Raw genomic sequence first — 60,948 nt, 5'->3', positions numbered from 1 at the left:
GTCCGATATTGGGACAGCATGGACCACGACATTCTTACTTCTTTGATCAGTAGTATGCCCCGCCGCATTGAAGCCTGCATTGCTGCCCATGGTGACTTGACAAAATACCAACTGTTCACCTGTCTTTGAATCTGGATTATGTTCTGCCAATATTCACATTTAATACGTGAATAAGGAGTGAATTTTTTTTTTAAATTACAATCTTCAAATTCTCAATAATTTCTCGTTGTACTGTATGTGTATTCTACTGTTACAGGGGCTTGTATATATTTTCATTGTTGGTAATAGCGAGTTAAACCTTCTATGATCTTATATTTCTCTCAAACTCACTAGAAAAAATAGCCTTACCAGGTTGTACGTTTCCTGCAAGGTGGGAGAAGCTAATCGCTTGCGATTCAACTGAAAAAAACAATAATTAATTAAAAGGAGTTGTCTCTGATTGGGGGGCGGTGGGGTAGCCTAGTGGTTAAAGCGTTGGCTCGTCGTGCCGAAGACCCGGGTTCGAATCCCCACATGGGTACAATGTGTGAAGCCCAATTCTGGTGTCCCCCGCCGTGATGTTGCTGGAATATTGCTAAAAGCGGCGTAAAACCAAACTGTCAGTCAGTCAGTCTCTGATTGGTTTGGATTGGATGTTATTTAACGCCGCACTCAGCAATATTCCAGCTATATAGCGGCGGTCCGGCCAGACAATCCAGTGCTAGAGCATACGATCTAAGAGAGAGAGAGAGAGAGAGAGAGAGAGAGAGAGAGAGAGAGAGAGAGAGAGAGAGAGAGAGAGAGAGAGAGAGAGAGAGAGAGAGAGAGAGAGAGAGAGAGAGAGAGAGAGAGAGAGAGAGAGAGAGAGAGAGAGAGAGAGAGAGAGAGAGAGATTTGTTGTGAATACACGATTGTATGAACATAAGCAGACACATACAGACGTAGGTGGAAAAACTGCCAGTGAAGTTTTCCTGGACGACAACGACGACCGTCAACAGCACCACGGCGGCAAGAACTGGAACAATTTCATTTTATCAATAACATTGACACACACTTTTTTTCCAATTTTTACATCGTATAGAAATGACAGACAATGACTCATCACTACTACTGATATAATAATAATCAGGAACAGCATGATAAATATGCGGACCTTGACTTTGAAATGACTCGCTTGAATCCCAAGTACACTGTCGTCAGGCTCCCCATTGTTCTCGGTGCCCTTGGTTTGGTACCTCCTGATCTCTTGGCGCAGATCAGGATAGTGCCCGGGTTCTCCACCGGGAGCACAGCCCTTCTGACACTCTGGGTAATGCAGAAGGCTGCATTGTTGGGGAGTCTACATATTCTCTGGAAAGTTCTTGGTGGGTTCGACTAGGCAGCGTTTCCTGGGAGAAGTCCCATTCGCTGTCTGGGCTGCGTGTAGAGGGGACAAGGGCGCTGAGCTGATGATGAGCCTTACCAGCCTGACTGTGCCAGGATCACCCGAACACTCTCTGCTGCATACTATCTTTAATCTGTAAAACATAATAATAAAAGAAAAAGAATCTGCTGACGCTTTCAAAACTGCCCTCAAAACTCATCTTATCAAACTCGCTTTTCCATAGACATTGTATACACACTTTTTTTCTCTTCATGGCGCCATTGAGCAATAGCGTTTGGAAATAGGCGCTCTATAAATCAGTTATTATTATTATGTGTTGAGCAGATTATATTTCTTTTAGGGCGAGTGGTAGAATGTTCCAGAGATAGGGGGTTGCAGCAGAGAACGTTCTTGATCCCATGGCTGTTTTGACGTGAGGCTGTGTAAGCAGTAGGTAGGTTGACGAGCGGAGCAATCGGCTTGGAACATGGCTTTTAAGATATTGAGAAAACTTGTTTCAAAGATGCCAGTTGTGTGTAAGAAGAAGACGTCAGTATTGAATTCTGCTTGATACAGGAAGCCAGTGAAGAGTTGCTGGATAGGATGCTTTAGGAATGTATGTTGGATAGAATGCTTTAGGAATGTATGTTGGATAGAATGCTTTAGGAATGTATGTTGGATAGAATGCTTTGGATAGAATGCTTTAGGAATGTATGTTGGATAGAATGCTTTAGGAATGTATGTTGGATAGAATGCTTTAGGAATGTATGTTGGATAGAATGCTTTAGGAATGTATGTTGGATAGAATGCTTTAGGAATGTATGTTGATAGGATGCTTTAGGAATGTATGTTGAATAGGATGCTTTAGGAATGTATGTTGGATAGAATGCTTTAGGAATGTATGTTGGATAGAATGCTTTAGGAATGTATGTTGGATAGAATGCTTTAGGAATGTATGTTGGATAGAATGCTTTAGGAATGTATGTTGGATAGGATGCTTTAGGAATGTATGTTGAATAGGATGCTTTAGGAATGTATGTTGAATAGGATGCTTTAGGAATGTATGTTGGATAGGAATGTATGTTGGATAGAATGCTTTAGGAATGTATGTTGGATAGGATGCTTTAGGAATGTATGTTGGATAGAATGCTTTAGGAATGTATGTTGGATAGAATGCTTTAGGAATGTATGTTGGATAGGATGCGTTAGGAATGTATGTTGAATAGGATGCTTTAGGAATGTATGTTGGATAGAATGCTTTAGGAATGTATGTTGGATAGAATGCTTTAGGAATGTATGTTGGATAGAATGCTTTAGGAATGTATGTTGGATAGAATGCTTTAGGAATGTATGTTGGATAGAATGCTTTAGGAATGTATGTTAGGAATAGAATGCTTTAGGAATGTATGTTTGAATATGTTGAATAGAATGCTTTAGGAATGTATGTTGGATAGAATGCTTTAGGAATGTATGTTGGATAGAATGCTTTAGGAATGTATGTTGATAGAATGCTTTAGGATGTATGTGAATGCTTTAGGAATGTATGTTGAATAGGATGCTTTAGGAATGTATGTTGAATAGGATGCTTTAGGAATGTATGTTGGATAGGATGCTTTAGGAATGTATGTTGGATAGAATGCTTTAGGAATGTATGTTGGATAAGATGCTTTAGGAATGTATGTTGGATAGAATGCTTTAGGAATGTATGTTGGATAGGATGTTTTAGGAATGTATGTTAATAGAATGCTTTAGTAAAGTAACAATGAACACGTCGACGTGTTTATAGAAATCTTCCGTTTCACCGCAGTACAAGTGCCTGATGTTTTTCTCAATCTGTAAGTAACAATAGATTTCTTTGAATACACAATGCCGTTTAGAAAGAGCTGAAATGTAACATGTTTATTTGGGATTCCACTTTCTCAGTAGCTTTGGGCCGCAGAAGCCGCGCCAGTTTACACATGTCAGAGGGGTAGACAAAGTACGTGATCCAGACTACCAGTTTCATCTTCTGTGAAAGCTGAGGCGGCTGAACGGGTTAGATTGCTGACTGTATGCGCTTACGATTAGGTGCCTGAATCTGAAAGCGAGGGTAGAAATCACGGACTCAGCCTTACAAGAGTCCTAGAATCTGTACTTTACTGAGAAAGTGTCATCCGAAATATAATACTTGTAACAGTTTTCTTGACTGTGCACTATCAAATATTCTATTCTTTACTATCATGTGCAACGTAATTTTGACAGAAATGAGTATATAATGTTCATACTGGGGACGAAGTGTACAACCGGTGATTCTTTAAAATGTTTGTCAGATTCGTTCGTTAGGTGTGGACAGTTCCCATTCAGCCTCCACTCCATGGTCAATTTTTTCAGTGGGCATTCAGTTTCAGACGGGCATTGGGTGGTGGGGTAGCCAAGAGTTTAAAGCGTTCACTCGTCACGCCGAAATCCCGGGTTCGATTCCCTACATGGGTACAATGAGTGAAGCCTATTTTTGGTGTCCCCCTTCGTGATATTGCTGGAACATTGCTAAAAGCGGCGTAAAACTAAATTCATCCACTCAGATGGACATTGTCCTTTCCAAGCAGCCGAACTTCAGAATCAGAACAGTGAAAAGAAAACCGTTTCGTTAGTAATGATGATATTTTCAATACTTAACACTGAACCCTAACTATTCAAATATGTGAACAAGTGATGTTTTTTTGTAAAGACTGTTTAGTCACTGAGCTGAAAGAATTCCTGAAATTCATAAGTCAAAATATCACAGTAGGGAGGCGGACGATTCCGGTCAATGCATTGGAAGTGTGTTTTCACCCACGGGAATGGACACAGGTGTGAAACACAGATCACTCGTCGGAACTAAATAATACGATAATCAGAAACGGAGAAGATGAGAGAAATAGAAAGGCATATATGGAGAAATAACTGTAGAGACAGTTTCAATGAATATTCATATGGAGGTTCCTGTTTTCTATATGAAATATTTCGTTTGTTGCAGCATTCTGTTCTCTATATATCCAATACTCTGTGGAACGTCTCTTCATGATTCTGCAGAAGGATATAATGAAAATACCTTGCTTCTTTTGGTGTAACCTGTTGCACCCTGTTAGGTGTTTGTTCAGGCCCTTTTAAACACGTTCCAAATAAATATCTTTGGATGTGATTTGTGGGTTTATGTGTGCGAGAATGTAAGAGTGCACTCTCATTACTCGTTGGTATGTGCGTGCGTGCGTGTGTGTGTGAGAGAGAGACAATTATGGATATGACATAAAGAACATTCATCTGGATGGTAATTTGTGGTGGAAAATATGATTCACTAAATAATGTGGTGAAGTATCGAATGTAGTAACGAGAGTCCAAGGTACATTCGTCACCAGGAACATCCACAGTGAGTGAGTGAGTTTAGTTTTACGCCGCACTCAGCAATATTCCAGCTATATGGCGGCGGTCTGTAAATAATCGGATCTGGACAAGACAATCCAGTGATCAACAGCAGTCAACCTTCAGTGTGACGCAACGCCGCGCTAACGTCAAGACGCTTGAAGTTAGCGTTGTTCACGTTTTCTTAACAAACGACGCCTTTCCTGCTTTATTTACACACCTAACTCTTTCAGTGTTGTAACAACCACTAGTGTACAGTGTACAACCCCTAGTGTACAGTATACAACCCCTGGTGTACAGTGCACAACCCCTGGTGTACAGTGCACAACCCCTAGTGTACAGTATACAACCCCTAGTGTACAGTGCACAACCCCTGGTGTACAGTGCACAACCCCTAGTGTACAGTACACAACCCCTAGTGTACAGTATACAACCCCTGGTGTACAGTATACAACCCCTGGTGTACAGTCTACAACCCCTGGTGTACAGTACTGGTGTACAGTACAACCCTGGTGTACAGTGTACAGTACAACCCCTCCCTAGTGTACAGTATACAGCCCCTAGTGTACAGTACACCCCAGTACAGTACACACACAACCCCTAGTGTATCCCAGTGTACAGTACACACCCCTAGTGTACAGTAACACCCCTAGTGTACAGTGCACAACCCCTAGTGTACAGTATACAACCCCTAGTGTACAGTACACAACCCCTAGTGTACAAGTGCACAACCCCTAGTGTACAGTGCAGTGCAGTGCACACCCCTAGTGTACAGTGCACAACCCCTAGTGTACAGTGGTGTACAACCCCTAGTGTACACGGTACACACAACCCTAGTGTACAGTGCACAACCCCTAGTGTACAGTACACAACCCCTAGTGTACAGTACACACCCCTAGTGTACAGTACACATCCCTAGTGTACAGTACACACCCCTAGTGTACAGTATACAACCCCTAGTGTACAGTATACACCCCTGGTGTACAGTATACAACCCCTGGTGTACAGTCTACAACCCCTAGTGTACAGTACACGTCCCTAGCGTACAGTATACAAACCCTAGTTACAGTATACAACCCCTAGTGTACAGTATACAACCCCTAGTGTACAGTCTACAACCCCTAGTGTACATTACACAACCCCAAGTGTACAATACACACCCCTAGTGTACAGTGCACAACCCCTGATGTATAGTGCACAACCCCTAGTGTACAGTGCACAACCCCTGGTGTACAGTACACACCCCTAGTGTACAGTGCACAACCCCTAGTGTACAGTACACAACACCTGGTGTACAGTGCACAACCCCTGGTGTACAGTGCACAACCCTAGTGTACAGTGCACAACCCCTAGTGTACAGTGTACAACCCCTAGTGTGCACAACCCTAGTGTACAGTGCACCCCTAGTGTACAGTGCACAACCCCTGTACAGTGTACAGTACACAACCCTAGTGTACAGTGCACAACCCCTAGTGTACACAACCCTAGTGCACAACCCTAGTGTACAGTGCAGTATACAACCCTGGTTAGTGTACAGTGCGCTACAACCCCTAGTAGTACCCCTAGTTACAGTGCAGTGTACAGTCTACAACCCCTAGTGCACATTACACAACCCCAAGTGTACACATCCCTAGTGCAACCCTGAGTGTACAGTGCACAACCCCTGACGTAGTGTACAACCCCTAGTGCAGTGCACAACCCCCTAGTGTACAGTGCACAACCCCTAGTGTACAGTGCACAACCCCTAGTGTACAGTGCACAACCCCTAGTGTACAGTGCACAACCCCTAGTGTACAGTGCACAACCCCTAGTGTACAGCGCACAACCCCTAGTGTACAGCGCACAACCCCTAGTGTACAGTGCACAACCCCTAGTGTACAGTGCACAACCCCTAGTGTACAGCGCACAACCCCTAGTGTACCTAGTGTACAGCGCACAACCCCTCGCCCCCTAGTGTACTGCGCACAACCCCTAGTGTACAGTGCACAAATGTACAGTGCCTATTTGCAGGGTACAGCAACCCCGTGCAGTGCCTAGGGTACAGCAACGTGCAGTAAACTTGGACAAAGTACTGTGACTATGTGTCCCTGTCAACCCAGCTGTGAATGGGTACCTCGTTAGGATGGGACAGAAAAACTCGGTGCGCCTAGTGGCTGCAAGAGTTGTATGAGATTGATATTACGATGTGACGTTTAGATTGACATCCAATGATTGAGGGAACTCTATACTAGTTACGTGGATATGTGCGCTAAATAAATATCCTATAATGATAGTAACAGCACCATGGTTACAACATGATTGTTGTTCTACATATAACAGCTCACGGAGGTAGTTATTTATACTGTCACTTACTGGTAACAACCAGAATTTACACTTTTGTCGTACCAGGTGGTCGGCTGCTTGGCTGCCATGATGCCTGACGAACTTGACTTGACTGAGAATCTCCTCAATGAGGATATTGGCTGTGATGGCGCCTCTACCCAGTCAAGCAAACATCTCACTTTCTAAAGAGACGAAGCCTGCGCGACATGCGTCGTCTACTGTTTGATTGTTCATATACTCGAACAAGAAGAGAACTCAGCTGGCCCTATACATGTCCTGCAACCCACATTTTACAAAGATGATATCAATGAGGAAATCCAGTATTTTCACATGTTGTTCTAAACCTCAGGTGAGAGTTGGTTTCATATAGGACATACTTAGCTATCTCCAGCTTAAGGCGTCAACAGTGGATTAGGAGGAGTGGGCGGTGTATCAGTGTAAATATAGGGCTTGTAACATGTTAAAGGTGCTCCAGCGTCTTACCTTGTCTGTGTTTGCGTGCGACTACAGCACTGTGGCATACCATGATGAAACAGTTGGCTGTCAATCCCGGTTGTGAGAGGAAACTTTATAACAATGTTCCCAATCCTCTGCACTCTGCCTACAACTAGTTCCGCTGAACACACTTGCTTTCTAAGCCATGCAAGCTCTCAATGTGAGTTCGTTCGAGCGTAACCACTGCCGTGACGACTCCCGGTCACAAGTCAATAACATCAGGGATCACCTGATGGTATATTCCCCTCATAAAAAATAACGGTGTATGTGAAAGATGTTTTAGAACAATAACTAGAAACACTCAAACAACGCCCTGTAGTATTTCAATGGCAGATCGGCGATATGTCATATTTTTCACACACCTCAAATACACCCTAACAAAAAAAAAAAATTATAAAACTATCACTATTACTTGCAAACACCTTTCACCTGATGGTATATTCCCCTCATAAAAATTAACGGTGTATGTGAAAGATGTTTTAGAACAATAACTAAAAACACTCAAACAACGCCCTGTAGTATTTCAATGGCAGATCGGCGAATTGGTAACTTATCTTCTACATGTAGGTTTTCAATTGTCACAACACTCAGTGTATATAATCAGCTGTTGAAAATAAACCGGGCTCTATCTTAAAAACTACGCTGCCGCCATATTGGCTACACTGGTCACGTGACGAGCCGAGGCATAGCTTAGGGGTTTTCCGAGGAGTGACCACTCCCCCTTATAGAATCTCCCTGATAACATGAACACATTATCCCTGCACAGGACGTCGACTGAACTGAACTAACCTTTTATTTCTCTCAAGGCTACATACATAGCATAATGAGGGTTTACAGAGGTCATGCAAAGTAACGGTTCAGTTAAGAAAAAGGGTCGACGTCCTGTCCATTTGACCTTATACCAATTAACAGGGGATTAGAAAAGACAAAGATATAATCCAGTGTTTTCACAGGGCGATAATCCGGATAATGCTGTTGAGAGCACAGACAACAGGAGAAAAGGATTATATTTCGTCCATTTTACTTCGAATACAAAATCATCCAACATGAAGTAGGTGAGATGCACCATTTGCAAACTGTCTGGTTCATCTGAAAGATAGTAAAAGTGGATTTATTATTTCGTTTTACACAGACCACGTAACACCACTCTGCTGCTATCTATTCATTGTTCGAATTGTTAACCAAATCTATTAAACGATATGCAAAACATGGTCACGTACATTATTCAGATTTGATATATCTATTTTACTTCATATTTTCCTTAGTCACATATTGATATCAGGCATAGACAAGATGCTTACCTTTATGTCTACTTGGACACGGGGATGAGCATGGTCACCTTTCACCATCGTCACAATGTCATTGACAGTCGACGCAGTGAAATTACATTTCTTTTCTGTGCACTTCCAGGATATCCAATTTCGCTTGACTCATAAATCCACCAACACACAGGTATCTTCCATCACGAGATGTAACTGTATATTTGCCATTTCGAAATTGAATGCAATCTACCGCGTGTTCCTTCCTTAAATATGTTCATCATTGTGAAATTCACTCTCATATATATGATAACATTGATGTCATTTTGAGTGAACTATGTTCACGCCTTAGGCGATGCTCCGGTTATGGAAAATCTTAAAATCAACACCTACTATAGTCCGTTTGGGTCAAAAGCGGACCGATGAATTGCAATCTAACTCGAAAACTAATAAACATAAAATACTCAATGAAACGCTGATCATAATTAAAACATCATACCCACTCTGTGAGGTTTTTGCAGACTTTTGTCCTAAAAATAAAAAAGTTGTTTAACAAACTATCATTAAAATATTGACACAGTCCACTGTTAGTTACGAGGGGGAGTGCAGAGAAAGGGACAGCCAGGTGTTAGAGAACGGATGAAGAAGGCACAGCACAGGTTAATGAATAAATAACTTTGTCTGTGAACGTGCTTCTCGAACACGGACTATAGCGGATTAGAGTGACTCTATCAATACCTTCAAGATCAAAGTTTACCGCGGGTCGACTTCGTGTCCATAGCGAAATTTCAAAATGTCGACTTCTTGTCCATAAACCCTCAAAAAGAAACTGGCGTCCTTAGAGACTTGTAAATCCGGATTTGCACTGGGACAACCATGTTGATAGCGTTACAACAATAACTGCCATTGAGCGGGACCTTTGAATGTATTGTAATAGGCGCCACCCTGAGGTAGGTCGCCCAGTGACAGTAAGGTCATGTAAGGTCAAGGTTCCGTGTTGTTATACGGTCTGATCAGTTGTACACTTTGCGTTGTGTATTTTTAATTGATCTTTTCGTAACTTTGTGACTAGAGACCGGAACCTTTCATAACCTTATTTCAGGTCTTATGTTGGTTAACGTCATTGCTAAAGATTCTCACAGAATAATAACACAATTCAAATTTACCAAATAAATACCATTTATTAATTCACAAAACTAAACTGATCCAAACTTAACAGAAAAATACAAGCCTTCCTCGTGCACACTCACACCTGGTAATCTGTTTAACCAAAAACAGGAAAGTCTTAACTAATAAATCGTAGTTGTTTTAGAGCAACATAAACACCCCAGTAGCTAGCTATATAAAGCAATAGTGATCAAAAAGTACGTCATAATTTGCGCTCATGTCCTATTTTCGATCAGAGATATATTTCCACAGCCACTCAGTCCAAGTAAACTTAGCCTCAGTGTTATTCGTTACACTTCTATACTGAGTCTAACAAAACCTAGTAGAAGGTCGCGTCAGCTAACCTTTGAGCGAACTGTGACCGTCCAATTTAACCAATCAGACAACGGCTACTTATTAGAGTTCGGCGGGACTTACAAAACGGTTTTTGTATTTTCTCTTCCCTGGTCGCTGACACTGATCTGTCAACAAACGAAAATCCGCATAAAACACAGATATTTGACCTGCGGTATATACGCATATGGGTTTCTAATGACATGGTTACTATTTGCTTACATTTTCGCAAGATAACATCCTTGAATATTGACAAAAACGCTATTTTCAGCGACTGTTTACTCATTGCGTTTATCACTCGGAAGCGATCGTGCGGAAACTAGCATTCGGAGTCGTGCGAGTACTGGAGGTAAAGGTTCAAACGGTATGTGCGAAAGTTAACTTTCGCGATTTGGTAAGCTATGTTCTGGTTGGTCAGTCCAAAAGCTTAGCTGACGCGACCTTCTACTAGGTTTTGTTAGGCTCAGTATAGAAGTGTAACGAATTGATGATAAGACTTTGACAGTTCTGCCCCAGGGGCCGATGGAGCCGAGCTAATTATAGAAACGCGCCAACGCGTATAGCGAGAAAGGTTATATATTGAGATCATGAGTAAAGAAGGAAAAGATTATGGCTTTTGTCAATAGCTTTCTCCAAGGTTTATACACCTATTCATAACCGCTCAACTACTGTGGGTGAAATGGGGACACTGTTTGAAACACTCGTTGGGTCTCATGCTGGCTGACAGATCGACTGGTTTACAGATGGTGTAAACTGGATAGGAATATTTAAACCAAAGCAATAATATATATACTATTCTGTAACTGTATGCGCGATCCAGTTCTGTATGTATGGGATTCTATCTTTAGCCGACTGTGTGTTGAAACATGAGTAGACTGAGTGAAGAGTGATGTTGTCAACTAAACAGTTATCTCCCTTTTCCTATTTATTTTCTATGCGAAAACTAATGTTCACTTATGCTGGTTGCATGGTTTCTATATAAAGCGGTCGACAGCGTTGGTGGGTGACAGCAGGGGAGCGGCCGTGTCTGCTCCCCAGAGCGTGAGTAGGGGAGTGGCCGTGTCCACTCCACACACAAAAATAAAAAATATGTGTTTGTACACACAACGCTCGTGTACTCACAACCACGCGTCCCAAAGAGGGACAACCATGCGACCCAAAGAGGGTCAACACAAGCTGAGACTGCCATGTCCAGCCATGCGTCCCGAGGTTGGACACACCTCACCAGCCCCAAGCGTCCTAAGGAGGGACACACCAGTCCAGGCCCAAGAGTCCCAAGGAGGGACACTCCGACCCAAGCGCCCAAGGAGAGACGCCCAGACCCAACGCCACAAAGACAACCCGGTGCAGCCCCAAGAGTCCCAAGGAGGGACACCGCCACCACACCCACGAGTCCCAAGGAGGGACACCCCACGCATCCCAAGGAGGGATAGGTCTGCCGACATGCCAACCGGCGAAGGCGACCTCCAAAGCACCAAACCCAACAACAACAACATTGGTGGGTTATTCTAACTGCTGTCAGCACGGAGCAAGGACCGCACATACTGCAGTGTGAAAGAAACATTTTGAAAGGTAAGTGAGCACCACCACAGCCCAACCAACACATTTTCAGAATAATATCAATCAAATTTATGTGAATGGGGGTTATTTAAATATAATACTATTGCACTGGCCCCATATTGTAGGCTACAATACGTTATCGCATCTGTTCCTTTATAAAATAAGCCCTCGTGTATATAGAGTCGATAGTAATTAACACACTACCTCTTGTATTACAGAATGTCAGAAAAACAAAGGTTTCTGGACGATGTGGATTCTTTGTCTGATTTAGGGAAATGGGCTGCAGAGAATGGATTGATAAATGATGCTAATGTGAATTTAAAACGTATGGAACTGCTTGCAAATAACATTAGCCATAGTGAAAATGTGACACCCTCTCAATCACAGCACACCTGTCATACATGCACGAAGACATTCATACAGAAGAGAAATCTTCTCCGCCATGTCAGGACAGTGCACAACAACGAGAGATATAACTGTGAGCAATGTGGAAAATGTTATTCCCGCCTGGATGCACTTCAAAGTCACAAATGTGAAACTACTCTGAAGAGGAAGGGACGTGAAACAGCTGCAGAAACATCGGCAAAACGTCCTTGTCTGCAGCCTAAAGTAACAGCAACATTCCAGCCAGATATGCTATCTGTAATTGGTGTGACCATTGTAAATGGTTACTGCCAAACAAACTCGTGAGTGCATGAGTTGTCACCGTCCTCTCCCTGAGCGCTGCCACAGTGAGCGTGTGGACCAGTGTGACGGCTGTGTGAGACGTCGTCAACGTTATGAAGCAAGGCGGGCAACCAGACTGGGCAATCATCCCCAGCGAGTCTTATAGTATTGACATTCTCCAGTTTTTGGCCGATGAACAGTCTAACATACAAACATTGTTGCATGATTTCCTTAATGAGGAAAAATGTATAAAGTGGTTTTTAACATTAAAACTGAAATTTATAAAATATGATGAAAACAATGAAAGTAATTTGGCTGAACAAGTTTTGAGAAGCATTAACTTTTGAGTGACCAATTTCTCAGAAATTGAAGAGCAGTTAGCTGTGGCTTTTCAACATTTGTACATGTATACCCCTTCTCAAGAGTTTCAGGCTGAGGGGAGTGGGTGGGTTTTGGGTGGTATCATTCATCTAGAGGTTAGTACAGCTGAATATGTTCCACTGTCAGCTAGCTCATACAATCCTCTCCCCAAGTATTTTAAGATAAGAAAACAATTTTGAATGTGAAAAATGATGACCAAAAATGTTTTATTTGGTCAGTATTGGCTGCCTTGCATCCTTTAGATAGAAAGCAACATCATGAGAGGGTTTGTAAATATCTTCCATTTCTTTCTGAGTTGAATCTTCAAGGCATTGATTTTCCCATATCCCTTTCCAATATCCCACAATCTGAGAAACAAAACCAGATTTCAGTGAATGTCTTTGGATATGAAGGGAAAGTGTTTGCTCTCCATATCAGCAAACACAACTTTGACAAAACAGTAGATTTATTGCTGCTCTCCCAGGGAGAGAAGAGACATTTTTGTCTGATCAGAAATTTCAGCAGATTGATGGGAGATAGAACAAAACATGATGGGCCACATTTTACTGTAGACGCTGTCTGCATGGATTTAGGAGACAGGATTTGCTATAAGATCATTCCCTATATTGCTCTGAGCACAGTCCACAGAAGATAAGATTGCCCAATGAATACAACAAATGGATTCAATTTGATTCTATTCAGAAACAGCTGAAAGCTCCCTTTGTTATTTACGCGGACTTTGAAGCCTTGACCAGAAAGGTTCCTGAGGGTAAACAAACAGGAAATAATACCCTCTATCAAAAGCATGAACCTTCTGGGTTTTGCTATATAACCCCTAGTGTAGAGTGCACAAAACAGTGCACAACCCCTAGTGTACAGTGCACAACCCCTAGTGTACAGTGCACAACCCCTAGTGTTCAGTGCACAGCCCCTAGTGTACAGTGCACAACCCTAGTGTACAGTGCACAACCCCTAGTGTACAGTGCACAACCCCTAGTGTACAGTGCACAACCCCTAGTGTACAGTGCACAACCCCTAGTGTACAGTGCACAACCTTGTGCGCTTAAAAGAACCCACGAATCCGTTGGTATTAAGCATATACTAGTTACGTGGATATGTGCGCTTTATAAATATCCTATAATGATAGTAACAGCACCATGGTTACAACATGATTATTGTTCTACATATAACAGCTCACGGAGGTAGTTATTTATACTGTCACTTACTGGTAACAACCAGAATTTACAGTTTTGTCGTACCAGGATGTCGCTGCTTGGCTGCCATGATGCCTGACGAACTTGACTTGACTGAGAATCACCTCAATGAGGATATTGGCTGTGATGACGCCTCTACAATGGGGAACATTCCTCAGTTATCTCCCTTTACAGCTTCGCCAATAGATGGCGCCAATCAAAGTTTGTTGCACGGTCGATTTCAAATGCGCAGCAATATTACGATGCCTGAAACGTGCTGCCGTGCCCCGGGATGCTGCAATAGAGGTTCGACGTTTCCGAGAGGTCAAAACTTGCTGAAATGGTGGTTGACTATCATTCGAAGTAGCGACGAATGAAACAAAAGCATGACTGAGGTAGCCGTCAGCTCTCGCTGGTCTCACTCTCAGTGTTGTGTGCCATTTCCACTTCTTTCAGAGCATGTGCAGAGTATATGCCAGTATCAGAGTGACAGCTGTTGTTGGACCGTAACTAGCGCAGCGCTCAAGCGGGCAAGGGGGCGCAACTCCAGGAATGTTCCCCATTGAGCCCAGTCAAGGAAACATCTCACTTTCTAAAGTGACGAAGCCTGCGCGACATGCGTCGTCTACTGTTTGATTGTTCATATACTCGAACAAGAAGGGAACTCAGCTGGCCCTATACATGCTGCCGTGCCCCGGGATGCTGCAATTGAGGTTCGACGTTTCCGAGAGGTCAAAAGCCGCAAAAGCCGCAACCCACATTTTACAAAGATGATATCAATGAGGAAATCCAGTATTTTCACATGTTGTTCTAAACCTCAGGTGAGAGTTGGTTTCATATAGGACACACTTAGCTATCTCCAGCTTAAGGCGTCAACAGTGGATTAGGAGGAGTGGGCGGTGTATCAGTGTACATATAGAACTTGTAACATGTTAAAGGTGCTCCAGCGTTTTACCTTGTCTGTGTTTGCGTGCGACTACAGCACTGTGACATACCATGATGAAACAGTTGGCTGTCAATCCCGGTTGTGAGAGGAAACTTTATAACAATGTTCCCAATCCTCTGCACTCCGCCTACAACTAGTTCCGCTGAACACACTTGCTTGCTATAAATGGGAGGTCGTTCAAGCGTAACCACTGTTGTGCATAAGAGGCAAAGAGGACTTAAAAACACGTTAGCAATTTGTGCAGTAATCTTCAACTGTATTCACCATCATATACTTGCTTACAGCAAGAACTAGTTGACAGATGAATATCTTGTGTGTTCTGAAATTAACAGTTAAACTGCTAATAATACACATGCCTCACGTTTAACATGAAAATATACTTAAAGTTATAAACTATCCAATTATGTCACATACTTGACATAAATATCCAAAGCATCCACACTATTACTGAATGCTGAAAATAATACCCAGACAGTCTGACACTGACACTGGTGCATTACTATAACTGCTCTTTACACCTTTCACAAAATATGCAAAATTAACTCTTTGTGAAAATACTAGCAAAATATAATGAATAATTCTTACCAGACACTGCTCTGACATGAACGATTATTACTTCGCTAATATGAAGCTAACAAACTCACATGAAGGTATACCTCGCACCAGAGACCATATAATAGAGGGACGGCCCTCGAGCCAATGCGCAAAACCATCAGCGCTACGGCGTGTACTGCGCAGCCTATCCGGAAGCTGGCGAAAACGTGCGTTCACTTCAGTCATCGTTTTCGCTTATTTTCATTGCAAAGGTAAGATGTAATTTTTTTCATGTATTCTCATTCATATACTTATTTTTGCAACAGTGCATCAGATGTTTATTAGGGTGTTAAAGCATATATTTGTCTTTGTATTTGATGAAAATTGTCATGTGTGCTCGTTGAAGTTCTGTGAGAACGATGGCGGAGGTGTAAAATCGGCGAAAGTCCCGATTTTGATTTTCAACAACGGCTACTAATTCTCAATACAAATCCTTAGTTACCGGGGTGTAATAAAAGCAGATAAGATAAAGATTGGTTTTGTGGCATTTATAAGTCTGTGGCGGTCACGTAAGTCCTTTTCTTTACTCCTGCAATGCGACGAAATATGATGTTTTCCGAAATATTTACTCCACAACACTTGATTTTCGCACGCTTTCACAAGAATAGTTTACTATTAGCATTTTTAAAATACATATGTCAACATTCACGGCGATTTCCTCTTTTCCTTGGTATCAAATTTATATGGCTACGATCAGTATTTTTGTTTAATGATTTTTGACGTAAACCCATATTTGCGCCGTATACTGAACATTTCAATTACCTTGTAGCAGACGACATAACTTTCCTTTTGTTTCTTAATATGACCCGAATATATATTTAAATAATTCTACAAAAATCTAATTCACCTAATCGGTTGAAAATAAATGTACTTTTTTCCATTTTTGTTCATTGTGATGATTATGTTTGAAGAAAAGGTCCTCATTTTGGTAAGAGTTCCGCCCGTAACCCCCGCTTGATATGTATTCTATTTATTAGGATTATTTCGAGGGTTTAGGGTTAGGGTTAGGTTTGGGGTTTGATTTTAGGGTTAGGGTTTAGGTTTAGGTACAGGCTGTTTATAAAAAAAACATAGGCGAATATTCTTAGGCATATACTGATTAAAAATATACGGGGGTTACGGGCGGAAATCTTTCCATCATTTGTTTTGTAGATGCCCAGGAAAAAGAAAGTTTTCATCGGCACTCATCGGAAGGGCTACTCAAAGAGCCTACTATTAAGTACAATATTCCCATCTTGACTAAGTAGACAGACCTTGTTTGAAAGAACATTGGCAACCGACTATCGCATAATTTTAGAAAGTATTTAGAAAACTTCATATTATTTCTTCTTTAATATTAATATTGTGTATCTGCTAAGCAGTGGACACCTCCATATTCATTGGAAGATAAAACTATGCTAGCCAGTGGATACCTCCATATGCGTTGGGAGATAAAAGTATGCTAGGCAGTGGATACCTTAATATGCGTCAGGTGATAAAGCTATGCTAGGCAGTGGATACCTTCGTATGCGTTAGGAGATAAACCTTTCCCAGGCAGTGTTTCCCTCCATATGCGTTAGGAGATAAATCTATGCTAGGCAGTGGATACCTCCATATGCGTTGGGAGATAAAACTATGGTAGGCAGTGAATACCTCCATATGCGTTACTAGATAAAACTATGCTAGGCAGTGGATACCTCCATATGCGTTGGGAGATAAAGGTATGCTAGGCAGTGGATACCTCCATATGCGTCTTAGGAGATAAAACTATGCTAGGCAGTGGATACCTCCATATGCGTGAGAAGATAAAACTGTGCTAGAAAGTGAATACCTTCATATGCGTTGGGAGATAAAACTATGCTATGCAGTGTATCCCTCCATATTCGTCAGGAGATAAAACTATGCTCCATATTCGTAAGGAGATAAAACTATGCTAGGCAGTGGATAATTCCATATGCGTTAGGAGATAAAACTATGCTAGGCAGTGTTTACCTCCATATGCGTCAGGAGATAAATCTATACTAGGCAGTGTTTCCCTCCATATGCGTTACTAGATAGAACTATGCTAGGCAGTGGATACCTCCATATGCGTTAGGAGATAAAACTATGCTAGGCAGTGGATACCTCCATATGCGTGAGAAGATAAAACTGTGCTAGGAAGTGAATACCTTCATATGCGTTGGGAGATAAAACTATGCTATGCAGTGTTTCCCTCCATATTCGTAAGGAGATAAAACTATGCTATGCAGTGTTTCCTTCCATATTCGTAAGGAGATAAAACTATGTTATGCAGTGTTTCCCTCCATATTCGTAAGGAGATAAAACTATTCTATGCAGTGTTTCCTTCCATATTCGTTATAAGATAAAACTATGCTAGGCAGTGGATACCTCCATATGTGTTAGGAGATAAAACTATGCTAGGCAGTGATTCCCTCCATATGCGTTAGGAGATAAGAATACACACGGGCTACGGCAAATCGATCATGCCGTGAATGTAAACCGACCGGGAACGGATAATTGCAATCGAATTTTACTGCCAAAACGAAGGTAACAAGTGGAATTTATAAACTACAAGCAACCTCTTTCAGAAATCACTTACTTCAGGTAATTGACACGTCAAACTTCCCACTAAGTTTACATTACGAACCTGACGCCCGATAACATGAAAAATAACACTTCTAAAAAAAACATTTTCCTACAGTTTCAATATTAGTTATACCATTTTTTTCCAAATGCACCCTTGTCATGGTACGGCTTTGCCTTTGTAGGAAATCGGGTAATCTATACTTTATTACTTTATATGTGGGTTGTTGGATGGTATGAAATAGTTTTATAATTCTATTGGTCGTTTATATTTAATCATCGGTAGGTTTTGTAGTTTTCAATACACGTTTGGTGCTAATAACTTTACTTGCTGTCTGTCCATTGGTGAATTGAAAAGTGTGACATAATCAGAATTGAGAGCAATGTTACGAGATTCCTTACCTCTTGGGAACAGGTTTTGCAACAGCAAAAAGAGGATAACATTTTTGTGATGGGAGGTTTGAGTAAACAGACGGGAAATCCGCTCATCATGCTTTGCTTCCGACCAAATATCATCCAACACCATCATGTTCTGGCTACGGGCATCAAAATAGTTTTCATCTTCGAGATTGTAAGGTATTCCTTTAATAAACTGTACTTGGGGTAAAGTTTGAAGAATGCTATCGTAAAGAGGTTGCCACACAGTATAACACTAGACGATATAGTCAGGCAGGGGTTGAATGAATCCACGTCGTAATAGGTTGACTTTCCGCATTTTATGATTCAAGCAAAATTCTAACAAAGAACCGATGTTCGAAATTCTGGTTCGAACATCGGTTTAATTGTTAGAATTTTGCTTGAATTTTACTAGCTTCCACCATCATTCACCCGTATTTTTCACTGCGCCAGGGGCCGGAGTTTGACAAAATAATGTTTATAGGGGACCTGGTCCCGTACCACCATTGTGTATACTACTAGTGTTAACAAATAAGATGTACTACTTAATGAACATATTACTTATGGTACCAAGCACTTATTGAAAGCGGTTAGAATCAGCTATGAATTTATAGACGTGAGCAACATTCCACACATTTCAAATTTAATAGCAATGGCCTATTCAACTTCACATCCATTTACCTATGTTTGTACTTATTTTCAAACCATTTCAATGCACATTCCGATGTCCGTGAGTGATCTCTTTAAATAAAGACGTTATTAACTGTTTACCGGCTGGTATAGAACTATAGTGTAGGCTGTTATTGTATGCAATAGGGTTAAGGGTTCAAAGTATAACTGCTGGAATTTATCGAATGTGCTCCACTAGCTCCACAGGTATGTAAGGCTGCTCCACAGGAATGTGTGGAGCTACACTTCAGGAATATTATTGTTCTCCCCTGGAATGCTATTGTTGGAAAGCGGCGTAAAACTAAACTCACTCACTAATGCGGAAATATTTAACTTACTTTTACAAATCCTTTCAGAGCGATAGTGAATAAGCTTCCAGGAGTTTCTACAAGAATTCAGACCACCCTCGGCCCCAAAAGTCTGTATACAGCAACTGCCAAGTGTGCCTTCGAATGAATCTTTACAGAAACAATGCGACAGATTGATAACCGTGTTCTACAAAGACGAGTGACTAAATAGCACGTTGTTATTTCCGATAACATAACATTTACACTATTTGATATATAGCACCGTTATTTTCTCTGCTGGCGTACCAGTATTTGAATTTTGGAATTAGTGATGAGATATTTGAGGTAGTCTGGCTTTAGCAAAACATTGTCATCGATAATAACACATATACATATCATCACCAAATAAAAACAAACTCAAATTTTCTACGATACTGATTTTACGTGGTGTACAAAGCGAAACGGTGATGGAATATATGAATGAAAATCGGTGAGGATACTGGGGGGTTGGGGGACTTACAGTTTGATTTGATTGATTGGTTGTTGTTTAACGCCGCACTCAGCAATCTTCCAGCTATATGGTGGCGGACTGTAAATAATCGAGTCTGGACCAGAAAATTCAGTGATCAACAGCAATAGCATCGATCTACGCAGTTAGAATACGACGACATGTTCTAACCAAGACATTGAGCATGACCACCTGATCCCGTTAGTCGCCTCTTACGACAAGCATGGGTTACTGAAGATCAATTCTAACCCGGATCTTCACGGGTTGGCACTGAAAGGGTCCTAACAATATTACCCGCATATCACATAACTTGTATGAAAAAAGAATTGCCTTGTGCAGATGAATGTTATTTTCATACAGTAGACACAAAACCATTATACGACATTTCCATATGTTTCCGCATACAATATGCTCAAATATGCATTCTTTCCAGTAATGTTGTCCTATTCTGCATGTTCACCTAGCCAATGTGACATTTGGAAACTCGTTGTAGGGCGAGTGAAAGCTGCTTTTATGATCTCGAAACAGTTTACTGAGAATGATGTTGATTGCAGTTTGATCAAAGCGATGACATTTATTGTATTTGCGAATACCTGTGTCACAGACGATGACGTTTGGTGGGTACCGCGGACACATGCACTTAGGATTCATGGCACATGCCACCAAAGGTTTGATGAAAGCCTCACGGATCCACAGTTCGTTGTGAAGCAACAGGAAGCCACCGTGGTCTTCAGCGACTGGCGCGAGACTACACACGTCTTCTTTCAAGTAGTTCATTGTCTCCTTTAGGCTATGCTGCGCGACTGAGTGGATATCAGCGTAGGTGACAATGCCTCGTCTCTCCACGTCATCCAGCAGCTGAGGGATGGTTTTGTTCCAGAACCGCACAGACGCGTCCACCCACACCAAGATGTCTGTCTTTGGGAGGTTGGCCTGAGAAAACATGGGAGTGAGAAAGAAACAGATTTTTGAAAGATACGAACCTTTTAACAATCATTTAAGGTAGACGTAGGCCATTGTTCACATAATTCATCACATTAGCCTTGGACGTTGTATAATGTAACTAAACAGAAATTATCTCTGATCTGCGTCACAACGAATACTTTCTTTTACCAGTCAGTATAGACGATGATGTACTGAATCTTACGGTACACTATATGCACACCCTCATCGCATACAACAAAATGAATACAACAGTGTTTACAAGAGCATACCTGTATGATGAAAGATTTCCATGCGTAGCACCGTAGATTTTGCAGCCTTGGTGGCATCAACTCCAACGGGAAACGTCTCAGTTCACAACGCCAATCTCTCATCAGCTGGGATTAAAAGTACAGCAAAACATATGACATAGGCTGGAGGCAATGTTGCATACAGACAGTGAATACTACTTTAACAATTTTGCATACAGGCAGTGAATACTACTTTGGCAATGTTACATGCAGATAGCATAAGTGCCGAATTGGACCATGAGGGGACCACACTGTTTGGTTCAGTTAACCAGTGGACCATAGGCGCCACATTTGCTAATCCCTTATCTCGGGGGATTCAATTTTTTATACACTCTTTTGCTGACTAGACAGTCCATTGACTGAAATCATGAGCAGTGGTCTGCGAAAACAGGATACGTCAAGCTGACTCACTGCGATGCATTTGAAATACGGCAGCCTCATCTCACTGAGATCACTCATTGTGAGGTACAGAATAAATAAACTGGACCATCCGTGAAGACGTCGTTTTGATAACATAGCTGATTTGTCAATATCCAGCTGTACATTCACCTGATTCCGTTGCCATGACCACAGTCCAAGGTCATAATACACAAAGGTGTAGTTACTGATGTAGGGGAAGACGTTCTCATGGAGATTCCTCATCAGACCCTGTGACTCATGGAAGTGGTTGCTTGAGGCTGCAGTGACGAACATGACTCTCTTGCCCGAGGGAGGTTCTGGGAACAGCCCCAGCATGAGGCTCAGGTGCTGATGGTTGAGATCCGACATTGTGGACAAGACGCTTCTCAGGTTGTCCTCGGGTGTTGTAGGCTTGGGTCGAGGACAGGAGGACTCAACACAAGGTCTGCCTGAGGACAAGAACGACATTAACGCACTTAAAAAGGGAAAATACATTCGTAACCATCAATACTCTTGATCTTTTAGCGCCACGTATTGCTGATGCTATCAGGCAGGGTTGGCTTCATCACAAGATGAATACCAAGACATTCCACGACTGATCGTCATCGAGCTATCTCCATGATCTGATGTTAGCTCAAGTCTTCTATCGCTGATGGTTATTAAGAGAATTAGTACACCACGCCAAGAATGAATACCCAAAACGACCCCTGCAAAAATACGCAGGTACGTAAAGTAGATACGTACTGAAATACGTATTGAAAAAATTCCCCTGAATATTCCCGAACGCCATAAGATAGGTATTTCGTGTTTGTTTTTGTGTATGCGTGCGTGCGCGCATGTTTGCGTGTGCGTACGTGCGCGTGCGTGTGTGTGTTCTAGGCACTGGGCTAAGTTCTGAGATAAGTCTGCTAACTTGGAAGTTCTTCCTCTTCACATGTTTTCACGTCAGTCTTCTTCCACAGTCCCGCCATTTGTAAGTCTGATAACAGTAAAGCAAAGGTCAGATATCCAGCTGGCATGAATGTGTACACGCATCTCGTGTAGTGGACAGTACAAACTATTATATCCGAACGTACGTCCGTATTAGAAGGACTCATTTTCTGATTACATGTACAAACACTTCTTCCTTGGAATATTAACCAGAAGAAAATACTTGGATCGATTATAAGTGAGTGAGTTAGTTTTCACGTCGCTTTTAGCAATATTCAATTATCAAAACATTAGTAAGCCCGAAGCAGTCGCCGAAGGTCCAAACTATTATGCCTGTATCAAGGTCAGTGAGTGAGTGAGTTTGGGTCTACGCCGCTTTTAGCAATATTCCAGCAATATCACGGCGGAGGACACCAGAAATTGGCTTCACATACTGTACCCATGTGGGGAATCGAACCCGGGTTTTCGGCGTGAGGATCCAACGCTTTTACCACTAGGCTACCCTACCGCCCCTATCAATTATGCGACATAATGTTGTATCCGACTAATGGTCAAGGTCATTTTTAGGGTTGGATATTGCGCTGATTTTCATATTGCGATATATTGCAATAATTTAACATATATATTGCAATATATATTGGGGTATATTGACTGGAAAGTTTCTGCTCAAGTGCGTACATCATACATTCATAATAGCTCTCTGTGAGCAACATCATCTTCTTAATTGCCGTTACTCCATACTTTCAGGCTCATTGTGACAGATAAACAAAATGATATAGAGCCATAACGTGGAATGTTTGACTGAAGTATTGCAACAAAGTTTTGCGAACATAATGATAAAGGTAATAGTATAACATGCTTTTCATGGTCAGTGTTGTTTGCTTCAACAGAATGCACTTCAATGCAGTATGTAATTATTGTTACTGTATGTCAGTGATTCATTCAGATTTAACTCCAATATAAACATGTGTTAACATGAACTATTGCAAAATGAAACAAAAACACGATTTAGTTTTACTACTTGCGCTTAAAATCTCATGTGACCTCCGATGATTAAGATCTTTGACTGGAATGTCATTATACAGTCCATTTAATTGATGAATTTTGATTAATATGTTCTGTAGATATATGTATTTTAATGATTGGTAGTTTAGATTAGTAACTTAGCTTGTTAGTGGCTGTATCCCCAAATGCGGTTAAAGTATTGTAAAGTTAGTGTCCTCCTGAGAGGGTACGTAAGTCCCGAAACATTTAAAGTAAATTTCAACTTACCAGATTCTTTAAACGTAGTATTTATGTGATTTTAATTTATTGCTTAATTCGACTACAATCGCCAGCAGCTGAAGGGATGATATAAATCCAGCTAGGATCCATGCAGGTAGCAAAAGTACTGTAAGTCCCCATGGTCCCTAGTATGGTAATCCGCCTTCAGTTGTTGGCATCAACAGACCATTTTTACATTGTATTGTCCAAAACTAGTTTTCTAATTTTAAAGATATATGCTAGCTGGTTTTCACTCATTTTGTGATAATCTAGTAATTTTACTGTCCTTCATTGACAAGGTTTTATATATTATATGTATGTATTATGAATTTAGAACAGAGGAACAGATAAGCTGTGTATCTGCGTAAATTACGCAAATATTCATGTGAAAACTTAATTCCTATTACGTCTATTGCGTACATGTACGCTTGATTTTTTGTACATACTCTCTACATTTGATCTTACATGCGTACACACAAAAACGTTAAGGTATATTGAGAGGTTCTATTTCAGCACATGAACTCGGCAACTTGCAGTCTTTCTTATCGTTTCTCATATTACTGATCAAATATAAACAACAAACACCTAAACAAACATTTAAACTATGTTATATTTTTACAATTAATGGAAAATGACAAAATACCCAACTGAGTTTGAGTGAGGTGGGTACAATTTATTTGGTTACTCAAAGAAAAATTAGTATACCCAATTGAGATAAACACAAGCGCGTACATAACTCAAAGACCCAAAAAGTTATCTGTAGCTCTGTAGAACTAGTTTTAGTCACGATATGGCTGAAATATTGCCGGTGTGGCTTCAAATCATAATTCACTCACTCACTCATTATACAGTCCTATAAAATCTATCAGACTTAGACTTTTATGATAAATTTATATCATATGTCCCATTATGAAACAAACAAAAATAACAACATAGACTACTGTGAATTGTGAAATGGTCATTCAGAGCCAGACGCACTACTATAAGTCCAAATAAAGAACTGATCCATTTGAGGCCACTTAATTCTTCCAAAATGCCACATATGAAACCATTCAAACCCACAAAACGTAAAGCATTTGGTAGAGTGAGTGAGTGAGTGAGTTTAGTTTTACGCCGCACTCAGCAATATCCCAGCTGTGGTCTGTAAATAATCGAGTCTGGACCAGACAATCCAGTGATCAACAGCATGAGCATCGATCTGCGCAATTGGGAACCGATGACATGTGTCAACCAAGTCAGCAAGCCTGACCACCCGATCCCGTTAGTCGCCTCTTACGACAAGCATAGTCGCCTTTTATGGCAAGCACATGGGTTGCTGAAGACCTATCTTACCCCGGATCTTCAGGGGTCCATTTGGCACTTTTGGAGCCACTTATAATCACATTTCCACTTGTAAAATGTTACACGAAATCAACAGAAATAAAAGTATATTTGGCAGTTTTAGAGTCCACTTTTTGCCACTGAAATCATGCCCAGATAATTCAAAGGTAGCTAACTCTGGATGACCCAATATATTGCAGAATCTGAACCATATCGCGATAATCGTATCGCGAGAAAATGTACCTGTTTTTACCGGTTTACCGGTAATATTGCATAGCCCTAGTCATTTTGCTTGGGAAACGTCTATTAATATTTTCTCAAAGATTAAACGACATTCACAATGCTGAGTGTTGTTTAACCATGACTGATATGGAATTATATTATCATAAATACTTATTGCATCAGGCAAGTCATTTTCGTCCGAGAAAACACATGTTTTCAAGCATTTGCAAAAACAATGTAGAAAGTTTATTTTAGGAGGCATTGTTATTGTACATGCAACTTTACCTGCCAATTTCTGTGTGAACTCTCTCAGCAATTCATCAAAGTTGACAATCTCAACTGGAACTGGAACAGAACTGTCTTTACATCTACCTTCCAACATACAATGTACTGGAATACTACTTAACTGAGTGAGTGAGTTTAGTTTTACGCCGCACTATTCCAGCTATATGGCGGTGGTCTGTAAATAATCGAGTCTTGACCAGACAATCCAGTCATCAACAGCATGAACATCGATCTACGCAGTTGGCATACTATGACATGTGCCAACCAAGTCAGCAAGCCTGACCACCCGATCCCGTTTGTCGCCTCTTACGACATGCATGGGTGACTGAAGATCAATTCTTACCCGGATCCTCACTGGTTGGCATTTATCAAAATGCAAATATTATTATGTGTATGATACCTCTACAGGGGCTTGTATGTTTGCATGTGGGCCATAGCAAGTTTAACCTTCTATGTTCATATATTTCTCCCAAACTCACGAGAAAACAATTAATAGACTTACCAGGTTGCACTTTTCCTACGAGGTGGGAAACGTCAATCGTTTGCGATTCATCTGGAAGAAAACTCATCAATTATGCAATCATCTTTGAGAACCAAACCAGAAACCAACATCGACAATAAGACAAGAACGTACGTCTTAGTTGACATAAACATATCTTAGTTGATTTAAACTAGACACTCTCACATGACGTATAATATGCATTGAAATAACGCGGCAGATTTTAAAGAAAATCTTTCACTTCAAACTGAAATCGATCAGATGTCGAATTATCTATATCATATGTGAATGTATCATATGTATTTCCAGGGATATGAAAGACCTATGCATATCGCCTACAGTTTGATCATCCACGAAACGTGAATTTTGATTTAAAACACCACCATGTTTATGTATGTCCCTTTATGAGAGGTGTTGAGCGGCATGTGTAAACTGTTCCACAGGAAGTATACTATTCACACATTGCTTAGGATCAAATCATGGATTCAACAGAAAATTTAACTATGATGTGGGGGTCAAATTTGGTTTAAATATCTAAGCTTATTGTAATTATAAGCATGAATCCTAGGTTTCAGTATGTCATTTCATCGTGTGGATCCCATACCTGCTATTGACAGGTGTTGTGTACTTGTCAATGACTCGTTCCATGAGTTGCAAAATGGTTGATTGGAGCCATGAAAAACATTTTGATGGTTACTCATGTATCAAGTGCATAAGGTTAGATTAAAGTGACCGTTTGCCTAAAGAGGGGTTACCAAATTATTATTTATCCAGTTTTATATGGATACAATTTCAGGTTATGAATCTACATTTAAGGAAAGTTGTGAATTTTTGTGATCCTTAGCAAAGTGTGAGTAGGATATGTTCCTAGCATTTTATCTTTGAACGAACCATGGAGCCTCTCTTTACATGATTTTGTACACTGTACAGTCAAACACTGATGTGTTGCACTTTCTTGTGTCCAAAGTACGCTTGTGTCGAAGAAAAAGCTTGACCCCTGTTTAACCCTTATTTACTTATCATTTACGTAACACTGTATAACTCGAAGTATTAACGGAGGACCTTCAGTTCCGACACGATGTTGTTTCACTGTATATATTGGTTGTGCAGCCACGAATGTGTGAACGTGACAGATACATACAGGCGTAGGTGGATAAATAGCCAGTGGTGTTTTCCTCGACAACGACGACCGTCAGCAGCACCACAGCGGCAAGAACTGGAACATTTATAATTTATCAATGTCATTGACACACTGTATCCGGAAATGTCATCACAAACGATATTGATGAACCTGTAATATAGTTTTAAAGATTTTAAACAGTCACACAGTAACTACAGCGTTATGTGAGCAGCCTCTCTGATGAAGTAATAACATAACAAAAATATGTAATGCAAGATTTATGGATGTCAACTTCTTTATTATGAACAACACGACGTTTCGGAGCGTACCCTTGCTAATTCATACACCCCGAACAGTCGTGTTATGCACAATAAAGAAGTTGACATCCATAAATCTTGCTTTTCTTATGCATTCCACTTCTAAATGCCCTTCAAAGATTTAATAACATGACGTTAAGAACTCGGGTTTTTCGTGCCGTGTCAGCTGGGGGAAATCATTGGAAGGGAATTAACTAAGAAGGGAGTACAGCTTGCGCTATACATGTGCTCCCTCCCACATTTTATGAAGATGATATCAATGAGGAAATTCAGTAAATTCTCAGTAACCCTGAGGTTAGAGTTAGTTTCATATCTGTCCAGGACATACGTCATCTCCAGTTTTAGGCGTCTACAGTCGATAAGAATGAGTAGGGGTTGGGTTTTCGAGTCGGGTGCCCTCCACGACCCTCTACCTCGCCTTCACCTCCACCGCGTCCTGACCCTCCACCTCGCCTTGACCTCCACCTCGCCCTGACCCTCTACATCATCCTGACCCTCTACATTATCCTGACCCTTTACCGCGTCCTGACCCTCAACATCGACTCAACCCTCCACCTCGTCATGACCCTGCACCTCGCCTTACTCTCCACCTCGACACAACCCTCTACCTCGTCCTGACCCACCACAAACGTCCTGACCTTCACCTCGTCCTGACCCTCAACCTCGTCCCGACCCTCCACCCCGTCTAACTCACCATCTAGTCGTCACTCTCCACCTTGTCCTGACCCTCGACCTGGTCCTGACCCTTCACCTTGTCCCGACCCTCCACCTCGTCGTCACCCTCCACCCCATCCTGACCCTCTATGTCGTGCTGACCCTCAACCTCGTCCTGACCCTCTATGTCGTGTGACCCTGACCCGTCCTGACCCCTATCTCGTCCTCACCCTTCACCTTGTCTCGTCCTGACCCTCTATGTCGTGTCCTGACCCTCTACCTCGTCCTGAACCTCTACCTCGTCCTTACCCCCCACCTCGTCCTAACCCTCCACCATGTCCTTGACCTCCTTCCAACTCGTCCCCTCGTCCAACCTCGTCCTTACCCCCCACCTCGTCCTGACCCTCCTCCTTGTCCTTGACCCTCCACCTCGTCCTGACCCTCTACCCTCCTCGTCCTGACCCTCCTCCTTCTCCTGACCCTCCACCTCGTCCTGACCCTCCACCTTGCACTGACCGTCTACCTCGTCCTGACCTCCACCTCGTCCTGACCTCCACCTTGTCCTGACCTCCACCTTGTCCTGACCCACCACCTCGCCCTGACCCTCCACCTCGCCCTGACCCTCTACCTCGTCCAGTAGTATACACAATGGGGCTACGGGACCAGGTCCTCCCCAAGGGCTCAATTTTTACATAAAATTTTACATACATTTTTTACATGAAATTGAGCCTTTGGAAGTCCCTGATCCCGTAGCCCCATTGTATATATTAGTACTGAGTCGCATGCAAAATGTGATGAAAATCGGTCGAATAGGTTCTGAAATATGTGACTTTTAAGTGAGCATGGGGTCGGTCATGAAAAAAAGCTCGGGTCGCCTCAGGGATGGTTGCTCCTCCGAGCGCTGTGGGCGGACAAGTCGATGGCTTGGCTATGGTGAGCTCCCGCTGTACCTCGTCTCACTTGGCCAGCAGCTGTGACACGGCTCCCATGAACTCGTGTCCGGGATTGACTTGCAATATGGTAGGCTATGTCAAGCGACTGCATTTGTATATGCTTTCAAAGGCTTTGACGACTTCGTTCGAATCTTTTGTTGTCAACGATTCGGTTTCCTTGTAGCAACTGGTAACATCTACGACGGTCAGGGCGTACTTGTAGGTTTTACACCTCACCCTGTCGTGAGGGAGAAACAGGAGGTCGGCTTGGTAGACGCGATTCGGCGTTGAAATGTCGAAGCGCCGGCAGGAGGACTTGCCAGATGGCTTGTTTTTTAAGCCAAGCTTTGGCTTTCTTCCGAGACTCAAGCGGCTTTGGCGAATTTCGGGATGGCGTCCGTGCCTTTCCAGTACCATCGCGGGCTGTAATAAATTTTCTCCATGATATATGTATGCATGTGTGCGTAAGCGTTCAATTATTCGATATGCGTTTGTGCCCATACGCGTAAGTGGTGACTCTGTCGATGGCGATCCATCATTTCGTGTCCAAGGGAGACAGCGAGGTCTTGTTGATTCTCAGTCCGTATATCCTGTGTCCGTCGCTTCTCAGCATGTTCATTTGGTGTTTGAACGTTTTATTCTTGAACAGGGCTTCCTTGAATCTGGCGTGCTTGATGTGTTTTTTCACCACGTGTTTTTTCACGCCTTTTGCCTTTCAGATTTCATCGTCGTCGGCTTTCTTGATGGAATACATCTTGGGTCTCAAGCCGACGTACTCAGCGATCGGCGTGCCCGCGCATTCGTCCTTCATCTTGCCGAGCACTTTTTTGTTGACTTGGCTGTGCATAGGGTGATCTTTAGGGTAGTCGCTGGTGTCGTACAGTTACATGTGTTTCTTCATGTCCTCGTACACGTTCTCGGTGCGAATTTCCATCAGCAGGGAATCTGTGTCCGTGTACACCACTTCGCACCTGTCGCTGTACTGCTTTTTCAGCTCGTTGTAGTAGAAATCGTACATCAAGTGTTTGGATAAGTCGAGGATGCTCATCCCCAAGTAAACGGGCTGGTTGAATTTGATGTGGCTTTTGTTCATGTGCAGCGCTGCCAAGTCTTCGTCGTCGAAAAGCTTGCTTCGGTGGAACGACGGGCTGGCTATGAGTTTCCTGAGTTTTTCTTCCTCGATGGATCTGACTAATTTCACGTTAACGCGTTCTCTCAAATTCTCCATCGTCTTGCCCGACACACCGAGTTGTTCATGAGCTTGTACAATTTTTTAGAAGTCGCTCATTGCTGTTTTTTACAGATTCGTGTTCAACCGAATGTAAGGTTCCATCCATGGACTTTGATCGAACTGGAGCACCCTGTGTATTTTCGTGAGTTTCATTCCCAGCGACATAGCTCTTTTGTGATTCGTGCAGTTCTGGGGATAGTCAAAGTCCACTTCGAGCACGTAGCCTTTGTTCGAATCTGGCGCGATGCTATTCAAGTCAATCATCTCGGGCGAGGAGACTCATTCGAATCCCCCGGTGGGGAGATACTGACTCATGGCCCAGCCATACAGGTTGTTGGCGTCGAGATAGAGTATGTGTTTGGTCGGTTTGATGGGGTCATGAGCGGGAACGTACTTGTTGTTGGATTTGGCGTATCGTTTGGAGGTCATAGAAATCCCGCCTTGCAAGCCTTTTTCCACGAACAGGTGCATGTCGTAATCCGTCAGTAGTTTCATCTCCATTCCGGTCTTTTTCAACAAGGCATCCCAAGAGAGACCGGGGGAGGAGAAATACCACACGAGGTCCAGGTCGTACTGTTTTGAGCACGTTTATCTTGAACACGTCAGCCAGCAGCAGCACGTCCGTTTTCAAGTACAGGTCGTGGTAATCACCCAAATTCTTGCAGCCCAGTTTGTCCCACACGTTTATCACGTGCGCGTAATCGTCTTGAGAGATATTGGAATCGGTCAAGTTGCTGTAAAATTGGTCGATGGGAGGTAATCGCGTCTCATCGAACTTAGACATGGAGAAATACATCTCGTTCTCGTTAGATGGTCTGAGATTTATCGATAGCGTTCAGTTCCTGCTGTCATCTCTAGACAGTTTGGTGAACACCAATGACACGGCCGTCCATGTACTCGTAGGGGAAGATGCCTTTCCTCAGCAGCAGTGGTCGAGTCTCGGCATTGGTGAATAGATTGGTGATGTCGAAGTCCTCCGTGTTGTTGGCGTTGGAACGAGATGTAATTTTCCATGTTGTTGGTGATGCACGTTATGTTGCGTGGACTTTCGCGATGGCCTGCATGATCAGGTGAGAATCGTAACCGCGAAGATTGTGAAACACGACGGGGATTTTGATGGTCTTGGGATTGATTTTGAGCTTCAAGTTGCATGCGTTGTGAGCGGCACCTCTGTACCTCTATAGTTTCGAACATCGGTTTTTGCTTGAGTTATGCTAGAATTTTGCTTGAATTTTGCTAGAATTTTGCTTAAAAGCTATATATGACTTTATACACCACGGGTTGGTCGGTTTTCAACAAGAGTTTGGTGTGTTTCGTTTCGGCTAGCTGTTTCTTCACTTGTTTTGTTCTTGCTTGGTCAGGATCACGTCGTTTTCTCGCAACGAGTCCCTGTCCTTGCAAACGCTGTGCTTTATGTGCCGGCCCGAGAAGGGCATCTCCTTTTTGACGCTGCAGTCGTCCAGGATGAACGTCGGGTCCGTTTGATTCTCCTTTCAGTTTGTAAAGTCGGGTAAGCACGCAACCAGTCCTGCAGACGAATTCCAGGATCGATTTTGTGCACGTCCGGGTCCGTTATCACCACGGAATCTTCCGTGTACATCTTGTTCACCCATCTTGTAAATTTAACTTGCCAGCCGGATTTTGCGTAATGCTTATCCAGGTACCTACTGAGTGTCTGTCGTCAGGTGAAACCCAGGTCTTTGATGACGTCGTTGACTTCAGGCGAGTGTCGCTTGATGGCCGGTAGTTTTCTTATCTCGTCCCACTGCTGGTAAGCTCGCATGCCTTGGCTGAACAGTTGGTTGGGCACACCCTCAACGGTCACTTCAACTTTTGTGATCTCGGGATTCCAAGTGAGTTCGCTGTCTCTTTCGAAACGGCTCGTATTCCACCACGGGAATGATCAAGATGCCTTTCATCGATCAAGCCGGCACGTTCAGGTTGATGTTCCACAACGCTCTTGTCCTTGACGATGGTACGGTGCCGCAACACAGGTCGTACAGGATGGACAGCTTTTTAAGTACTGGGTGCAAATCTGCCGGGCCAGATTCGTGTTCGTGACCATGTCGAACTCCAGTGAGATGTTGTCGACAACGTAGCTGGCCTCGGTGCCGCCCAGCGTTAAAATAACTTTGCCGTAGTTGTTGAACGTGAGTTCATATTCCAGCCTGTGGACCAGCGCCGCCTGGTAAAATGGCATGTGCCCTTTGAGCAACTCGATGTCAAGCGGTATGTAAAACCGATTCCCGTACGCCTCGGTGACGGCGTTTTCTCCTGCTGTTATATTGCCGAGATTGTCTTGTGTGAAACCGTACCCCACACGGATTTCTCTCGATACGTAGTTATTCTGACTAATTCCTTGATACGCTATGTCATCGTGTTCTTCCGAGGTTCTCCAGAGGTTTTGTGTAACAGTAAAACATGTCGCTGTCGTCGATGCTCAGCACCTCGTTCACGCTGATTTTGATGGGGATTTTCTTGACGATGGCACGACCCAGGTTGTTCACGATCGTGCGTTTGTCATTACGTCGAACCATAGGGTCGCGGCTATCGGAAGTTCAAAATAGACAACGAAGGGACAATGCGATTGACAGCTTATCCTGAGGTCGATCTCATGAACAAACACACGAGAAAAACGCTCGTCCTGTCGACGCTAGCCAGTCGCTGTGGTGGTAACGAACTAAACCTGTGAGATTACGGCAGCGCATGACCACAACAACTTCCGACGAAGGTCGTCCAAGATCTGCAAAACCTAAGGACCAAACTCGATGGTGCCGGCGCTGCCAATCTGAGAGAAAAGCCCCAGTGCACCAAAGAAGCGTCAGACGAAATTAAACAACATTGGTCATGTACTCAAACGAACCCTTGCCCGGTTTCTAATTTCCTCTTAGGTAACTTCAGGGTCTAGACAAAGCCTTGAAAAAACGTGCGTGGAGAACTCGTGAACAACATGGGTAAACCGAACAAAATCTATGAGCACATTGCTTGCGAGAAAAGAAAACTCAGGATCGTGGACGACGACGAAGCCATGAAAAACTTCATCGAGAAAAGATTGTGCGACCTGGAGACGGACCAGATTGGAAGCCGCCTCCTCCAACAGGGAAGCCCTCTGATCACAAATCAGCCGCGTGCACGAAACCATCGACCGAGTCTTGAACGACGACACCACGTTGGCCGACAGGATACGAATTCTGTTCCGGGAACAAGGAATCACAATCGCCAGCATTCTCACGGCTTTGGGGTTCATCATATCGACACCACCAAGCCCACCAATCATCAGAGACGACGTCAGAGACTGGATAAAAAAACATCTGAAATCTCTCGGCGAAGCCCTGGTTAAACTCCCCGGCAAAGCCACCGAAGCGCTGCCTGACATCTTGGGCAGCATCGTTTCCTGGTTGTTAGGCTTTTTGTCAAAAACGGTCACGTGGTTCGGTCAAAATCTGTGGGCTTTCGTCGTCACTGTGGCGGGTCTGGTGTACGTCACGGCTAAGGAATTTTTAACCAAATGAGGCACAGTCCAACCGCGATCCCGCTGACAACCAGGGCCGTTTTGCGAACGACGTGCCACTGATTGTTTGCCTGCACGTGCGGGGGCAGCGGCTGCAGTTGTTGTTGGCATGGTGGTGCTGCTTCTACTTCTGGTGTCAGTGTCATGATGCCCGTTATGTACTGCAACACGACTCGACTCGCATTATTGACGTCCTGGTTCAAGCCCAACTTTTGAGCAGCAGTCGCGATGATGGTTTCATTGTTGTAGCCCACCACTCTGTTCACCCTCAGTCGCATGTCGCTCGGAGCCATGTACAGTTCCATGCCGAACAGGTAGTCGACTTTCGACCGGGCGTATTCCAGCGCGTTTTGATAGCTTTCGATGGCACTTGGTAGATCGACCGGTCTAGCAATGGCGTAAGCCGTCCCTTCACGACCCATGATGCTGGAACGCGTTTGCGTCTGCGCGCCCAGCACGGCCCACACGTACGTTCGAATCGAATCGTTCAATCTGATGACACCGGCACGAGTAAACCCTTTCAAAGTGTCCAGCATTAACATTTTCCAATCGTCCGCGGGTCCCTGCCTAAACCTCCAAACGCGGTAATCGTTGCTGTCATTGAAAGCCATGTAATCGTCGTTCCACTCGTTCGTCTTGACGTAATGACTTGTAACCCCAATCTTTCACTAGCTGTTTGCTGGCTTCCACGAGAGACATGTTGTGAACGATGGGTAGTTCAAGAAGCCGTGACCGAAAACCCTTAATTTTTAAACACATCGAAGAACCGAACTATGAAATGTAAACCATCCTTTGCATCGACCACAATACTTGGTTGTGAGAGATAGCACTTATATTATCACTTTTAGCATAAAACACTCCCGGTTTGTACATTTTTTAATTGTTAAATTTTAGTATACATATCTACTTTTCAATATGTACGTGACGCTTCCAGGAATCACGAGCCATCGACAACATGTCTGGTCAGCTCGAAGTCGCGCTCTGCGATATCACCTACTACCCGCGATCAACAGCAAAAACAACAGGCTGTTTATCAATAACGCCTGCAACCAAATAATGGACGGCTATTACAGCATGTGCTCGCTCAACGAAGAAATCTTCAAACCCGTGGGAGCCGAAATTGAAAATGAACGACTCGAACGGCACGGTCATGTTAGCCAACAACGGAAAAAACGACTTGAGACTCAGTCGGCCGTTGGCTAAAACGCTCGGGTTTACGTCAAGCAACATACCACCGGAAACCACCATGACAGGCACGAAATTACCTGATCTTGTTCCGTATCACGAACTGTGCATTCATCTCGATCAGCTGAGCATGACAGACAACATGCTAATAGCCGTGCCGGAGAAAACGGAAAAGTACAACGACGGCAGAACCGAATCGTTTTCATTGCAGCATTACAAGAAATTAATCCGAGGCAACATCACGGAATTGAAAATATCGGTTTTAGACGTTAAACACGATCCTGTAAGTATAGGATATTTCAGCGTGGCGCTGCACTTATGTCAATGACAGAGTCTCATGGTCCAGGAACACGCATTAGAAAATGCGCCAACATAGCGATCTCCGACCTCGGGGACACGTGCGCATTTGACAAACCCAGAGTTGACAGCAAACTGTACGCCTTGCAACTGAAAAACAGCATTTACAAACGTATCGAACTGCCGCCCTCTACTGCCGCTGGTGGTGGTGGTGGCAACGACCTAGGCGATTTCGTCGATACCAAAGGAGCAGTCAACAACACGCGATACGACTTGATCTGCAACGACCAGGACGAATAGACGGTAACCCCAGCGTTCCGGGGCAGGCTGTTCCACCTGGACGACGTCGAGACCACGGCTGTCTCCAGAAACACACAGTACACTCTAATCTTGAACGATGACAAAAAAAATTATATTAGTGCCATTGCAAATCGACTGGAATCTCAACATCATGCTGGACTCTCCCCACGTTTTCACGGACAACAAAGATCACTACCTGACGAAAGTCGTGAACAACGGAACGCTTCTCGTGGCTTACGTCCCTATGCAAAGACGCAGCGTGATCGTCAGCACGTTGAGGCAAAGAGTAGCCCACATGCTGTCGAGCAAACCCGGGACGCAAAACGTGGGATTGCAGATTGTGTCAGAATTCGACAGAGTGGTAGACGTCCTGGAAAATCTGCCAGCAAAATCCACTCTGTACATTCAAGTCTACCTCGGCGAACCGCCATCGGCGCATGACGTCATCGAAATCGTGAAAGGGATCAAACTCCGCTGGGCCAAACAACAACAATACCAAGTTTGCTCCGTTTTCGTGCGGGTGAACGTTAACGCCTACACCAGTCTGCAGGGAGTCACCGTGACCAGGAAGAGACGATATCGCTCACCAAAATTTCCTACTCGACAACATACATCTCATGGGTTTAAAGTGCACGTCCGAGGAATTATCTAATAACCAATTGAAAACCATTTCGTAATTTTGTATAAAACAACCGATGAACAACCATCATCCCAACGTAACACTAGCCAATCTCGGGGACAGGCGGGGATTCGATCTGCCCACCGAGGAAAACACCTTGTACCTCCTGCACTTAAAAGACAACGTATACGAGCGGGTGTCACTAGCAGACTTCAAACAGCCAGACTGGTTGATCAACATGACCCTCACCTCACCCCACATATCTTTTAAAAACAATTGTTACGTCTCCAAAATTACAAACAACGGGATCCTTCTCACGTCTTTCACTCCAGAGTTTGATGTACAAGTTTTACGAATATCAGGTCACACGGGCAACATGTTAGCTTCAAACGACATGGTTTCATATTTACAGTTTGATGTACCCGATTACCAAGAGGATTTTTTTCCATTCAAATTTGACTATCAAATCACACACCACGCTCGTGGTAGATGTCTTTCTCGCTGACGCTTGTGGGTCAGAACGAACACTTTTGACTGGGTTGATAATACGCTGGTTCAGAAGACACAATCACCAATGGTGTCGTATCGTCATAAGACCGGGATTGACACCCTTAATAAGCCTCGATGGAGTGCGTGTTATAGAAAAAAAATCGATTCATGTCTCGAATTATTATGTATACGATAATCTAAACCTTATCAGCCTCAAATACATCGATCGGATATTAAAGGAAAGCCAATTAAATATTATTTTATAAAAATATATATATATACACACACAGGATGGGACTGTACCCAGTCGTGGATGAAGTAGCAAAAGCATTGGAAACGGTAGACGGGGTTCGTTTGTGACAGATATGTGACATCAAACAACAACTAGAACGTGAACGCGATACGCGGTCGGCTTTACAGAAAAAATATTACAGGGCCGTCAATTCCGTGGACGGTGTTGACAGCACTCTGGTTTCAGTCAGCATGGGATTAGGTGTAGCAGGTATCGGGTTATTATCCACCATCGTGGCTGCACCCGTGGTGCTAAGCATCGAAATAACAGCCGGAGTGGTAGGGTTGATGGGATTGACCCTTAAGTTCATATCTCGCAGACTGCAACGTAAAGCATTGAAACACGACGAAATTAGAATTCTAGCTGAAGCACGATAGACGATCATATTTCCACCGCGCTCACCGACTCTAAAATCTCCGAGGAAGAGTTTCGGTTGGTGCTATCAGAAATCGCAAAATATCACAGATTGAAACAAGAGATTCGGACCAAGTCTCGTAAAAACGCTGTCATCAGCGAAGACGAGAAAAAACATTTCACAGAACAAGGAAAGCAACAGGTCCGACAAGCCTTCCTTACGAAAACCAAACAAATTAGTATCGGAGATTCATGATAAATTGCTTCGCGGACATCAACATCACAGCCGAGTAGACAGTCCGAGGCTAGGTGACCATCCTTGATGATGTTAACGGTGTGAATATATGAGTAAACACAGTTCACTCAATTTTAACAATGTCTCAGTGAGATGATGTACATAAGTATCAAACAGCTTCATTTGCAATGGGGGATTCCATTCACATATGGGTACATTGTGTGAAGCCCATGTCTGGTATTGCTGGAATATTTGCTAAAAGCGGCTCACTCACCTAACAGTCGTGGTGGTTGTAACAATAGGTAAAGATAGAAAGGTTAAAATAGAAAGATAGAAAGGTTTAAAAAAAAAGTAGCCACAATTCCCCTAGGGTGAAGTAGAAAGATGAAGGCTGTGCAACTTCTCCCTAGGGGACTCATGTGTCGGCTACCTTTCTCTCACCACGAGAGTGCCCCAATTCAGCTGAGCGCAGCTGATGTGATCCTGATTCCTTGCTACCACCAACGAAACACACAAAAGTTGCAAGGAACCCACTGAGGCAACGGTGGGATACAAACACACAATGCATATAGTTTGGCATGAAATGCATGTGGACCCGGTTTTTGTAAATATCTCTTCATCCAATGACCCAATCGATCTCAAACTGTGCAAGTGGATGTTTTGTGAGACAACCTAATCACATTGTAAATAACCGATTTTATGCATTTGTATTAAAGAATCTGTCTAGGTAACTGTCAACAAAATAAACAGCAGAACGCAGACTGCTGGCAGAGGGAGGTAGCCAATGACCTGTAACAGCGGCAGTGTTGGGTCATAAAGGTCAACGTTCGTCAATGTAGGTCAGCTATGCACGTGGCAGGTATGAAGAGGTGTCACAGGTCGTGAATAGGGTAAGGTGGGTGCCAACTGTTAACCATCATACGGAGTTTGTTTCTCTGAGTTGTTCAACATTAACCACAAAACCCATTAGTGAGAATTATTCTGTAGGTTAGAATATTTAAATTTGTAATGTTGATGTCATATTTTGTTTATGCAATACCTAAGTGGAAATGCATTTAAAGAACACAGAAAGTATATTTACACTAAACCATTAATCGGACCACCTATGGTTAGAACTCAACAACTGTTAAAGCCCCGTTCCCTCGGACACAAGCACACACAATCATGCACACTCATTAAAGAAAGGTAGAATGAAGACAAAAGTGTTATGTTTTGATGTCGTTCACTTTCCAAATTAAGCAATGCATTTCTAATAGCTTTAAGCATATAGATAGTTATTATTTATATTTTCATGATAATTTTATGTGAAATGAGTGTTTCATGTTACACTATAAGTCGTTGGAATTAGTCAGTGCTGTCATTGTTAAAACAAGTTATATTTCTTTGAGCATATCTGGCTGGATACTATTATTACCTGTAAATATAATAACAGAATTAAACTTCATCAAGTTCACTCCATTCTGCCACAGAGGAGTCATCAGTGTCCAGACGAATGACAACTGGATTAACTGTTTGCTCCTTCAAGCCATCTTTGAGCCAGTACTCTTTCTCCACCTTCTTGACATGTTCAACACATGCATGCCAGCGTGCAATGTCAATGTCACATATAGCAGTGTTGACAATGTGCTTGACATCATTCAACTTGAATGATTGATTTTTCCGGGCCACTGTACTTTTAAGGCCTCCCCAGATAAGTTCGATTGGGTTGAGCTTACAATGGGACGGTGGTAATCTCAAGGCCGTGTTGGCGTAGCATGTTGTCAATGTTATATGTGGGTGGAAGTTTGTTAGGTTTAATCAAAGAGTACAACTGTGGTTTAGTGGCCTTAATTGAAAATTGTATATTGTTATTTGGTTAGCCATTGCTGCTTATCTGACTTGTCCATGACCAAAATACTTTTATACGGCAGAGCTGGCAACAATTGTTCCTCAACATACTGTGTGAAAACCGTTGAGTTCATCTCTGTATGATAGTCCCTACCATCTGTGCTCTCTGACCGAAATACCAGATCACACCCAGATAGGATTCCACGGTGGGAACCAGCATGAAGAACGATTAAACGTTCACCTTTGCCTGTTGGTATTTTCCTACCATCACTGGGATCAGTGGGTAGCCACTGTCTGGCAGCAGTATGGTTTGCATTGACCCAGGTCTCATCCAGATATATAGGTTCAAACCCATCCTCTCTTGCCTGCTTAATGTCTCTCAGATAGTTACACCTTATTTTCACAATATCAGATCTCTCACACATTACAAGTTTCTGGTTTGCTACCTTCTTGTACTTGTATCCAAATTTGAGCAGTAGTTTGCTTAGCATAAACCTAGAAACATTAATGTCGTGATCCTCTGCAAGGATGTGTTTTAACTTTCTTGTGGACAGGTGTTCATTGGCGAATGACATCTCTGATGACCCTGATGTCAAAAGAATCTAACTTTGGATGCCTACCTTTTTGTACAAGGTTTTGTTTATTGGTTGTTGGTTTATTTTTCACAATTTTTAGCACGATGTTCTTTTTCATGCCAAGAGCAAAAGTTTACGTTTCATGTAATCTGACACCTTATAAATCGGTTTGCTCCGTTTGCTCTCTTTTTAAAAAAAATGCAACACATTTCTAATTAAACGTTAAGCATCATCTGAATACGCTTTCATGATGACAGCTAGAAGTAGTCAATGTGAATGATCCAAAGGGTTTATCACTGTGCAGTGCACGGGTAACTATCATGAACTGCACGTGCCTTTACCTTTATGACCCAACACTGCCGTTGTTACAGGTCATTGGCTCCCTCCCTCTGCCAGCAGTCTGCGTTCTGCTGTTTATTTTGTTGACAGTTACCTAGACAGATTCTTTAATACAAATGCATAAAATCGGTTATTTACAATGTGATTAGGTTGTCTCACAAAACATCCACTTGCACAATTTGAGATCGATTGGGTCATTGGATGAAGAGATATTTACAAAAACCGGGTCCACATGCATTTCATGCCAAACTATAGCTGCGCAACTACACATCCTAAGTCCGCACCTCAACCGATTGCGCTACCAGGGACTTGATAGTTACATTTCGGTTTAACAGGTCTATCCTGAGATTGCTTCATCTTCCTAAACTGGGCTCCGTCTATAGGAACGCAAAGGATGTCTTGAACCCGTTTTATAAGCTGAGCGCACCAGACTTCTAGAAACAGTTTATCACAAATTCTACTTCCGGTTCATAGTTTGGTGGCATTTTACCTCCAATGAAATACAAACACGATACTCCCAGGGAGTTTTAAACACGCTGAACACGACAAACAGGTTAATGGACGCTGAATTTAGAAACCACAATCTATTATTGAATTGCATGTCTAAGCTGAGCTCCGTCTATAATAACACAAATAAGTCAGTTCACATCCGCCTTCTCGCCTCGAAAATGTTAGAAGGCTTTTCACCTCAAATAAATGTCTAATAAAATACAAAAACGATGCTGGTTTGTAGTCTAAACACTGCTGAACACGATAAATGTATCGATGGACGCTGAAAAATAATTTAGAAGCCACAGTCCATAATTTTAGAATCGACATTCATCAGCATAGAAGGTGCATCAGCTATTTATAGTTCAAAACCCTCCCGTTGTCATAGAAATTTTTATATTGTTTTTAAAAAACAACAACATTTCACCCTACCAACCCCATGCTCACTTAAAAGTCAAATATTTCAGAAACTATTCGACCGATTTTCATCAAATGTTGCATGCAACTCAGTAGTAGTGTACACAAAGGGGCTACGGGATTAGGGACTTCCCAAGGGCTCAATTATTTTTAAAAATTGAGCCCTTGGGAGGGACCTGGTCCCGTAGCCCCATTGTGTATACTACTCGTCCTTTCCCTCCACCTCGTCCTGACCTCCACCTTGTCCTGACCTCCACCTTGTCCTGACTTCCACCTCGTCCTGACCATCCACCTTGTCTTGACCCTCTACGTCGTCCTGACCCTCCACCTCGTCCCGACCCTATACCCGTAGGCAGTAGTAGTTCGAGTAGCAGTGTAAATACAGATGTTGTATCACGATAAAGGTGGTCTAGCGCCTTACATCCTCTGTATTTGCGTCTGACTACAGCACGGTAGTTTCCCATGATGAGTTGGTTGTGTATATCGGTAGTAACAAGAAACTGTATGCCAATGTTCCCAGTCCTCTGCACTCTGCCTACAACAAGCTCTACTGTGTCAGCTTTTTCTTTCTAAATATCGCATTGCCCACACTTCTATTGTAAGTCATTCTGGCGATTTCAATGCCATCCATAGAGTCCGGACTTGCACTGGGACACCCATTGTTGCACCAATAATTGCCATTGAGCGGGACTTACTGCCACCTTTTGAATGTATCAATATCAAGCTTGCATTTTTCCAAATACACCCTTGTGACGGTACGGCCATTGCCTCTATGTACCCTGTAGTAGTGTACAGCAACCTACATGTAATATATCTTCAATAATATTTTGTATGATAACTAATAACTAATAACTATTGACTATTCCAAACCCTCTTTGCACCACCAGTAATACACACACGATATGCCCCCCGTTCCATAAATTAGTCATGCTGAGCAAACAAGTCTCTCTTTAGACAATGTGCGACCTGGTAAACTGTGTGTCATCAGACCGAACAGCGTTGGTCCTTCATTTGTACCCGAAATTGAATAGTCTTCACAAATGAAATTGATGCACCTGTGATATATTTTTAAAGATTTTAAACAGTCACCCAGTAACTACAGCATTATGTGACCTGCAGCTCCGATGAAGTACTAGCATGACGTCAAGACATCGAGTTTTCCGTGCCGTGTGAGGTGGGGAAATCAATGGAAAGGAATTTACTGTATGATTGTAATTGGGCTGTGTATTGGCAAATAAACTGTATTGCAATATATACGCATTGCGATATATTGGGAACTTATGTGTTTGACCGTGAGTGACACTAATTGTGCATGTCAATCTTATTTTCTACATTATAAGTCCCTAAACACAAATGTTATGGTTCTGATAACCCAACCCTCAACTTCGACCCAACCCTCCACCTAGACCCAACCCTCCACCTAGAACCAACCCTTCACCTAGACCCAACCCTCCACCTAGACCCAACCCTTCACCTAGACCCAACCCTCCACCTCGACCCAACCCTCCACCTCGACCCAACCCTCCACCTCGACCCCAACCCTCCACCTCGACCCAACCCTTCACCTTGGACCCAAGCCCTTCAACCTAGACCCAACCCCTTCACCTTGACCCAACCCTTCACCTCGACCCAGCCCTCCACCTAGACCCAACCCTCCACCTCGACCCAACCCTCCACCTAGACCCAAGCCCTCCACCTCGACCCAACCCTCAGCCTAGACCCAACCCTTCACCTTGACCCAGCCCTCCACCTAGACCCAACCCTCCACCTCGACCCAAGCCCTCAACCTAGACCCAACCCTTCACCTTGACCCAGCCCTTCACCTCGACCCAACCTCCACCTCGGCCCAACCCTTCACCTAGACCCAACCCTTCACCTAGACCCAACCCTTCACCTTGACCCAGCCCTTCACCTCGTCCTGACCCCTCTACTTCCCCATCACTCTAAGACTCATCTTCACCGTCACCCTCGTTTCAGGGACACTAATTGTGCATGTCAATCTTATTTTCTACATTATAAGTCCCTAAACACAAATGTTATGGTTCTGATAACCCAACCCTCAACTTCGACCCAACCCTCCACCTAGACCCAACCCTCCACCTAGAACCAACCCTTCACCTAGACCCAACCCTCCACCTAGACCCAACCCTTCACCTAGACCCAACCCTCAACCTCGAGACCAACCCTCCACCACCTGAGACCCAACCCTTCCACCTAGACCCAACCCTCCACCTAGACCCAACCCCCAACCTAGACCAACCCTTCACCTTTGACCCAACCCTCCACCTAGACCCAATCCTCCACCTAGACCCAACCCTCCTAGACCTTGACCCAACCCTTCACCTAGACCCAACCCTCCACCTAGACCCAACCCTCCACCTCACCTCGACCCAACCCTTCACCTTGACCCAACCCTCCACCTCGACCCAACCCTTCACCTTGACCCAACCCTTCACCTAGACCCAACCTTCACCTCGACCCAACCCTCCACCTAGACCCAACCCTCCACCTAGACCCAACCCTTCACCTCGTCCTGACCCTCTACTTCCCCATCACTCTCAGACTCATCTTCACCGTCACCCTCGTTTCAGGATTGAACAATATCAATATACCTATCACACTTATTGGAAGTTATGTAGTTGTACATAAATAACAGGATTGTCACATAAATCCATAAGTAATATCTTAAGTACAACTATCGTACCTCACATAAGTTGCATCATGTATTTTCTCGATTTATGTGGTACATATGTTGTTGTGAGCATGCTGTCTGTTCATACCGGGTCGCCATCAGACGATTTGTCCCTGTAGTCCTCCCATGTCAACGTGCCGGGTGTGATCGCTTCCTGTGCACTGTATTGGCGAGACAAACGTAGAACTTGGATGTGCATTTCATATCTCCATGGTCCTCTCCATCTCCATCATCGTGTTGAATGTGCATGCCTACAGCTTGTTCAGCTTGACCTGAGCTACTTTACATATGCATGACCCGGGAGGTCAAATGGCACAAACGGCAGATCGAGCTACCTTCATTAAATAGGGAGCAGAGAATGTTATTAATGTTGCTGATCGCTGCCTAAAAGCCCGAATCGGAAACATTAAACCGTATGTAGCTTTTTTAAGGTTAAAGAAAGTTATGACAATGCTGACGATTTCTCGACACTGAGATGTCAAACGGCGACCTTGTCTCGGCTGTTCAGACATGTTGACAATCAACTGACAAAGGTCCACCCCTTCACAATAATAGACCCAACCAGTTGTGATACGGTCACGCAATGCATTAGTATTCACTTGATCAGGTCAATCTGAGCAAGCTGTTGTTATGCGGTTGGTGCATTCTGAATTAGTATGTAAACATATGAGGACAGGAGCCGCATAAAAACATGATGTGCATTTGAGGCCAAGTTTCTTTGATATAGCAGTCTGGTGTTAGAATATGGACATCATGCATTCACAATTGTTTGTTAAGACTGTGTGTGCTTCTGTCAGTGACTGTATACTTGAGACTAATTTCCAAACACTCGTCGGGGAATGTATTTCTGTGTACACATGGGGTTCTTTTAAACGAGACGGGCCTTACAGAACGTTTTGTTCAACGCACGAGTGGCTGAGTTGCATTGATCAGTATTCATTTATATTCTAGTCTGATTCAGCTTTAACCTTACAACCCCCTTGCCTCATTGTACCCACGATCATGGCGCTTTATGGGGGCATTGTGAAGGCGGGCGGTGGGGTTGCCTTGTGGTTAAACGCCCTCTCTCAATAACGGGATGCATGCAAATGGCTCACAAAAGTGTCGAAAATAAATCAAGTTGTATATGAGTGAAACCATTATTTTGCCAAGGTTACCTAATGGGCTGCTTAAAACCGAATTCAACAAGACTTGAAAGCTTTCATAACAAGGTAAAAGGTACACTCTTAGAAAATCCTACCATTGAAAAGTCCGTTATAACAAAGGATAATCACCTAAGCCGATAAAACACGCTCCTAGAAAGCAGTTATAGCCCTTATGACCAACTTGGAAGTAACATTGTAAATGTGTTCTTGCTAGGTGGACTAATCCCCAGCAAGTACAGTGCAGGATGAATCATACTGAAGTTACAAACATTGAACAAACTGGGTGAAAGGAAACTTTAGGAACGCAGGATACACATGAATAAAAATGCCATGAAGTGACAAATGCTTTCAAATCCTCTGAAAATTCAATCATAAAGTGTTCAATAAATGATGAAACTCAGTGAAAATTGACGAATTCTTTACAAAACTTTACACCCAAACCGAGCTGTTCACATGCACACTATTTGCACATGCTTTTGAGCAATTTGATGCATAATCCTCATGCACTTCATCTGCATAAGGTTTGCAGTCCACACACACCCACACACACCCAACACAAACATAAACACACGCGAACGCAACAAATAGTGAGTGCTTGAAGTGAGTCTAAACACTTGATGGGCAGTATTTGAAGAATAAATAAGCATGTTTCCAAACTTTAAATCGACAATATCTTCATAAGTTGTATTTGTTTAAAGGCAGGAACGTACTAGTAAACTATCCCCAAATTTACTTATTAACATTCAATCATTCTGGAGTATAAATTTCTAATAATGATGCTGTAATTATTTAACATGAGACTGGAAATTCTGGAAATAATAGGACCGTCGGTGGTAATGGACATTGCACTCTTATTTCTACGCATGGAATATTTTCTATGTATTGAGATATGTTATGCAGAGAGATATTCTAAGCCCCAAATAATGACAAATAAAATTAATGTAATAATAAATTGTATTCATTCGAAGTGAATGGATAAGATTATACTTTGTTCTATACATGTACATGTCAAGTTTAAATTAATCACGGGCATTTCCTCAAAACTGGCGACAGGACATTAGACCAAATCATTTATCTAAAAAGAATGCATTAGCTTAACAATTTGCAGAAAAAGATATTTTTGACCAATATCAATGCATTACTAGTAAGATAAACGGCAAAGTAAGGTCTAGTTACCGGCGACAGTAACGAACATGTCAAATTGACCGATTACCTTAGCTGTATCAAATATACTTTTGGGGTTATTGGACTGTTTATGCATGATGACCGTTGGCCAGGTTGGTACCATTTTCCAACCATACTGATAATAATATTTGCTAATTAAGTTTAAGAGAGGCATGGCGGCGACAGGATATGCACCCAATTATTAAGAATAACTGTAAAGCGTTCGCGCGTCACGCCGAAGGCCCGGGTTCGATTCATCACATGGGTACATGGTGAGAAGCCCATTTCTGTGTCCTCCGCCGTGATATTACTGGAATATTGCTACAAGCGGCGTTAAACCAAACATTGTTACTCATTGTGAAGGCGTCTGTCTCACAATCCTCAAACTATACACATGGAAAAAGGTAATGGCAACACCCTTGATTCTTAACCCCTATATAACCATTTAGTTTCATGTCATACGTGTATTTGTTTGTATGATTAAAATTATTTTGATATACGATCAAAGATGAGCATCACTTGCAATATTTGTACCCGTCATTAAGTAAATGTCAAGTTTCAGTAAAATGTTCTCACAGCTCGATAACTGCAAATATAAGACCCCTCAACTAACAACTGCTCAAAGATAGATGGCAAGTTATTTGTGTGTGGAATGCTGGCATGTCATTGTGAGCAGTTGCAGGCTATCAGCCGATTGGCCACAACACATCAACAATCTAATGACGTGGAGGGCCGTCACTACAAGTAACAACTCCTAGGGAAGATAGAGGAATCACAAAGGTTCATCAGTTTATGCCAAGTGGAGTGTAACAACCAGTATTTTCAACATCGTGGTTTGCACACACACGCAGTGTTTGGTGCGTGACACACAGTACTCTTGCCATACGACTGTGGTCTGGATACAATTTTATATTCACACTGTTTGGACGTTACAGTGCAGAAACTAGTCCACTGCTGATACATTATTAACATATATAATACATAAAGATAATTAACGCATTAATTCGGCAGTCCAGATTTAGAATAGCAGATCCGGGCACGCATTCCACTTTATGATTTTTAAAAACAAATGCATAATTAAATACTAGTCTAACACGGATACACGATACTAATTTCGAGAGGACCAGTCAGTGTTTTATTCCCTTAATGAAAACAGGATAATAAGTACCATCTTTATATGATTTTCCTGGGGTTTTCTTGGGGTTTATACCTATTTCACAACAGTGTAAATATAATGTCTTTCAGTGGCATTTAGAAGTTGTACATTGATGTCCAAGATATTTTTATGGATTAAACTTCTTTTTTAATTTCTCACGACGTTTCGAGACCATTCCAGGTCCCTTCATCAGGTGAACTGATATAAAAATATAGGTGTAAATATAGACATCATAACGTGATGATGGTGGTCCAGCGCCTTACCTCTTCTGTATTTGGGTCCGACTACAGCACGGTAGTTTCCCATGGTGAAACGGTTGGTTGTGTATCTCCGTAGTGACAACAACCGTTATACCAATGTTCCTAATACTCTGCACTCTGCCTTCAACCAGAGCTGAGTCACCTCCGCATATTTGTTCTGTTTAAATATAGCCCATTAACAGGCGATGAATATCGTTTGCGAAATATATATTGTGAAATATCTCCCCGACATATTAGTGTCTAAAATACCTTAAACGAGATGGCTATATCACGACCCTACAGCCAACTGTATCTGGCTAAAGGCAGTTCCAGTTTATAACGGGATTCGCTATTGAGAGACTCTTGCTATTGAACATGTTAGTGGATGTTGTAAACATTATAAGATTGAGGTACAAGTTCTTTTCAGTTTCATGTAAGTTTCCATGAAAACTGCACTTCACAAATACAACCTGTTCCTGTGGGGGTTTATTTATGAATCAGTGATTAAGAAAAACGAATATTTTTGTGACAATGATATTCTTGCAAACTGATGAATATATATTGCCAATATATTCTTGGTAATCTGGACTTGCCACATATTCTAGACTTGCATTGACTTTCTTGGATATATTTGTTTCAGGGTCTGTATGACAGTCAGGGACCTTTTGTGCAAAAACGTTTTCGTAGTTGCACAGATTTGCACAAGTTTCTAACATAATAATTAATAGTTTAAATGGTTTAAATCTGGTTTGGCTTTTTAGGTAAGAACCCATTATTGAACCACATAATCTTATCTGCTAAGAGATATATTTACACTTGCTCTTTGACAAAAACAATTCCAAAAGTTGATAATTACTTAAGGATATTGAAAGACATTTTTACCACTGAATCATTCATCTCCAGAAGAAATAATAATGTTGAAAGCTTTTTAGTCAAATGGTTTCCTCTCATCCCTGAATTTAACCCTGAATGGATATTAAACAAAAAACATATCACTAATATAGACATTCAATGTACTTAGTGTACTATATCGCTTTTGATCCCACTAGCTTGTATGTGCACATATTCCTCTATATGCTTGTACTCATGTTTTTGTACTCATCACATTGGGAACAAAAAAATAAATAAATACAATGTAAATAAAAAAAATTAATAGTTTAAATGATAATTACTAAAAAATATAAATAACAGACTGGCGTCCATAGACTGTCCTTTTATCTAGACTTGCCTCTTTAAAGGATAGAATTACTGTACATCCGGCTTAGCGTTTAGTACAGCCGTGAGAAAGGCTAGTCGTTGCTGTGTGACGGACCACCACTCGTTGTCATTGCTTACACAAGTGTTTTTAAAGCCTGGTGACTCAACATTTGTCCTGGTTACACTTCCACTGTCCCAAACAGTGAAGGACAAGAGAAGACTGCCAACTAGTGATCAGTTGAATGTTTTCATCGCGAGACGCCACTGCTTCATATTTTGCTGGTGTCGAGACAACGTAACCCAAAACAAATCATTTTCAACACTATGAGCAAGTGGTAGGATTTTTAATATATATTATTCACAAATCATTGATTCAACAGAGAACTATGATGTGGGGTCTAATTTGGTTTAAATATCTAAGCTTATTGTAAGCATGAATCCTAGGTTTCAGTATGTCATTTCATCTTGTGGATCCCATACCTGCTATTGACAGGTGTACTTGTCAATGACTCGCTCCATGATTTGCAAAATGGTTGATTAATGCCATGAAAACCATTTTGATGGTTACTCATGTATCAAGTGCATGAAGTTAGAAAAAAGTGTCTGTTTGCCAAAAGAGGGGTTACCATATTATTATTTATCCAGTTATAAATGGATACAATTTCAATTTATAAATCTACGTTTAAGTAAAGTTGTGAATTTTTGTGATTCTTATCAAAGTGTGAGTAGTATATATGTGGTTATTATGATCTAATGTATTAAAAAAAAAATATGTCATGCTTCTGAGAACCAATCCTGCAGAATGTGTGACAGTGATAATATCGAAGATGAATATCACGTTCTTCTCATCTGTCCACAGGATGAAGATCTGAGGAGCCGTTATGTCGATGTATATGTCCTGTCCCACAATTTACAAATTCTGTACACTAATGTCAACCGAAAAGGTCCAGCTTCTACAAAGTTTTGCTACGTTTAAACACCAAATACTGTATAACCGTAAACATGCTCGTACCACCCACCCATTATAAGCGTTTAACTTGTACTAATAACCCGTGAAGATCCGGTTATCATTTGTCTTCAGAAGCCCGTGCTTGTTGTAAGAGGCCATAGCCGGATCCAGGGTGTGTGTGTGCGTGCGTGCGTGCGTGCGTGCGTGCGTGCGTGCGTGCGTGCACCCCCCACCGACCGGGTTATCAAATGACCATTGAAACTCTCGTGGACTGAGTGTGCATCCCTACTTTCTTTCTCCCCCCCCCCCCCCTCTCCTATCCGTCCCTGGAGGCGATTAACGGGAACAGGTGGTGGTCAGGCTCGCCACATGTCATCTATCCCCCACATGGGTACAATGTGTGAAGCCCATTTCTGGTGTCCCCCGCCGTGATGTTGCTGGAATATTGCTAAAAGCGGCGTAAAACCAAACTCAGTCAGTCAGTCATCGTATCCCAATTGCGTAGATCGATGCTCATGCTTTTGATCACTGGATTGTCTGGTCCAGACTCCAGATTATTTACACACCGCCACAAAGGTAATTTTTCGTGTCAGCTCGATATTGTCACGAAATCATAACGAGAATCCATAAATGTGACAAAATCTACCGCCTTTGGACGAGAGTATTTTTATTGGGGTATTAATGAGTGAGTATACTGCAGTTTTGAACAATACTCTAGACATATCAAGGTGTGTCACCTTAAATGTGCAAGGAAAGCCTAAGTAAAGCATTTCCTGGACATTTACCACTTTGGCGAAACACCACAAGCTCCGGTATGGTGCAAACAAACCATGCGGGCAGACTGGGATTCTAGCCAACGATCTTATTGTTCACGGGCCCCCAGGGGACGCAACTCTCCCACGACTGAGCCAGCAGTGCCACCAAAAGACGCCATCAAGTCAAACAACCATGGACAAGAACACTTTTTCTCCATTGTTAATGTTCTAGCAAAAAGCAATAAAATAAACACATGCTGTAAAACTCGGTGACCATAAAACGATATAACGGTGAAAAAATAATAAATCTCTGCGTACATTAAATTAACCAGCCAATATTGATAAAATAACAAAACATCTGAAATTAAAAGTGGTTCCTATACAAGCAATGGACCTGAAATTAAACAATGCAATTCTGCAAATATTAACCTTGACATCCATTGCTTCCCATTACTTTTCATACGTTTTAAGACCTTTCAAGTTCACCAAAATAATTGTCACCCCCTCCGCGTTCCAGAGTCACATTTGGACGCTCGTTGAATGGAGAGTACAAACTACTTCTGTGGCCACGAAACAGTTTGTGTAGTATGATATTGATCGCTGATTGGTCATACCGATGACACTTATTGTACATTCGGACGTTGACGTTACATCTGTTCATGTGTCTTGAATGTCGAGGGCACATGCAGTTTGAACTCATAGCACATGCCACCCATGGCTTGACGATGGCTTCTCGTATCCATTGCTCATTGTGGAATAGCAAGAACCCTCCCTGATCCTCGAAGACGGGGGCCAGACTGCAGGTGTCCTCCTTCATGTACGCCACCGTTTCCTTCATAGTATGTTGGCCTACGGAGTAATTGCTACCAAAGGTGATTATACCACGCCTCTCCACGTCATTTAGCAGGTAGGGGGCAGTCTTGTTCCAGAACCTCACGCACGAGTCTACCCAGACCAATATCTCAGTCTTTGGGAGGTTTGCCTGAAATTTCGTTACTAAATGTTACTGACAAATCATCATACCCGCCCCATATTAGCCGCCATCAGTCTTGGTGTATGCAAGGTATGCAGTCTTTGGTTCGGCTGTTTAGAATCTGAGAAATAATATTATTCGTTGCTTCTAAAATTATGTAGTACGCATATCCGTTAAAAACAGAATGTATAAACTTTGTTTTGTGGGTATATTTCTGAAGTAATGTCAACATGGTTTTAAATTTTAACATGATCACTTATATATATATATTTGGAATGTCTGTTCATTGAAGGCGCCGCCACCCTATATGACTTTCCTGTTCAGGGTTTTCTATCAGAGGGATATTTCCTTGATCTACTCACTGATGTCAGCAATATAACTGCCTGAAGTGTGTAGGCCAATGCTGTTTAAACATGCAGTCACGTAGGTAGTATATTTCAATATTTCAGGTAGGTCAGGTATACAATATCAAAGCAGACCTATACAAACCAATGACAGTAGCAACGACCCGTCCATAAGGTGAGGTGAGGGGTTTAACGTCGTACTTGAGAATATTTCGCACATGTCACGACGTGCATGCGTGGGTACGTGTGTCTGCTTGTATTATAGTCCGTTTGGCTCAAAAGCGTACCGATGTATTGCAATCTAACTGGAAAACTAATAAACATATAATACTCAATGAAACGCTGATCATAATCAAAACATCAGACCAACTCTGTTAGTTTTTTGCAGAAATTATGTCCTAAAAATGAAAAAGTTGTTTAACAAACTATCATTAATATATCGACACAGTTCACTATTTGTTACGGAGGAGTGCAAAGAGACGAACGGCCAAGTGTACGCGAAGCACGTGCACAAGTGCCGGCAGAGTTATTGAGCCATTTACCTGTGCTGTGCCGTCTCCATCCTTTCTCGTACACCTGGCTGTTCCTCTCTTTGCACTCCTCCCTCGTAACAAATAGGGAACTGTGTCAAAATTTTAATGCTAGTTTGTTAAACAACTTTTTTATTTTTCGGACATAAATTCTGCAAAAAAAACTTCTTAGAGTTGGTCTGATGTTTTGATTATGATCAGCGTTTCATTGAGAATTATGTTTTTATTAGTTTTCGAGTTAGATGGAAATTCATCCGTCCGCTTTTGAGCCAAATGGATTATAGCCCAGACTTAAGCTGGTTTTATAGTGCTAGCTCACTGAGATACCATGCCGCAGTTAAGCATGAATACCCCGCTCAGACACATTATCGTGACTTCGAGCCGACCAGTCCTTGTTGTACCCATTAATGCTGAGCGCAAGGCAGGGACCAATAAGTACCATATTTTAACGTCTTTTGGCATGACGCGGCCGGAGATCGAACCCGCGATATTCCGCTCTCCGGGCGGACGCTTTACCATCCATTGGGCACCATAGTACCTGTATTATGATCGGCTTCCAGGTGAAACAGCTCAGGTCCTGTAGTCTGGACGGCATGTACTTCTGTGGGAATTTTCGAACTTCACAACGACAATGTTTTTCAAGCTGAAAATGGTTGTGAGTGAGTAAGTATGGTTTTACGCCGCTTTTAGCTATGTTCCAGCAATATCACGGCGGGGGACACCAGAAATGGGCTTCACACATTGTTCCCATGTGAGGAATTGAACCCGGGTCTTCGGCGTGACGAGCGAACGCTTTAACCACTAGGGTACCCCTCCACCCCAGAGTCTTGACGAGAGAATCAGATGTGGGATAGCATGATAACCATACACACACACCACCGTAACCCGAGGGAGAGAAGTCATTTTAACACGGCTCTTCACAATATTTTAGGTACATCACAGTGTTTTGGTTTCATGCAGGATATTCCAAGAAACGAAAGACAAATCAAACAAACACTACACAATCGATTCGGGAATTAGCATGAGGAAGAGGGTTACGCCACTTTCAGCAATATTCCAGCAATATCACGGCTGGGCACACCTGAAATGGGTCTCACACATTGTACCCATGTGGGGAATCGAACCCGGGTCTTCGGCGTGACGCTTTAACCATTAGGCTACCCCACCGCCAATCGAGAATTCGAACCTACAACAAGCGTTGGCATGAAACTACTGCGCCATCCTTGTTCCTACCACCGTGTTTTGACGAATTTAGTCGACTATTTAACCCTATAATGGTCAATTGTTCTGCATGTATGCAATGGTGTCCTGTGGATGCATTTATCTCCGGTGTCCATTATTCAACAGAAAAAATGTATGCATATCTGCTTGAACCCTACATTTATATCTCTGGCATATTCACCTGTTTGCGTTGCCATGACCACAGTCCAAGATCATAATACACAAAGGTGTAGTTACTGATGTAGGGGAAGACGTTCTGATGGAGATTCTTCATCAGACCCTGTGACTCATGGAAGTGGTTGCTTGAGGCTGCAGTGACGAACATGACTCTCTTGCCCGAGGGAGGGTCTGGGAACAGCCCCAGTATGAGGCTCAGGTGCTGATGGTTGAGATCCGACATTGTGGACAAGACGCTTCTCAGGTTGTCCTCGGGTGTTGTAGGCTTGGGTCGAGGACAGGAGGACTCAACACAAGCGTTGCCTGAGGACAAAATTGGTATAAACGTTCCTGAACAGGACATGCCACTGTATGTGTAGTATTAAATCCTCAAGAGAGTTACCTGGGGCGACATGTGATCAGCAGTACCTGGACTGAATCATAAATCTTGCCTGGAGCCTAAACTCTAGCACCCAACCTATATATTTCGAGGTGCCATGTCTCAACTCTACAATGAATATACCGACTTATTCACCACCTCGGCGCAGAACATCTCTTGCCGAGTCGCCTATTACCAAAAACCAACCAATCGGACTTCGCCCCTGATCTACACCGGGGCGAATTGTCAAACCTTCGTCTGAGGCCTCTTGCGAATAGGTACCCATGGGGAGGTTTGCTAGAAATATGGCTACCGTGACAGGTTTATGGGTTGCAGTTGTATTTGACGCTGCCCGGAAAACTCACAGAGTACTGAAGACATCCTCTAGCGTTTTAGTCACGATAGGGCATTGTACTTTGACTTGACGTCTATTTACAAGTGTCGAGTAATTCAAGTGAGTGAGGATAGTTTGACGCCGCAATATCTCAGCGAGAAATTGTCTTCACACATTGGACTCCAGTGAGGACTCGAACCCGAATCTTCAGCGTGACGAGCCAACACTTTAACCCCTCGGCTACATATCTGCCCGGCCACTTGATGCGGTCTTAATGCAAGGATTAGATGGCGAATGGGCCCAGAGCATTTATCATAATTGAAAGGAAACAAAACATTGTGTCGTATTGCAGTTATATCTGAGCGCGTGTAAGCTTACGGGACCCTTCATATTTTATTGCTAGGAGGAGGGTGGGGGTGATGATGATTTTAGGGGTTGGGGGGTCGTTCTTTTGTTCTGGGTATGTAGGGGGAATTTTGAACACATGTACTGGGGGGTGGTCATTGATTTTGTACATGGCATGCAGAGGGGACGCTTATGATGTACATTAATCTTTGGGGGGTTGGTCATTCACATTGTACACGCTTCTCCATAAAAAAACATCACATCATCCCACACCATCCCGCCCCCCTTGCCATAAATTATGAACGGCCCCTAATGAGTGATGAAATCTCGTAGTGAGCTTTGTTGCATGCTGAGGTTCTATTATATAAGCTCTTTTATACCATGTAATCTCTGTGATAAATGGTGGGTTCAATGATGCATGCAGGGTTCTATCAAACTCTGATGGTTTCTTCATGCTGTACCTGGAGACCCGTGAAGATCCAGGGTAGAATTGGTCTAACTCATGCTTGCCACAAAAGGCGACTAACGGGATCGGGTGGTCAGGCTCGCTGACTTGGTTGACACATGTCATCGGTTCCCAGTTGCGCAGATCGATGCTCATGCTGTTGATCACTGGATTGTCCGGTCCAGACACGATTATTTACAGACCGCCGCCATATAGCTGGAATATTCCTGGGTGCGGCGTAAAACTAAACTAAACTCACTCACTCACTGTACCTGGATGTTTCTCTTCTACACACGGTTTCGCTATATTCTGTCTCCAGAGTCCCGCAGCTTGTAAATCTGCATCAATACTGGACATTTGCTATAAGCATGTAATAAAAAAGCTGGCGTTTGTGTGTCACATTAATAGGTCGTTAAAAGGTCAATATTAAGCTTACGTTCAAGTTAGACTTTTCATATATTTGCTTCATTTAAACCTGTTGATCTCCAAAACAATTATGTGTGCATTCCGTTAATATCTTCCATGGAGTACCTTTCAATTTCTTTGTGTAGTCTCTCAGGACAGAGTCGAAACTGACGGTTTGCAGGGCAACTGAAACATCATAATGGGGCAAATACGTTTTGTTTACATGTGATTTTATCACTTTCACTATGAGCACCCGATATGTGTGAAAGTTATGCTCCTCTGCAAACGACGCTAACATTTACACTGTGCGTCGATCAGATAACTTCAAGATGTCTTGAAGATTTCAGAATACATTCATTTACAGTATCTTTATTATTGAACTATTATACAACTGAACTGTTATTGACCATCATATTCTGGAATATACTGCGTTGCGGAAAGACATATTTCTTTCATAATATTCAAAATCAATAGCATTGCAAGCACCTACCTGGTCTGATTGGTTGCCGTTGGTGTTCAAGGTGAGATACTTCCACCGTGTCCGAGAACGCTGTAAGACGTGTGTAAGTCTCACTCATTACTGAATGTTAGTGATTGTGATATTTACTAAGTGGGTGGGGAATTAATCTGTAGATATTAGTCCAGCTATATAACTGCAGTCTGTAAATATTGGAACCTGGGTTGGGGGGATCCAGCAGAGAGAAGCACAGGCAATGACCAACACCATCGGTGCACGTTGAGCAAATCAGGTCAAACATTGCAAACAAATATCCCAGGTTCATGAGAGGGAAGTGGGTCTGGTTTAATGCCTCTTTGAACAATATTTCTGTCACGATGTATTAGCAAAGCCCGATGCGAGCTCTCAGACATATACCCATATGCACGGTAGTCGAGGAGTCGGACTCACAGTCATAGGTTTCTTTCATGCCAAACGGATGCCCATAACTTGACTGACCTGGTGCCTTGGGGAGATGTTAAGTGTTAATGTAGAACTACACATACATACTTATATATGACGTTATCTGCGCCCAGATGTGTTCCTGGATGATGACATATACGGCGAGGGTCATCACGAGGACTGATGCTGAAACAGTGAGTGAGTTTAGTTTTACGCCGCTTTAACACTATTCCTGCAATATCACAGTGGGGAACACTAGAATGGGCCTCGCACATTGTACTGATGTTGGGAATTTAACCTGGATCTTCGGTGTGACGAGCTACCGCTTCCACTAGGCTACCCCACTGCGAAACAGAGTGACCAGGCCTTGCAAAGTAATACATGGCCCTTGGCAAAACAAATTTATCAACAATATATAAGTTAATGCAGAAAAATAAGAAAGGTCAATATTATTCCAGTTTCATTCCAGCGGCTTGATGATGGATCAGACGCCAATGGGTATGACGACACTAACTCAGAACAGGGTCAACCAATCTAATCAACAGAAACACTATTGTGGTTAGCTTTCCCAGCAATCATCGGTCGCGGATAGGGATCTCCACGTAGAAACACGATGCAACTAATGCCGAAATACTAAGGATCAAATACAACGGTAAAGCAGGTATTTGATTTCCTTGCTACTTAAGACCGTCCTCAGCCAAATTACAGATCCAGTGGAACTTTGATGTGTCGAACTGTCTCGAAGTAACAGCTGGCTCATGTGTATTCCTTACTTGTTCATCATATTTCGGTTGTGTCGTTCCTCGGATGACTCGAAGTAAGTCCATTCAGCGACACAGTAGTGTTTAGCTGTATGTGAGGTCTGTACATATTGTAGTATGGACAGTCAAACGGCTGACTGACATCCAAGAGTATATCGGTCTACGCAGTTCGGATACAGTAACACGTGTCAACCAAGTCACCCCTTACAGACTAACACGGATCTTCAAGAATGACTGACTGAAGGAAGGAAGGAAGGAACGAAAGAAGGAATATTGTTCACGGCGCATCAGCAACTTTCCAGGTATTCGCGGCTGTATCTTCAAGAGGGTGGGGATCTAAAACCACGATCAAAGAATCATGGCAAGCCTCGAGTATGCAATCCTTTTCATCAAATTACGTATTTCAACTTAAATTAGTTTTCATTTCATAAGACAATAATTTATGACATTGTGTAAGAGATGGCGAAGACATTAGCAGAAAATGCAGGTACGGAAGAAGGACGCAGTGTTGTTACGGTACTGGAATATACAGAGGTGTGTGAATATTTTGTTGTCAGTGTGTCCGGTTTACTTAAGACAGATTTGGAGAGAATGGTGTTTTTTGCCCATGTAGGAATTCAGTGAAAGTGAAAATGATTGCTGACAAATCAAATCATGATCTCCAGATTACCTTCATTGTGATTTTTTTAAGGACACCAATGAAAGCAACTTTACCTGATTTGGCCCGGCAACCCGCCATCCTCACCTGGGGCCTATCGTTACAACCTCGTGTAAAACACAACCACCTGTAAACCTAAATTATAGAGTATTTAAGAACCTTTGTGAAAATACATTTTCTGGAAAGTGTTAATGATTATTACAGGTATCTCATCAAATGAACCTGGCCTGTAGTGGAAATTCCCATGTCTGGAAATGAGAGAAAATTGGGTTAAACAGTTTTCCCGCTGTATCACAATGTGTCAGCCTGACTGGGCGGGATGACCAGAGAGATGCAGGTATCAGACATTCGCCACTGTGGTGAAATGTAAGCGCTCGGGTATGCTGCTGATAGACCTAGAGGCATGGACGTGGCGAGGCTGGGATTCCATCCCACGATCATAGATTTCTGGAGTGACAAAAGGGACGTAACTCTGTACAGAGCATTGCGGCGCCTTGATATGATTGTCGGGCCCCAGGCAAGAGTGAGTTTAGTTTTACGCCGCGTTCAGCAATATTCCAGCTATATGGCGGCGGTCTGTAAATAATCGAGTCTGGACCAGACAATCCAGTGATCAACAGCATGAGCATCGATCTGCGATATTGGGAACCGATGACATGTGTCAACCAAGTCAGCGAGCCTGACCACCCGATCCCGTTAGTCGCCTCTTACGACAAGCATAGTCGCCTTTTGTGGCAAGCATGGGTTGCTGAAGACCTATTCTACCTCGGATCTTCACGGGTCTCGCCAGGCAAGAGAACACAGTGCCGTTATGATATTTAAGCATCTTTTGATATGATGCGGACGGAGGTGTCTCATAAGGCGCTCTGTAGAGACCCCTTAGGCGGTCAGTGAATGAATAACCCATCTATCCCACTCTGAAAGTATTTTATATCTTTGAGTGACGAAGTCTTAGAACAACAGAACCACTCCAAAATAATCTAGATTCAAGAAGAAATGGTCTAGATTCTTTTCAAGTAGAAATTGTTTCATACATGATATCAATAACTAAAACTCCTAAAAATATACTGGGCGGAACTGTTTTAACATAGCCTTGAAGTAAACTAGCCCTAAACAAAAATGCATTCGTGTTCAAGTTAAATATACTTACAGTTTCACAGTTGTACAAACAGAGTTACTTCCCCTGGATTCAATTTGCGCTCTTATTTACGTGTGCTGTACATAGATCAATTTGGCGGATAGTACTCCGATTTATGTTTCTTCCCGACACGACACTAGTGTTGCGTGAATATTACACGGTACATCATGGAATGAAAAGTATCGACTGATTTCTCAGACGGGAGCCATGTTATGGTTGGTTTGTCGGTATCTTCTCTATTGCACATGACCTGTAGATGTCGGTTTGATTTGACCAGTAAATGCCCGACTCAGTACTACTACTACAACAACAATAGTACAAGTGTGACGTCATCTCAGTGGTTTAAAGGATGGGTAGCCTGAGTGACGTTTCAGCAATATTCCAGTCTCACGGCGGGGGACACCAGAAATGGGCTTCACACATTGTACCCATGTGGGGGAATCGAACCCGGGTCTTCGGCGTGACGAGCGAAAACTTTAACCACTAGGTTACACGTCCGCCGAGGGTAACCTGAGCGGCAATAATTGCAACTCCCCGACTGAACGTATCGATGCTGATCGGGCCAACATACAGAGAAAAGCAAGGTACCGTGTCCCATGGATGTGCTAACTGCTATATAACACCAACGCTCTAACGTTAATTAGCACGGCCACTCTCATACTCGTATAAAATTGATGGTATAGAATATTTTAAGTGATTATTCCTAACATAAATTAGTATAACCATTCTTACCAAAGGTATGTTCACCCTAGATGTTTATACTTATCTGTCTCGGTGTGTCTTCTGGCCCGACAAGACACCAGTTACCTTTCTCCAGTTGTTGATGCAGACGTGGACGGGCATGCAGCCCTTGCAGCACGTGCAGTTCCTGTCGCACGTGCTCGCTCACATTGCCCAGTTTGTCGCCCGTGTCCGCGCGCGCGCGCGTGCGTGCGTGCGTGTGTGTGTGTGTTTGTGGTTCTCTCTGCTACTGTGTGTGTTTGTGTCTGTCTTCGTTGTGGACTGATTGATTGATTGTTGTTTAACGCCGCACACAACAATATTCCACCTATATGGCGGCGGTCTGTAAATAATCGAGTCTGGACCAGACAATCCAGTGATCAGCAGCATGAGCATCGATCTACGCAGACGTGTGTCAACCAAGTCAGCGAGCCTGATCACCCGATCCCGTCAGTCGCCTCGTACGACAAGCATGGGTTACTGAAGACCAAATCTAACCCGGATCTTCACGGGTTCGTTTTGGAGGGTGGATGGGTTGCCTTTACCTACACAGGTCACATGACTTCTCCCGCTCTCGAGGACAGGGGCGAGTCGAGGGGAGTACAGGCTCAATGACGCTGTCTGTTCACTGAAGCTCTCCTAAAATCCCACCACCGTCCAATATAATGATCAGTTTGATCTGCTCTCAGTGGCGTATATCTTGAGCCTTTACCTGTTTGGTGAAACCTAACAGTTTGGGTTTGATGCTGGCAATCCAAAGATACTATTCAGAAATTCTGAAACTTGAGCCGACAGGCATAGTGTGAGTGAGTATATATTTACGCCGCTTTAAGCAATGTTCCAGCAATATGACGGCGGGGGACACCCGAAATGGGCTTCACTCATTGTACCCAAGTGGGGAATCGAACCCGGGCATTCGGCGTGACGAACGAACGCTTTAACCACTAGGCTACCCCACCGCCCCGACAGTTATA

At 42.9% G+C, this 60,948-nt stretch overlaps 1 protein-coding gene and 2 long non-coding RNA genes across 8 annotated transcripts; 2 read left to right on the top strand and 1 right to left on the bottom strand.

The window, feature by feature from the left end:
- Window positions 1-24,462: 24,462 nt before the first annotated feature.
- LOC124291029 lies at window positions 24,463-26,848 on the top strand. The gene is made up of 3 exons (XR_006902125.1): window positions 24,463-24,628; window positions 25,587-25,590; window positions 26,839-26,848. It is a non-coding gene; the product is annotated as an uncharacterized LOC124291029 (long non-coding RNA).
- An 8-nt stretch (window positions 26,849-26,856) lies between these two features.
- On the top strand, window positions 26,857-42,465 carry LOC124291028. The gene is made up of 3 exons (XR_006902124.1): window positions 26,857-27,050; window positions 27,664-27,665; window positions 42,456-42,465. It is a non-coding gene; the product is annotated as an uncharacterized LOC124291028 (long non-coding RNA).
- An 8,078-nt stretch (window positions 42,466-50,543) lies between these two features.
- On the bottom strand, window positions 50,544-60,122 carry LOC124291052. Of its 6 annotated transcripts, none has more exons than XM_046727949.1 (9): window positions 59,987-60,122; window positions 58,173-58,251; window positions 56,806-56,883; window positions 56,290-56,349; window positions 55,926-55,985; window positions 55,667-55,732; window positions 53,917-54,215; window positions 53,053-53,157; window positions 50,544-51,649 (listed from the first exon to the last, which is right to left on the bottom strand). In XM_046727949.1, exons 2-9 carry the CDS (start codon window positions 58,195-58,197, stop codon window positions 51,134-51,136), a joined length of 1,209 nt encoding a protein of 402 aa, XP_046583905.1. In that variant the 5' UTR covers window positions 58,198-58,251; window positions 59,987-60,122; the 3' UTR covers window positions 50,544-51,133. The 6 variants fall into 6 exon arrangements, with proteins under 6 accessions (XP_046583905.1, XP_046583906.1, XP_046583908.1 ...); XM_046727950.1 differs by having other exon boundaries at window positions 58,173-58,243; window positions 59,987-60,063; XM_046727952.1 differs by lacking the exon at window positions 55,667-55,732.
- Window positions 60,123-60,948: the final 826 nt, after the last annotated feature.

Source organism: Haliotis rubra, unplaced genomic scaffold (genome assembly GCF_003918875.1).
Source record: "Haliotis rubra isolate DU_JTF1 unplaced genomic scaffold, ASM391887v1 Scf48, whole genome shotgun sequence".
NCBI lineage: Eukaryota > Metazoa > Mollusca > Gastropoda > Lepetellida > Haliotidae > Haliotis > Haliotis rubra.
The sequence above is the reverse complement of the archived record's forward strand: the minus strand, read 5'-3'. Positions and strand labels throughout refer to the sequence as shown.

What these genes read in the sequence shown, in the direction of transcription:
- LOC124291052 (XM_046727949.1), bottom strand. Translation starts at nt 58,197, where the DNA reads ATGGCGGGTTGCCGGGCCAAATCAG. An exon ending in ACGGCAACCAATCAGACCAG is followed by an intron (nt 55,986 to 56,289) that starts GTAGGTGCTTGC and finishes ATGATGTTTCAG; the next exon opens with TTGCCCTGCAAACCGTCAGT. An exon ending in TGTAGAAGAGAAACATCCAG is followed by an intron (nt 54,216 to 55,666) that starts GTACAGTGAGTG and finishes TTTTGTCCTCAG; the next exon opens with GCAACGCTTGTGTTGAGTCC.